Source organism: Zea mays, chromosome 10 (assembly GCF_902167145.1).
Source record: "Zea mays cultivar B73 chromosome 10, Zm-B73-REFERENCE-NAM-5.0, whole genome shotgun sequence".
NCBI lineage: Eukaryota > Viridiplantae > Streptophyta > Magnoliopsida > Poales > Poaceae > Zea > Zea mays.
In genome coordinates this window covers 92,162,508-92,234,596 of record NC_050105.1, presented here as the reverse complement: position 1 = coordinate 92,234,596, position 72,089 = coordinate 92,162,508, and the positions used below count along the sequence as shown (strand labels likewise).

Below are 72,089 nucleotides of genomic sequence, written 5' to 3'. Positions count from 1 at the left end.
TCCACATACACCTCCTCCTTGATTGGCCCATTGAGGAAAGCGCTCTTCACATCCATTTGAAACAACCTGAAAGAGTGGTGAGCGGCATAGGCTAATAATATTCGAATAGACTCTAGCCTAGCCACGGGAGCAAAAGTCTCCTCGAAATCCAAACCTGCGACTTGGGCATATCCTTTTGCCACAAGTCGAGCCTTGTTTCTTTTCACCACCCCGTGCTCGTCTTGCTTGTTGCGGAACACCCACTTGGTTCCCACAACATTTTGCTTTGGATGTGGCACCAGGCTCCAAACTTCATTCCTCTTGAAGTTGTTGAGCTCTTCCTGCATGGCCAACGCCCAGTCCGGATCTTGTAAGGCCTCTTCTACCCTGAAAGGCTCAATAGAAGAGACAAACGATTAATGCTCACAAAAATTAGCTAGACGTGAGCGAGTTGTTACACCCTTGCTTATGTCACCCAGAATCTGATCGACGGGGTGATTTCTTTGAATCGTCGCTCGGACTTAAGTTGGAGGGGCCGGTGGTGCTTCTTCCTCTATAACTTGTTCTTCTTGTGCTCCCCCTTGATCACACGCCTCTTCTTGAGGAACCTGTCCATCATCTTGAGTTGGGGAATGCACCATCGTTGAGGAAGAAGGTTGATCTTGCTGTGGTCGTACATCTTCAATCGCTATGGTGCGTATTGCGGTCGTTGGAACACTATCTTCATCTATGTCATCAATATCAACTTGCTCTCTTGGAGAGCCATTAGTCTCATCAAATACAACGTTGCTAGAGACTTCAACCAAACCCAATGATTTGTTGAAGACCCTATACACATTTGTATTTGAGTCATATCCTAGTAAAATCCCTTCTACAACTTTGGGAGCAAATTTAGAATGTCTACCTTTCTTCACCAAAATGTAGCATTTGCTCCCAAATACACGAAAGTAAGAAACATTGGGTTTGTTACCGGTAAGGAGTTCGTAGGAGGTCTTCTTGAGAAGGCGATGCAGATAGAGCCAGTTTATGGTGTGGCAAGCTATGTTCATAGCTTCTGACCAAAACCGCTCGGGTGTCTTGAACTCTCCAAGCATCGTCCTCGCCATGTCGATGAGCGTCCTGTTCTTCCTCTCTACCACACCGTTTTGCTGTGGTGTGTAGGGGGCGGAGAACTCATGCTTGACGCCTTCTTCATCAAGATACTCCTCCACTTGCATATTCTTGAACTCGGTCCCGTTGTCGCTTCTTATCTTTTTCACCTTGAGCTCAAATTCGTTTTGAGCCCTCTTTAGAAAGCGCTTTAGGGTCCCTTGGGTTTCTGATTTATCCTGCAAAAAGAACACCCAAGTGAAGCGGGAAAAATCATCAACAATTACAAGACCATACTTACTTCCCCCGATGCTAAGGTAGGCAACGGGTCCGAAGAGGTCCATGTGAAGAAGCTCTAGTGGTCTTGATGTTGTCATCACATTCTTGCTGTGATGAGTGCTTCCCACCTGTTTCCCTGCCTGACAAGCTGCACAAGGTCTATCTTTCTCGAAACATACATTTGTTAGTCCTAACACATGTTCTCCCTTTAGAAGTTTGTGAAGGTTCTTCATCCCAACATGTGCTAGACGGCGATGCCACAGCCAGCCCATACTAGTCTTAGCTATTAAGCATGCATCTAGATCGGCCTCCTCTTTCAAAAAATCAACTAAGTAGAGTTTGCCGTCTAATACACCCTTAAATGCTAATGAACCATCATTCCTTCTAAAGACAAAAACATCAACATTTGTAAATAAACAATTGTAGCTCATGTGGCACAATTGACTTACAGACAGGAGGTTATATCCTAATGACTCTACTAAAAATACATTTGAAATAGAGTGCTCGCTTGTGATGGCTATCTTTCCCAAACCTTTGACCTTGCCTTGGTTCCCATCTCCAAAAATAATCGTATCCTGGGAATCCTTGTTCTTAACGTAGGAGGTGAACATCTTCTTCTCCCCCGTCATGTGGTTTGTGCATCCGCTGTCGATTATCCAGCTAGATCCCTCGGATGCATAAACCTGCAAGGTAATTTAAGCTTGGGTTTTAGGTACCCAACTCTTGTTGGGTCCTACAAGGTTAGTCATAATAGCCTTTGGAACCCAAATACAAGTCTTGTCTCCCTTGCATTTGGACCCCAACTTTCTAGCAACTACTTTTTCATTCTTACATAAGAGCGCAAATGAAGTATTGCAAGCATGGTAAATGGTAGAAGGTTCATTACATACTCTCCTAGGCACATGATGCACAACATTACTTCTCCTAGGCCTACTTCTACCATGCACAAAAGTAGAGCTAGAGGCAAACATAGCATGTGAATCAAAAGCATCATGATCATAACCCCTATTATAATTGGAATGACTAGCAAATTTCCTATTATAAATGAAAGCATGATTCTTTTGATTACTACTAGCCATAGGGGCCTTCCCATTCTTCTTGTTGGGAATGGGAGTCCTTTGGCTTGTTAAGTTCTTGGCTTCCTTTCGAAAACCAAGCCCATCCTTAATTGAGGGGTGTCTACCAACGGTGTAGGCATTCCTAGCAAATTTTAATTGATCAAAATTAGTTTTGCAAGTCTTAAGTTGAGCATTAAGACTTGCCACCTCATCATTTAATTTGGTGATAGAAATAAGGTGTTCATCACAAGCATCAACATTAAAATCCTTACATCTATCACAAAAAACAACATGCTCTTCACAAGAACTAGATTTATTGGCTTCCTCTAGCTTAGCATTTAAACCATCATTCAATATCTTTAAACTAGAGACGGATTCATGACAAATAGACAATTAAGAGGATAGCATTTCATTCCTTTTAATCTCTAAAGCAAGAGATTTTTGCACACTAACAAATTTATCATGCTCCTCATATAAAATATCCTCTTGTTTTTCTAACAATCTATCCTTTTCATTTAGAGCATCAATTAATTCATTGATCTTTTCTACCTTAGCTCTATATAAACCTTTGAATAAGCTAGAGTAATCTACTTCATCATCACTAGAATCATCATCGCTAGAAGTAGTATACTTAGAGGTATCTCGAACGCTTACCATCTTCTCCTTGGCCATGAGGCAAGTGTGGCGTTCGTTGGGGAAGAGCGAAGATTTGTTGAAGGCCGAGGCTGCCAGTCCTTCATCGTCGGAGTCGGATGAAGAGCAGTCCGAATCCCATTCTTTGCCAAGGTGCGCCTCGCCCTTCGCCTTCTTGTACACCTTCTTCTTCTTCCTCTTCCCATGCTTTTCTTGTTCCTGGTCATTATCATTATCGGGGCATTGTGCTATGAAATGACCAGTCTTACCGCATTTGAAACAGGAGCACTTTCCCCTTGCTTTGTTTTTGTTGGGGTACTCCTTGCGTCCTTTCAGTGCGGTCTTGAAGCGCTTGATGACGAGGGCCATCTCATCTTCGTTTAGCCCGGCAGCCTCAACTTATGCCACCTTGCTTGGTAGCGCCTCCCTACTGCTTGTTGCTTTGAGAGCAATGGGTTGAGGCTCGTAGATGGGTAGAGGGCCATTGAGAGCATCATCCACGTATCGCGCTTCCTTTACCATCATACGACCGCTTATGAATTTTCCGAGTATCTCCTTGGGCGTCATCTTGGTGTACCTAGGGTTTTCACGAATGAGATTGACAAGATGGGGGTCAATTACCGTAAATGACCTTAGCATAAGTCGGACGACATCGTGGTCCGTCCATCTTGTGCTTCCCTAGCTTCTAATCTTGTTGATGAGGGTCTTGAGCCTGTTATAGGTTTGTGTTGGCTCCTCTCCCCTGATCATCGCAAATCTTCCCAGTTCGCCTTCCACCAACTCCATTTTGGTGATCATGGTGGCGTCGTTTCCCTCATGCAATATCTTGAGGGTGTCCCATATTTGCTTGGCGTTGTCCAAGCTGCTCACCTTTTTGTATTCATCCATGCACAAGGATGCTAGCAAAACAGTAGTAGCTTGTGCATTCTTATGAATTTGCTCATTTATGAAAACAGGATTGTCAGTACTATCAAAATGCATTCTGTTTTCAACAATCTCCCAAATACTAGGATGGAGAGAAAATAAGTGACTACGCATTTTGTGACTCCAAAAAGAGTTGTCTTCTCCATCAAAGTGTGGAGGTTTCTCAAGTGGAATTGATAGCAAATGAGCATTAGAATTAAATGGAATACGAGAATAATCAAATGAATAGTTTTGATTCACCGGTTTCTTCTTTGATGAGGAGTCATCGTAGTCGTCGTGTGGTGAAGAAGACGAGGCATCACTGTCGTAGTAGATGATCTTCTTGATGCACCTCTTCTTCTTCCCGTCCTTCTTCTTGTGACTCGAGTCAGAGCCAGTGGGCTTGTCGTCTCTTGGCTCGTTGAAGAGGGACTCCTTTTCCTTGTCGTTGACCACTATCCCCTTTTCCTTCAGATCCATGTCTTCGGGTGGTTAGTCCCTTAAGTGAAGAGAACGGCTCTGATACCAATTGAGAGCACCTAGAGGGGGGGGGGTGAATAGGTGATCCTATAAAATTCAACACTAATAGCCATGAAACTTAGTTATGAAAGTTAGAACGGCTAAGTAGCTTGAAACAAGCTCTTGTGAACATAGACAATCAAAGAGAAAGCACACAAGAGACACGCGATTTTATCCCGTGGTTCGGCCAAGTAACACTTGCCTACTTCCACATTGTGGTGTCCCAATGGACGAGGGTTGCACTCAACCCCTTTCAAGTGATCCGATGATCAACTTGAATACCATGGTTTTTCCTTTCTTAGTCTTTCTCCCGTTTGTGAGGAATCTCCACAACTTGGAGCCTCTCGCCCTTACAATGATGATCACAAAAGAAGCGCATAAGTAAGGGAGGGGAGAGCAACACACACAAGACTCAAATCCACAGCACAATCACGCACACAAGTCACAACTTGAGCTCAAAACACAACGCACGGAGTTCACAACTCAAATGGAGCTCAAGTCACTATCTCAAAGAATCGAATGCATGAAGTTGGAGTCTTGGAGTCTTAGAATGTTTCTTGTAAGCTTGGGTGACTCCTCCATGCGCCTAGGGGTCCCTTTTATAGCCCCAAGGCAGCTAGGAGCCGTTGAAGATCAACAAGGAAGGCTATCCTTGCCTTCTGTCGAGTGGCTCACGGACAGTCCGGTGCGCCACCGGACAGTCACTGTAGACGGTCCGGTGCTGATCTCCTTCCTTTTCTAGCGCAGACGACCGTTGCACCTCCGGTCAGTTGGCGCACCGGACACTGTCCGGTGCACACCGGACAGTCCGGTGCCTCCTGCCGACCGTTGGTGCGGGCCACGCGTCGCCCGCGGATTGCGCGGCCGACCATTGCGCTGGCGACTGTTGGCTCACCAGACAGTCCGATGCACCACCGGACAGTCCGGTGAATTATAGCCGTACGCCGCTGGTTTTTCCTGAGAGCGGCCTTTTCACCGGAGTCCAGCCTGGCGCACCGGACACTGTCCGGTGCACCACCGGACAGTCCGGTGTGCCAGGCCGAGCTGGACTTTGGCTGCCCACAGCCAAGTCTTTTGCAATTCTTTCTTTTCCTATTTCTAGCACTTAGACATAATATGTTAGTACTCAAAACAATGTACTAAGTCTAGAAACATACCTCATGTCTTGATTTGCACTTTTTTCTTCATTTAGCACATAAGAACTTAATTAAATGTGTTGAGCACATAATCACCAAAACATAATAGAAATTGCCCAAGGGCACATTTCCCTTTCTGTGACCCACCCTACCAATGAATTCTAGGGAATAAGCCATGTTTACAAAGGCATAACCCTTGTTTTCATGGATTCCCAAAACCCAGTGGCAGGTAGGAGAAGGCACCCTCGGATTGGGAGTGACGACTCCACGTACAATGGAACACAGTGGCCGACCGGTGGGGTCAACCTTTGTGTTCGGCTGCTAGCCAACAATAACAACCTTGAATGCCACTTTGTGAGGCTAGAGGTCGATGGTGGCGACCTCAGGCGCAGTGGAGCCTGGTAGGGTGCTGATGAAGGAAACCTCAAACGCCATGGGTGAGGCTTGGATGTCGATGGTGGCGACCTCAGGTGCAATGGAACCTAGAGGAGTGCTGATAGAGGCAACATCAAAGGTCATTATTGATGCCTCAATCGCCCATCGCTAATAGTAGTAGCACCCCTATTAAGGCACTGCCTAAGATCAATGGTGAATCGTTTAAGGTTTCTCTTCTCCAACTTGCGCCAGACGTCATCAAACTCGCCTTGGCCAAGCTTGCCGGAAGGCGAGCGAGATGTCATATCAATCAAGGAGCTAGGCTCTAGAGCCTGTCCCTACCTAGCGTGCCAAATTTCGGAGCAAAAACGCTCCGACCGGGTGGAGGAGCGCACCCACCCCAGCCCCCCTTAACAGGGGTGGTTTTGGATTTGCCTGGCTTAAGAGATGAACACAATAACTCAAGGGTTTAGAGTGGTTCAGGCCACCGGAGTGTAATACCCTACATCCACTATGAGTTATATTGCTTGAGTGCTTGAGCGTGGGTGTAGATGAGTTTGAGAGGGCTTGTCCATGTCCTCCTAGTACCACATGTGCCTTCGCTTTTATAGTCCAAGGGATGCACTCACAAGGGTGTTGAGCTGCCCCGACAGGTGGGCCTCAACGAACTAGTATTTAACATACACTACATGGAGTAGCAAGTACTACACCAGGCGAAGATCTTCTTCTCGACCGCCGTGTGGATCTTCAGACCAGGCATGCCCCTTTACCGGCTTGTGACAGCCTTAGAGTGGAGTCTGGTATGTTGACATATGTAGGGGCTAGCCACGCTGATGTGCGGCGGAGTTAATGCGTATGACCCGTGCGCGCCCTGTTTAGGGCAAACTGCTCATGATGGCACTACCCATGCCCGTGGCGTAGAGGCACAACGACCTGCCCTGGTAACGTGTGGCTTATTGTGCGATCTGTCCGCGCATGGCACACTGACGACACTATTTGTCTTGGTAACGTGCAGAGCGGTCATTTAGTCCTGTGCAGCTTTACAAAAGTCTGTCCATGCCCTATGCACAACAGGGCATGCCTTAGCCGTCTACATTAAATGCGGACGTGAGAGCTTGCTTCCAGCCGAAGGCTTGTGCCACGTGCCGATGGGCCACGTGGTGGCTTCGAACCTCTGCCTAAGTGGAGAGTGGGGGCCAAGAGCGCATGCTAGCTTGAAGACCTAGGCCCCTTGCCAGGAGTCCAAATGGCACACGTTGCAGTCTGGGACCCGCATGCGGAGGTCCAAACAACATACGTGGAGGCTCGGGGTCTTCCTGAGGGGGTCCGCACTTATAGCAGTAGTCACCGAGCAATTCCACTCCTAGGACACATGGTGGCACTGAACATGTACCCGAGTGAGGAGCGGGTCCCGAGGCTAATTATCTCATCACATGGGTTCGGACCCATGGGCCCGAATGCTCAGTTCCTTAGTACACGGTTATAGGCAACGACATGGGTATCTGCCTTTGGCACAGTAGGAGAAGGTACCCCAATTTTAGGGTACTGATAGTAGCCCTAAGGACCACCTCGGGAGAGGTTACGAACTCGCAGATGGGGCCACAATTGTGATCTTGTTTCAAGCAACCTAGTTGCGAGTGGCAAACGATGGTGTGTTTTGTGACTCACTGACCTACGGCCCCACCCCTAGTGGTACGTCCGGTCATGCGCATAACTCTTGATACCACCGTGGTAGGGGTAAAAAGGGACTTCCTTATTTCCTTCCTCTAACGCTATTGAGGCTAGTTATCACCAAACCATGGATTAGTTCTGCACACGACTCAAGATTGATGTTTAGTAGTGGACCCATGGGGCCCACACTCTGCTGCACTCAATCCTTTGAGACGTGCAACTGTGACGAGTAGAGCTTGGGAAGCTAGCCTTTAAGCTAGAATGAGGACTGGGACATCAGGTGCGCAGTTCTAGGTACTTGGGCACCTATTGCAGAGTGGTGGAGTATGTAAGCTTAGGGTACAGGACTAGGCTAAGCGACTACATGACTCCGGACTACCCTAGGAAACAAGCACCTTTTCTCTGGATCCAGCCCCCGGCGATCCAAACCTCTTTCAATAGTAAAAGGAGGTTCCAAATTAAGTCACAAGCAACTGGACTCGATGGATAGAGTTTAGGAAGTCGACCTTTAAGCTACAAAGAGGTTTGAGACCCACAGTGTGCATTTCTAGGTACTAGAGCACTTGTTGCAGAGTGGTGAAGTATACAAGATTAGGGTATAGGACCAGGCTAAGCGGATGCAGGTACTCCGGACCACCCCAGTAAATAGGTACCTTTTCTTTGGATCTGGCTTCCTGTGTTCTAAACCCCTTTCAGCAGTAAGGGGCCACAAAACTAAGCCACTAGCCAACTAACTCGATTCGAATATCATCATAGCAACAAGAGTAGGGAACCACATGGGGGTTAGAAGAAATAATGCTTGTAAGTTGAAATGGGAAATAAAATTACCGCAAAGACAGAACTGGGGGTAAATATTTCTTTTATAACTTTAGAGGCTTGAGTTGTGCGATGTATGCCAGAGACCAAGTTGATGAGGATGGACCCCACCGGACTGAACCTCACATAGGTGCTGCCTAGTTATAAAGGAAGAAACTCATTCCTTGTCCTGCCGTTACAGATAAAGCTTATGGAGATGCTCCAGGTTCCATGGATCTTCGCTCATCGACGAGATCCACGTCTTCATGCTGCAGTTGTTCCTGCATGCGTTCATCAAAAGCCTACACCCGTGGTGAGCCCATGAGGTTTTTTAGGGGAAGGCAGTCTTCGGCCCCATAGGCTAGGAAGAACGAGGTCTCTCTGGGATTTCGACCCCCCATACAACAAACGACCTATGAGGGTGGAATTATTTTTAGAGCCTGAGCCAGAGTGTGTATTTGCTTGGCATGGAAATGCATGCTTTGCAATACCTTACCAACTCAGTTGCATCCTAGAGGGCGGTTGGTCAGTAGGAGGCGAAAAACTCTCTAGCCAGGTGGTGGAGCGCACTCGCCCCTAGCCCCCTTGACGAGGGCAGGGTTGGATTTTCCTGGCTTGATAGATTAACACAAGAACAGAAGGGTATAGAATGGCTCAGGCCACCGGAGCGTAAAACCCTACATCCACTATGAGTTGTATTGGCTAAAAGTTTGTGAGTTGTTGGTCTAAGTGTGAATTGACCTTCCCCTACATCGCAAGTGCTACCCCTTTTATAGTCCAAGGGGAGACACATTACAAGGGATCTAGGGCCTCGATAGGTGGGCCTAGGAGCAATTTACAAAGTAGGACAAGGGGCATCGGATAAGCCCGACGAAGCTAGATCTTCCTGAGTGAGTATCTCCTCTTGGTCATTGTGCTGGCTCTCAACATCCTATCCTCCCGGGGATACTGCTACCCGCCGCTGGCATGGGTAAGTATGCATCCCATATGCACCAAATGCAGGCAGAACCCATGTTATAGGCATACGTCAGGCACCGTCCAATGGCTTATACCAGGCGTGTCTGGCCATGCATTGGCACCAGACTTTTGTTTTGGACTAGGGGTAGGCCCGAGAATATGTGGGGACACGACATTCCCAGGCCCTCTCTAACTAAAGACCTGGACCATGCACGAGGGATCCTAGGCCCATCCGCACCTGTCTGGACACGTGACTTCATGGGACCCCACTTGGCTTGAGGTCTAGATAGCATATACTAGGCCCGAAGCCAACCCGGAGGTTCGGTGCTGCAGCGAGAGGGCGTCTACTTCCCAGGGTAGAGGAGACCCTCTAGACCCCTTTCTCTAGGGATCCGATGGGCCCACAAGGACGTTCGAGTTCCATTCGCAGGAACCCAGGTCTATAGCTGAAGTTGTCGATTTCTCCCTTTATGGGTACTTGTGGTGGTGGTGGTCTAGCTCAGGAAATGAGCCCATGCTGGGCCACAACTTCATATGGAAGGCCTTAACCCCGTGTTGGACTGGCCATCCGTTAACCCCTGACGGCGGCCAATGGCGTCTCATATTGACCTAGCAAGAGTGGGTACCCCATGTTTAGGGTATCGATAGAGAGAAAAGAACCTCCAGTGTTGGGGGGTGGCCACCTCCTTTAATAGGCTAAGGAGGGGGTCAACCCATGGTTGCTTCCTTGGGAAGGAGCCACCGGGCATTGGTAAAACTGGGTGTCTTACCATGGGCTAGAGCCACACGTGCTCGCTGTCGCTTGACTGTCCCGTATTCTTTATTATGGACGGCGTGGACATAGTGGGCTCAAGCGCCATCATTTGGGCTATGTCGACCCTTGGCCTTCTTAGCCTAGGGCTCAACGCAGCTCGTCATATTGTGCCCTACTAGCGGCCTTCGCACTCAGGCCTAGTCCCGATAGGTCGTGAATGTGCCGCTGGCCGAGGGATGTGCGGGCCATAGATGTGTTGTAGTTTGAGGGGCTTGAAGGTCATGAGTGCTCTACACCCCGAGGGGTTCATAGATCATGAGTGGGAGGCAGACCGACGCCTCCATTGTGGTGCTGCGCCAAACGCAGTTAATGCGGTCGGTCATTTATAATGGGTCGGTCTCGGGCCAATCGCGGGATCCACTCGATTGGTTTCCCTTCGATACACCCGCCCTAATGTCCGGTTACGCCACGCCCAACTCTGGGCTCGGTGCCGCAGGGTTCGTTCGAGAGCGGGTTCTTACAGGGTAGACATTTCCTATCTCCTCCGACTGACCATCAGGCCACAGTTGCCAGAGGCCTTTCCCCAGTGTGCTCACTGACCTATGAGCCCTAGGGACCGGGGATCGCATCCCCAACAAGGATCAACCTATATACTCTAAGGGCTTGTTTGTTCTAGGGATTAAAGATGAGAAAATCCCTTCAATGCCATTAGAATTTATAGTTTCCCTTCAGTGTCATCAAATTTAAATTTAAATCCCTTGAATGTCATCGTCGTTAGTTTGAAGTTAACGCCGCTAGTTTCATTTAAAGCAAATCCCTCCAATGCCATCAAAATTTATATTGATTCCTCCAACGTCACTTGAAATTGGTTCGATTTATTTGGGTTCTAAAAATTCCAGAATAAAAAAAACATGCACATGTGTTTCTCCGGTCCTAGCTCTAACAAGAAAATAATTTTTGAGGGTTATTTAGCTATTTGTATAATGAACAACATATACGTGTGACAAATAAAATTTTGTTTCGCTAATAGATAATGCATATGCAAATTTATGCATTGGAGGAGAGCAACTCCAAGAGACTCTTATATAATTTTTTATAATTTCTGTCCATATTTTTAGAACCCAAAAAACTCTGTGGTTATTCATTTATATCGATTCGATCTATTCAGATTTTATATTATTTTTTCAAAATTATTAGGAAGCAAATAGATCGAACTAATACATCAGAGTAATTTTGGGGTTTCAAAAAGTATGGACTAAACTTTGGTCTATATTTTTTATTCTAGAATTTTTAAACCCTAAATAGATCGAACCGATTTCTAGTGGCATTAAAGGGATCGGTATAGATTTTGATGGCATTGGAGGTGTTTGCTTTAAATGGAACTAACGACGTTAGCTTCAAACTAACGTCGATGACATTTGAGCGATTAAAATTTAAATTTAATGGCATTGAAGCGAAACTATAAATTCTGGCATTGAAGGGATTGGTATAAGTTTGGATGACATTGAAGTGATTTTCTCATTAAAGAATAGTCCCTCATTTTTAGTCTCATTTAGTCCCTAAATTGCAAACAGTGGAACTAAAATAAAAACTAAACTGCTTTAGTCCATAATCCCTATTTATTCCACCTGTTGTTCCTTATTTATTTCAGTTGCACTAATAGCGGGAGAATGGTAACGATCATTTACTTTTGTTATAAATCATTTAATATGTTTTGGATACTTTTAGGCCTCCTTTGGAATGCAGGATTAGTAAAACATAGGGACAGAAAAATGTAGGAATAGAGTTGAATGACACTTGCAATTTCATAGGAAAATTTCCAAGAGTTTGGACCTCATGTTAGAAATCCTCCAAAATCTCACTACAATGGTTCATTCCATAAGAATTTATACGATTTTTTGGAACTCAATCTTTTATTCCAAAGAGCCACATATGAAAATTTTCTATAGGGTTTCAATCTTTCAAAATTCCTTCACTTTTTATTTGTTCCAAAGGAGGCTTTAGATTGTCTTTGGTGGATCATTTAATATGGGAATGCGACACTGTAGATGACACTGTTTGCATAGTGAAGTTTGAAATAGGTGATGATATAGGGGATGGAATAGGGGTACTTCTAGATACAGCCTTAGTCCATGTAACCAAATAGGGTAGAGACTAAACTTTAGTCTCTGGACTAAAGAAACCAAACTGGTCCTAAATTTTTTCTGGATGATTATAGTCACATTAAGGAATCTAAAAATTGAAATAAGGAGAAGAGCTTTAACTTAACAATAAAAATTTCCAACAATTAATAAAATTAAAATTTATAAAATGCAAGTATTGAGAGAACCAAGAATCTCCCTATTCGTAACTATAAATGAGAGGAGTTTTGAGGCAATCAAAAAGTTGGGAGGGACTTAGGGAAGTTGTTGGAGGCTACTTTTTTGGTTTTTTTAGAATTTTAAGTTAGGGCAAACTTTAAGGGAGATCTTGGAGATGGGCATGTTTGGTTACGTAGAAAAAGTTAGTCCCTCCTTTTTAGTCAAATTTAGTCCCTAAATTGCCAAAAAGTTGGACTAAAACAAGGATTAAACTGCTTTAGTCCATAATCCCTAAGGGCTTGTTCAGTTGTGTTTAAATCAAAGGAGATTGGAGAGGATTAAATCCATTCTTAGTTAAAACCAAACTAGAGATCGTAAAACCAAACTAGAGATCAGTTTTGACGCAACCGAGCATAGGGATCGTAAAACCAAACTAGAGACTAGTTAAACCGATGTTGATCTTATTCTTCGCTGTCAGGTAGACACAAAACATCTCCGAAAAAAATGATGGAGCGGAGCACGCACGTGGATATTGTCCTAGTATCGGTAAGGTCACCTAGAACACCGTCAAATCTCATCAGATGATGTGACGTACAAAAGATAAAGAAATAAAGGTAAACGTGATAATAGATGAATTTTTTCATCTATTAGATATTAGACCCACAATTGGTCATATACCCTCTCTATTATATATATAGTATATGTATTTAGAGCCCTGGGCTCTATTTAACTACAGGAAGCCCCGACCACCTACCGACCAGGCCGGCCGACCAGGTATGCAGACCGCATTGGGACTCTTTTGGTGTACTGACGCCCGATGGCTTACGCCAAATTAACATTTGTGTTACAATGATGTGTGTTTCAGTTTGTGCAAATATATTTTTGCACGCTTCGGCATTCTGGGCCCACGAGAAGATTTTGCTCCCGCAATCTGGGCATCCGTACTAGTCCCCACATAATATTGGAGTTACGTTTTTTATGTTTCAGTTTACGCAACATTATTGCACGTGTCGGTCAATGGGCCCTCGAGAAGATTTGGTTCCGCAATAGGTGCATCGGGCCCACTATCTCACCCGCACACACGCAGCCTTCCTAGGTTCTCTCACCCGCACGCACGCGGCGACGGAACCCTAGACAAATCCGCCGTCGTCGCCTTAATCTCCTCCACCGCACCCCTTCCGAAATCGGCCAGTCCTCCTTCCCCTCCATTCATCGGTGGATTTGCTCAGCGACAGCAGCACAATGATCATCCGAGGCGCATTTGTTTTGCTGAGTCAGTTTGTTCGTACGCCCACTAACATTTGAAGGAAGCACCAGCCGTAGAACAAATACTCGCATTGGATCCATGGTAACCAGTAAGCTCTAAATCACCAACATTCTATTTTGTTCATTAATTTTTTCTTGGTTCGTTATTAACACACTGATTTTTCTACATTTAGTTCGTTAGTTTGTGGTTAGTATATAGTTGATTTTTGCATCCAGTTGGTCAAATTGCCGATAATAGATGACCGATTTTGGCATATACACTCAAATTTTTAGTCACCAGTATCACCAGTGCGATTATGCTACTCATTAATTAGAGGAACAAACAAATTTTTTGTGGTAAATATGTGCTGTGTGTAGCCATTATATAGTTTTCTTTGTTGCAATTATGCTGCTCATTAATTAAAGAACATTATCAGTCAATCTGTATAGTTTGCATTATATAATTTTATTTTATGCCCTGATTGCCGAAGCAAACCTTCTTGTAACTCAAATGTTACATAAATTGAAAGACACATAATCTTAACTCAAATATAGTTTCATAAACTGAAACACATCTCATCGTAACTCCAATGTTAATTTGCCATAAGCCATCTGACGCCAGTACGCCAAAAGAGCCCAGGTGCGGTATGCACACCTGATCAGCCTTCCCGGTCGGTAGGTGGTCGGGGCTTACTATATTAATGTATTGTTGCATATTGTCGGGGACCATAATTAGGGGTACCCTCAAGGCTCCTAATTCTCAGCTGGTAACCCCCATCAGCATAAAGCTGCAAAGGCCTGATGGGTGCGACTAAGTCAGGGATCGGTCCATTCGAGGGACTCAATCACGCCTCGCCCGAGCCCAGCCTCGGGCAAGGGCAGCCGACCCCGGAGGATCTCCGTCTCGCCCGAGGCCCCCTCCAGCGACGAACATACTTCCGGCTCGCCCGAGGCCCAGTCTTCGCCAAGAAGCAACCCTGGCCAATTCGCCACGCCAACCGACCAAATCGCAGGGGCATTTAATGCAAAGGTGGCCTGGCACCTTTATCCTGACGCGTGTCCTCCAGTCGACAGAGCCGAAGTGACCGCAGTCACTTCGCCGCTCCACTGACCGGCCTGACAGAAGGACAGCGCCGCCTGCGCCGCTCCGACTACTGCGCCACTCGACAGAGTGAGGCTGACAGGCAGTCAGGCCCGGCCTCAGGCACCATAGGAAACTCCGCTCCGCCCGACCCCAGGGCTCGGACTCGGGCTCAGCCCCAGAAGACGACGAACTCCGCTCCGCCCGACCCCAGGGCTCGGACTCGAGCTCAGCCCCGGAAGACGGCGAACTCCGCTCCGCCCGACCCAGGGCTCGGACTCGGGCTCAGCCCCGGAAGACGGCGAACTCCGCTCCGCCCGACCCAGGGCTCGGACTCGGGCTCAGCCCCGGAAGACGACGAACTCCGCTCCGCCCGACCCCAGGGCTCGGACTCGGGCTCAGCCTCGGAAGACGACGAACTCCGCTCCGCCCGACCCTAGGGCTCGGACTCGGGCTCAGCCCAGGAAGACGACGAACTCCGCTCCGCCCGACCCCAGGGCTCGGACTCGGGCTCAGCCCCAGAAGACGACGAACTCTGCTCCGCCCGACCCCAGGGCTCAGACTCGGGCTCAGCCCCAGAAGACGACGAACTCCGCTTCGCCTGACCCCAGGGCTCAGACTCAGCCCTGGCCTCAGCCGACGGTCTCCGCCTCGCCCGACCCAGGGGCTCGGACTCGACCTCGGCCACGGAAGACAGACTCGACCTCGACCTCGGAGGAGCCTCCACATCGCCCAACCTAGGGCGCGGACCGACCACGTCAACAGGAGGCGCCATCATTACCCTACCCCAAGCTGACTCAGGCTATGGGGAACAAGACCGGCGTCCCATCTTGCTCGCTCCGCCAGACAAGTAATGATGGCACCCCGCACGCTCTCTGACGACGGCGGCTCTCAGCCCCCTTACGGAAGCAAAAGGACGTCAGCAAGGACTCAACAGCCCCGACAGCTGTCCTTCCGCCAGGCTCTAGCGCTCCTCCGACGGCCACGACACCACACGAACTGGGTGCCAAAACCTCTCCGGCTGCCACGATGGCATGTACTTAGGGCGCTAGCTCTCCTCCGCTAGACACGTTAGCACTCTACTACACCCCCATTGTACACCTGGATCCTCTCCTTACGCCTATAAAAGGAAGGACCAGGGCCCTCTTAGAGAGGGTTGGCCGCGCGGGGAAGAGGACGGGACTGGCGCTCGCGTGAGGCCGCTCGCTCCCTCCCGCGTGGAACGCTTGTAACCCCCTACTGCAAGCGCACCCGACCTGGGCGCGGGACGAACACGAAGGCCGCGAGATTTCCACCTCTCTCACGCCCGTCTCCGGCTGCCTTCTTCCCCCCTTCGCGCTCGGCCTCGCGCCAACCCATCTAGGCTGGGGCACACGGCGACATTTCACTCGTCGGCCCAGAGACCCCCCGGTCTCGAAACGCCGACAGTTGGCGCGCCAGGTAGGGGCCTGCTGCGTGTTGACGAACAGCTTCCCGTCAAGCTCCAGATGGGCAGTCTCCAGCAACCTTTCCAGCCCGGGATGGTGCTCCGTTTCGGGAGTCTTGAGTTCATGTCCCTCGACGGCAGCTACGACATGATACTCCTTCCCCCGCCGTGCGACAGCAACAATGGCGGCCGACAGCCCGCCCGTCGGCGGCGGAATCGACGACGTCTTCCCCGCGTGGAGGAAGAGCAACATTCGAGCTCACCCCGCCGTCTCCCCCGCCGACGGAGGAGGAGGCGGGGCAACCAAGGCCAAGCAGGAGGCGGCACCTCGTCGGCTGTCGAGCGAGTCGACGGCGCCGGCGCCCCAACGGGGGGCGCGTCGGGCATCGACCTCGCGTTTGAGACGAAGACGAGCGCCGTCTCCCCGCAACACGCCGATTCCGAGCAAACGGACGACGCCAGCACGCTCGCGAAAGGCTTGCTGGGCGTCACCCTCGTACCTGAGACGACGGTGCAGTCAGTCCCTGACGTGACTTCGTCACCGCCCGTCGACCAAGAGGTACCCACCGGTTCCCATCTCACGCCCTTTGGATTCAGCCTCGACCCGCCAAGCGACTTTGCTTTGGTGGACGCTCTCGTAGAGGCGAGTCCAAACCCTCTGGGGTATAGTATGCGGTCACCCTGGGACCGGCTGACGGACGTCTCGACCTACGGGCCCTCGGGGTCCGAGGAAGATGACGAGCCCGACTTCTGTTGGGACTTCTCCGGACTTGGTAACCCTAGTGCCGTGCGGGACTTCATGACCGCATGCGACTACTGCCTTTCTGACTGTTCTGACGGTAGCCGCAGCCTCGGCGACGAGGACTGTGGCCCAAGTCGTGAATGTTTCCACATCGATCTAGGGGGTCCCTCCGAAGGCAACCATCTCGGTATGCCGGAGAACAGTGATCTCCCTAGGCCTGTGCCACACGTTGACATCCTACGGGAGCTAGCTGTGGTCCCCGTTCCGGCGGGGGTCATGACCCACAGCTCGAGCAAATCCGCGGGGTGCCGGCCAGGCTCGACGAGGGAGCAGGAGCACTTGAGCCGATCCTCCGGAACATCGGACAGGAATGGGCGGGCCAACCTCCGGCCGGAGAAGTGCGCCATCTACCCCAGGGTATCCAGCACTGCATCGCCGACGATGTAAGGGTGAGGCCGCCACCCGCTTCCAGTGGGGTCGGCCAGAACCTGGCTGCAGCAGCAATGCTTCTCCGCGTGATGCCGGAGCCATCAACCACCGAGGGGCGGTGAATCCAGGGAGAGCTCAAGAATCTCCTGGAGGGCGCCGCGGTCCGACGGGCCGAGAGCTCCGCCTCCCGAAGGCAGGGGTACCCCTCGGAACATCGCGCCGCGACTTCCCGATTCATGCGGGAAGCCTCGGTCCACACCGGGCGCACGCGCAACACAGCGCCTGCGGCCCTGGGTCGCCTCGGCAACGAGCACCATCACCGCGACCGTCGGGCCCACCTTGACGAGAGGGTGCGCCGAGGCTACCACCCAGGCGTGGGGGACGCTACGACAGCGGGGAGGATCGGAGTCCCTCGCCCGAACCACCCGGTCCGCAGGCTTTCAGCCGCGCCATACGACGGGCGCCGTTCCCGACCCGGTTCCGACCCCCGACTACTATCACAAAGTACTCGGGGGAGACGAGACCGGAACTGTGGCTCGCAGACTACCGGCTGGCCTGCCAACTGGGTGGAACGGACGATGACAACCTCATCATCCGCAACCTCCCCCTGTTCCTCTCCGACACCGCTCGCGCCTGGTTGGAGCACCTGCCTCCGGGGCAGATCTCCAACTGGGACGACCTGGTCCAAGCCTTCGCCGGCAATTTCCAGGGCACGTACGTGCGCCCCGGAAACTCCTGGGACCTCCGAAGCTGCCGACAGCAGCCGGGAGAGTCTCTCTGGGACTACATCCAGCGATTCTCGAAGCAGCGCACCGAGCTGCCCAACATCACCGATTCAGATGTCATCGACGCGTTCCTCGCCGACACCACTTGCCGCGACCTGGTCAGCAAGCTGGGTCGAAAGACCCCCACCAGGGCGAGCGAGCTGATGGACATCGCCACCAAGTTCGCCTCTGGCCTGGAGGCGGTTGAGGCTATCTTCCGGAAGGACAAGCAGCCCCAGGGCCGCCCACCGGAAGATGCCCCCGAGGCGTCAACTCAGTGCGGCGCCAAGAAGAAGGGCAAGAAGAAGTCGCAAGCGAAACGCGACACCGCCGACGCTGACCTTGTCGCCGCCGCCGAGTACAAGAACCCTCGGAAACCCCCCGGAGGTGCCAACCTCTTCGACAAGATGCTCAAGGAGCCGTGCCCCTATCATCAGGGGCCCGTCAAGCACACCCTTGAAGAGTGCGCTATGCTTCGGCGCCACTTCCACAGGGCCGGGCCACCCGCGAAAGGTGGCAGGGCCCGCGACGATGACAAGAAGGAAGATCACCAGGTAGGAGAGTTCCCTGAGGTCCACGACTGCTTCATGATCTACGGTGGGCAAGCGGCAAACACCTCGGCTCGGCACCGCAAACAAGAGCGTCGGGAGGTCTGTTCGGTGAAGGTGGCGGCGCCAGTCTACCTAGACTGGTCCGACAAGCCCATCACCTTCGACCAAGCCGACCACCCCGACCACGTGCCGAGCCCGGGGAAATACCCGCTCGTTGTCGACCCCGTCATCGGCGACGTCAGGCTCACCAAGGTCCTCATGGACAGAGGCAGCAGCCTCAACATCATCTACGCCGAGACCCTCGGGCTCCTGCGTGTTGATCTATCCTCGGTCCGGGCAGGCGCTGCGCCTTTCCACGGGATCATCCCCGGGAAGCGCGTCCAGCCCCTCGAATGACTCGACCTTCCTGTCTGCTTCGGAACACCCTCCAACTTCCGAAGGGAGACCCTCACGTTCGAGGTGGTCGGGTTCCGAGGAACCTACCACGCAGTATTGGGGAGGCCATGCTATGCGAAGTTCATGGCCGTCCCCAACTACACCTACCTCAAGCTCAAGGTGCCGGGCCCCAACGGGGTCATCACCGTCGGCCCCACGTACAAACGCGCGTTCGAATGCGACGTGGAGTGCGTGGAGTACGCCGAGGCCCTCGCCGAATCCGAGGCCCTCATCGCCGACCTGGAGAGCCTCTCTAAGGAGGTGCCAGACGTGAAGCGTCACGCCGACAACTTCGAGCCAGCAGAGACGGTTAAGTCCGTCCTCCTCGACCCCAGCAGCGACGCCTCCAAGCAGATCCGGATCGGCTCCGAGCTCGATCCCAAATAGGAAGCAATGCTCGTCGACTTTCTCCGCGCGAACGCCGACGTTTTCGCGTGGAGTCCCTCGAATATGCCCGGCATACCGAGGGATGTCGCCGAGCACTCGCTGGATATCCGAGCTGGAGCCCGACCCGTCTAGCAGCCTCTGCGCCGGTTCGACGAAGAAAAGCGCAGAGCCATAGGCGAGGAGATTCACAAGCTAATGGCAGCAGAGTTCATCAAAGAGGTATTCCATCCCGAATGGCTTGCCAACCCTGTGCTTGTGAGAAAGAAAGGAGGGAAATGGCGGATGTGTGTAGACTACACTAGTCTAAACAAAGCATGTCTGAAGGTTCCCTACCCTCTGCCTCACATCGATCAAATCGTGGATTCCACTGCTGGGTGCGAAACCCTTTCTTTCCTCGATGCCTACTCAGGGTATCACCAAATCAGGATGAAAGAGTCCGACCAGCTCGCGACTTCTTTCATCACACCCTTCGTCATGTACTGCTATGTCACCATGCCGTTCGGCTTGAGGAATGCGGGTGCGACGTACCAGCGGTGCATGAACCATGTGTTCGGCGAACACATTGGCCGGACGGTCGAGGCCTACGTTGATGACATCGTAGTCAAGACGAGGAAAGCCTTCGACCTCCTTTCCGACCTTGAAGTGACATTCCGATGTCTTAAGGCGAAAGGCGTGAAGCTTAATCCCGAGAAGTGTGTCTTCGGGGGTACCCCGAGGCATGCTCTTGGGGTTCATCGTCTCCGAGTGGGGCATCGAAGCCAACCCAAGGAAGATCGCGGCCATCACTAGCATGGGGCCCATCAAGGACTTGAAAGGCGTACAGAGAGTCATGGGATGTCTTGCGGCTCTGAGCCGCTTCATCTCACGCCTCGGCGAAAGAGGCCTGCCTCTGTACCGCCTCTTAAGGAAGGCCGAGTGCTCAACTTGGACCCCTGAGGCCGAGGAAGCCCTCGGGAACCTGAAGGCGCTCCTCACGAATGCGCCTATCTTGGTGCCCCCCGCTGCCGGAGAAGCCCTCTTGATCTACGTCGCCGCGACCACTCAGGTGGTTAGCGCCGCGATTGTGGTTGAGAGACGAGAAGAGGGGCACACATTGCCCGTCCAGAGGCCAGTCTACTTCATCAGCGAGGTACTGTCCGAGACCAAAATCCGCTACCCACAAATTCAGAAGCTACTCTACACGGTGATCCTGACGCGGCGGAAGTTGCGACACTACTTCGAGTCTCATCCGGTAACTATGGTGTCATCCTTCCCCCTGGGGGAGATCATCCAGTGCCGAGAGGCCTCGGGTAGAATCGCAAAGTGGGCGGTGGAATTCATGGGCGAAACAATCTCGTTCGCCCCTCAGAAGGCCATCAAGTCCCAAGTCTTGGCGGACTTCGTGGCTGAATGGGTCGACACCCAGCTCCGAACGGTTCCGATCCAGCCGGAACTCTGGACCATGTTCTTTGACGGGTCGCTGATGAAGACAGGGGCCGGCGCAGGCCTACTCTTCATCTCGCCCCTCGGAAAGCATCTACGCTACGTGCTACGCCTCCACTTCCCGGCGTCCAACAATGTGGCTGAATACGAGGCTCTGGTCAACGGGTTGCGCATCGCCATCGAGGTAGGGGTCCGACGCCACGACGCTCGCGGTGACTCGCAGCTCGTCATCGACCAAGTCATGAAGAACTCCCACTGCCGCGACCCGAAGGTGGAAGCCTACTGCGATGAGGTTCGGCGCCTGGAAGACAAGTTCTACGGGCTTGAGCTCAACCACATCGCCCGACGCTACAACGAGACTGCGGACGAGCTGGCTCAAATAGCCTCGGGGCGAACAACGGTTCCCCCGGACATCTTCTCCCGAGACCTGCATCAACCCTCCGTCAAGATCGACGACATGCCCGAGCCCAAGGCACCCTCGGCCCAGCCCGAGGTACCCTCGGCTCAGTCCGAGGCACCCCCCGGCTTGGCCCGAGGCACCCTCAGCTCGGCCTGAGGCACCCTCGGTTCAGCCCGAGGTACCCTCGGTCCCCGAGGGTGAGACACTGCGCGTCGAGGAGGAGCGAAGCGGGGTCACGCCTAATCGAAACTGGCAGACCCCGTACCTGCAATATCTCCACCGAGGAGAGCTACCCCTCGACCGAGCCGAAGCTCGGCGGTTGGAGCGGCGCGCCAAGTCGTTTGTCTTGGTGGGGGACGGGAAGGAGCTCTACCACCGCAGCCCCTCAGGCATCCTCCAGCGATGCATCTCCATCGCCGAAGGCCAGGAGCTCCTACAAGAGATACACTCGGGGGCTTGCGGCCATCACGCAGCACCTCGAGCCCTCATCAGAAACGCCTTCCGACAAGGTTTCTACTGGCCGACGGCGGTGGCCGACGCCACTAGAATTATCCGCACCTGCGAAGGGTGTCAGTTCTACGCGAGGCAGACCTACCTGCCCGCTCAGGCTCTGCAGACGATACCCATCACCTGGCCTTTCGCTGTGTGGGGTCTGGACCTCGTTGGCCCCTTGCAGAAGGCACCCGGGGGCTACACGCACCTGTTGGTCGCCATCGACAAATTCTCCAAGTGGATCGAGGTCCGACCCCTAAACAGCATCAGGTCCGAACAGGCGGTGGCGTTCTTCACCAACATCATCCATCGCTTTGGGGTCTCGAACTCCATCATCACCGACAACGACACCCAGTTCACCGGCAGAAAGTTCCTGGACTTCTGCGAGGATCACCACATCTGGGTGGACTGGGTAGCCGTGGCTCACCCCATGACGAATGGGCAAGTAGAGCGTGCCAACGGCATGATTCTACAAGGGCTCAAGCCTCGGATCTACAACGACCTCAACAAGTTCGGCAAGCGATGGATGAAGGAACTCCCCTCGGTGGTCTGGAGCCTGAGGACAACGCCGAGCCGAGCCACGGGCTTCACACCGTTCTTTCTAGTCTATGGGGCCGAGGCCATCTTGCCCACAGACTTAGAATACGGTTCCCCGAGGACGAGGGCCTACGCCGACCAAAGCAACCAAGCTAGTCGAGAAGACTCGCTGGACCAGCTGGAAGAGGCTCGGGACATGGTCTTACTACACACGGCGCGGTACCAGCAGTCCCTGCGACGCTACCACGCCCGAGGGGTCCGGTCCCGAGACCTCCAGGTGGGCGACCTGGTGCTTCGGCTGCGACAGGACGCCTGAGGGCGGCACAAGCTCACGCCTCCCTGGGAAGGGCCGTTCGTCATCGCCAAAGTTCTGAAGCCCAGAACGTACAAGCTGGCCAACAGTCAAGGTGAGGTCTACAGCAACGCTTGGAACATCCAACAACTACGTCGCTTCTACCCTTAAGATGCTTTCAAGTTGTTCATATACCTCGCTCCCACGCAAAGTTTAGTCATCAAGGAAGGGTCAGCCTTGCCTTGGCAAAGCCCGACCCTCCCTCGAGGGCTAAAAGGGGGGAACCCCCTCTGCGTCGAAATTTTCCTCAAAAAAAGATCCTTTCTGCCAGAATGTCTTTCGTGCTTTTCGACTACTTCGAAAGTGGATCCTGAAAACGACGGAGTACACGTAAGCAGCCAAGGCTGACCGAGCCGAGGGACTCCTACGCCTCCGGGATACGGATACCTCACTCATCACCTTCTGCGATAAGTAACTCACGTTCGGATAAGTGATTCCGCGGACCGAACAAGTCTTCACGTTTGAAAGCTCCTCTGCCGAAGCGATTCTTCGAGCCTTCTCGACTGCGTCGGTGACAGAACCCTATGGACGGGCAAGAGTGCGCGTAAGCGGCAAGGCCGACCGAGCCGAGGGATTCCTACGCCTCCGGGATACGGATACCTCACTCATCACCTTCCGTGAAAAGCAACTCTCGCTCGCACAGACAATTCTGTTACCGACGAAAAAGTCCAGATACTCGAAATGAGAGGAAAAGAAGCGCAGCTTTACAACATGGCGAGGGTGTGTTTGGGCCTCAGCGGCCACAGAAAACACACGCTACAAGATAATCCGATCCTGCAGGCTCGGATCTTGACGGCTGAAGGGAGCAGCAGCACCCTCGGCGTCGACTACACCTTTGGCGAGGTCCGACCTAGCCTCGGACGGCGACGCAGTCCGAGGATCTCCACTCTGAAGGACGACGTCATCATCTCGCCCGGGCCATCGCCGCCAGGGTCTCCTCCAAGAATCCGGCTCGAGCAGGCGGCTCGGCTGGTCACCCCGAGGCCTCGGCCAGCTGTCCCTCGAAGACATCAGCCCGGCCCGAGGCCTCGGCAGGTCAACTCCGGCGTCGGTCCTGCTAACGGACGACCCGGCCAGGCTCCGGCTGACCAAGTCTTCTTTTCGAGCCAACTCTGCCTCTGTCCATGCTGACACCGCTACCCCTGGCTTCGGCTCATCGAAGAGCGGCCGAGGGGTCCCTTTAACTAAGCAAGAGAAGCCTCGGATAGCAAGGCCGACCGAGCCGAGGGACTCCTACGCCTCCAGGATACGGATACCTCACTCGTCACCTTTGCACGGGGTGACTCACGCTTGGTGAAGTGGTTCAGACAACCAACAGGCGAGTCTTGGTGCTCGAAAATGAGGAAAAAACACGGCTCCGTGCCAAAAATACATACATGTTCAGGCCTCGACAGCCACAATGAACAAAAACACTAGCATTCAAGGTGCCATTACAAACGGAACTCCGGTTCCACCTCCGCAGGTACGGACAACCCCACTCGATCGGGGGGCCTGTGGAGCAACAGAAGACCGACGGACGGCTCACTGTCGCCCGCTCCAGCAGCAGCGACAATGACCCCAACTCGGCACACTCCCCTCCCCAGCACTGATGATGAAAATCCTTGAGGCTGAGGGAGGGGCAGAGGCCGCAGCCCGGCTTGCTTTCCCCCGCCATCGAACTGGAGGTCACCGTCTTGGGTGACCGCCGGCGGAGGGGTGCAGCCGGGCTGCATGATGAAAATCCTTGAAGCCGAATGATGGCTCAAAGGTACCAACTCCCACGGAGTTGCGTTCCTCCAACGGCAAGGTGGAAGGACCGCGGGTGTCCCCCATCCGGGGGCTCGGAAGGTGGAAAGACACGATGCATAAGGGAGCGCGAAGACATGGTCGCCTTTCAAGGGGGTCACCCTCCTTTTAAAGGCGACTCTCCCTACCTGCGTCCCCAGCCGTCGTGGGCTGAGTCTTCTCCAACACGCTCCAAGGTCCTCCCCCTACGGCGCGGGGGCTGGGTCCCACACGTCATGCAAACTGGCCCAGAGCAGAAGAAGCCAAACCGACGCGCGCGGTGCATGCAACCGCCCAGCGGTTACAAGCGCCCCTCCACTTTCGCCCAGACCAGCGGATGAAAGGGCGGGCAGCCATACAGGTGGCATGCAACCGCGCCAAGTGGGCGCACCTCTCCGACTTCCAACACGCCCATGCGTCATGCAACCGACGCGTCGGTCGCTACGTGCAAGCAACTGCACCGCCACTCGCACCACTACCGCGCCTCCTCGACTGCGGAACCAGTACCGCGACTCGAGGCGACCCAGCGCACGACCCAGCAGCGCCAGCCTGGCGCGACGGTCAATACAGCCAAAAATGGGACGGCAGTAATGGCGGTGGCAGGCGGGCAGGAGCAGCGGTCACGTCGTCAGCCAAGCTTACGTCCCATCCGGGGGCAGCAAGAGAACCCTCTCTCACGGCGTGAAGACAGCGCGCCCGTGTTCCGTTCCTCGAACGGCTCGCGCACGCGCAACGACCACCTCGCGAACCGCCCGCTCCGTCGCATTAACTCCGCGGCGCGACAGCCAGCGCCTCTAGCAGGAGAAGCGAGCGACGCTTCGCCTTCGCCATAATGACCACGTCAAAAAAGGTACGCCACGTCATTCGATTTCGTATCCTTTTCCTTTTCCTCTTTCTCTCTCTTACAACAGGGACCGGGAAAGGGGGATACCCCGAAAAGGATCCTTCTCCGTGAAGGGAACAGGCTCCGAGCCACCCTACTGATCAGAGGTTCGAAGGCTGGCCCCTCGGAGGGGTTTAACAGCCGCCTCAGAGCGCGTGGGCTCCACACCCACTACTGGTCAGAGGTTCGAAGGCCGGCCCCTCGGAAGGGTTCAACGACCGCCTCAGGCTACTCGGGCTCCGCGCCCACTACTGATCAGGGGTTCGTAGGCTGGCCCTCGAAAGGTTCACAGCCGCCTCAGACACGGAGCGAGGGATGACCATGGGTACATTCGATACATAACCAAGGCTCGGGCTACGCTCCCGAGGTACCCTAGGACATTTCCGAGACCAGCGGGAACGATCTTGTAACGGAATCCCATCAGAGGGAGGCATCGAGCCCTCGGACCCCGTCGACAGGGGACCGGGTCTAGCAGATCACCCGCAGGTACTTTTGGGCGCGCCTCTGGGCCTCTAGCCGAACACTAACAAATGGGGCACAGACGTCCGCTCGGATTACCCGCCAGCAGCTCACCGGAGACACCATGTTCGGCGCCCCCCGAGGGCAACATGGCGCTTTCCCCCCTCCTCCTTGCGGAAAGGCGACACAGGTGCGTATGTAAAAAAGTCGAGTCTGTCCTTGACCGTCCTCTCGCCCTGTGCGGAGGCTCGGGGTTGCTCTCGCAAACCCAGCTCCGGCCAAACCGTTGACAGCGTCAACATACCAGCCCGAGAACTTGGGACCCGACCGTGCACCCGGGCTACGACCAGCTCGCATGAGGGAACGACCAGGCCAGCCGAAGCATTGCGCGAGGCATTAAGGCCTCGGAGGAGTCAAACCACTCCTCCGAGGCCTCGGGGGCTACACCCGGCGGGTGCGCTCGCGCGCACCCACCGGAACAAAACGCAACCAAGAAAGGCTGGTCCCCTTGCAAAAAAGTGCGACAAAAGCCTCCAAGCGAGTGTTAACACTCCCTTCGAGGCTCGGGGGCTACTGTCGGGGACCATAATTAGGGGTACCCTCAAGGCTCCTAATTCTCAGCTGGTAACCCCCATCAGCATAAAGCTGCAAAGGCCTGATGGGTGCGACTAAGTCAGGGATCGGTCCATTCGAGGGACTCAATCACGCCTCGCCCGAGCCTAGCCTCGGGCAAGGGCAGCCGACCCCGGAGGATCTCCGTCTCGCCCGAGGCCCCCTCCAGCGACGAACATACTTCCGGCTCGCCCGAGGCCCAGTCTTCGCCAAGAAGCAACCCTGGCCAAATCGCCACGCCAACCGACCAAATCGCAGGGGCATTTAATGCAAAGGTGGCCTGACACCTTTATCCTGACGCGCGTCCTCCAGTCGACAGAGCCGAAGTGACCGCAGTCACTTCGCCGCTCCACTGACCGGCCTGACAGAAGGACAGCGCCGCCTGCGCTGCTCCAACTACTGCGCCACTCGACAGAGTGAGGCTGACAGGCAGTCAGGCCCGACCTCAGGCACCATAGGAAATTCCGCTCCGCCCGACCCTAGGGCTCGGACTCGGGCTCAGCCCCGGAAGACGACGAACTCCGCTCCGCCCGACCCCAGGGCTCGGACTCGGGCTCAGCCTCGGAAGACGGCGAACTCCGCTCCGCCCGACCCAGGGCTCGGACTCGGGCTCAGCCCCAGAAGACGACGAACTCCGCTCCGCCCGACCCCAGGGCTCGGACTCGGGCTCAGCCCCGGAAGACGACGAACTCTGCTCCGCCCGACCCCAGGGCTCGGACTCGGGCTCAGCCCCGGAAGACGACAAACTCCGCTCCGCCCGACCCCAGGGCTCGGACTCGGGCTCAGCCCCGGAAGACGACGAACTCCGCTCCGCCCGACCCCAGGGCTCGGACTCGGGCTCAGCCCCGGAAGACGACGAACTCCGCTTCGCCCGACCCCAGGGCTCGGACTCAGCCCTGGCCTCAGCCGACGGTCTCCGCCTCGCCCGACCCAAGGGCTCGGACTCGACCTCGGCCACGGAAGACAGACTCGACCTCAACCTCGGAGGAGCCTCCACATCGCCCAACCTAGGGCGCGGACCGACCACGTCAACAGGAGGCACCATCATTACCCTACCCCAAGCTGACTCAGGCTACGAGGAACAAGACCGGTGTCCCATCTAGCTCGCTCCGCCAGACAAGTAATGATGGCACCCCGCACGCTCTCTCACGACGGTGGCTCTCAGCCCCCTTACGGAAGCAAAAGGACGTCAGCAAGGACTCAACAGCCCCGACAGCTGTCCTTCCACCAGGCTCCAGCGCTCCTCCGACGGCCACGACACCACACGAACTGGGTGCCAAAACCTCTCCGGCTGCCACGATGGCATGTACTTAGGGCGCTAGCTCTCCTCCGCTAGACACGTTAGCACTCTACTACACCCCCATTGTACACCTGGATCCTCTCCTTACTCCTATAAAAGGAAGGACCAGGGCCCTCTTAGAGAGGGTTGGCCGCGCGGGGAAGAGGACGGGACTGGCGCTCGCGTGAGGCCGCTCGCTCCCTCCCGCGTGGAACGCTTGTAACCCCCTACTGCAAGCGCACCCGACCTGGGCGCGGGACGAACACGAAGGCCGCGGGATTTCCACCTCTCTCACGCCCGTCTCCGGCTGCCTTCTTCCCCCCTTCGCGCTCGGCCTCGCGCCGACCCATCTGGGCTGGGGCACGCGGCGACATTTCACTCGTCGGCCCAGGGACCCCCCGGTCTCGAAACGCCGACACATATGTACAGAAAAAATATTTGGTCCAAAAGACATATCTATATAGATATATGTTTTTTATGTTGTTTGTTTTGGCAGGAAAAACAAACATGAAGAATGTGGATCAACCTCCGTCTAATCCAAAGCGCATAATAATTCAGTCTAGTCAGGATTGTTTTAGTTTGACATACTACGTGTGTCGGCGATGTCAGACAGTCACAAACCAAGGCACGCCGATGGAGATCATGAAAATGTCCGGATTCCGCTGGTTACCACAGAGCAATCAGGGCACGGTGACGAACTAACGATGACGACGACTTTATGCTAGTCATGAAGAAGTGTAACCTTGATGGCAGTCCTTCAAAATTGATGAAGAAGACGGTTACAAAGCAGATGAAAGAAGTGGAACCCCCCGACAGGTTAGTATTTATGTTCAATGCCAATATATCATTTATTTGTATCACTTCATGCGTGCAAATACGACAACATAATGTTATTAAATCATGAAAACACCATATATGCTATATCATTTCACTGTTGGACACACGTGTCAAATGGAGAACAACACACTAATTATGATTAATTTATGTTCACAAGGCTGAAATAATGTCTATTATATTGTTAATGGTTTTTAAAACATGTTTATTGGTTTGTCTAGATATATTTGTAACGAGGATTATTTGTTTTTCATGCCCAAAACTGATTTGGGACTATGCAGATGTAAATGTATATGTTATTGGTATACGTTACAGAGGTATAACATATTTATTTTTACAATTTACCGCAGAGGCTTAATGTTAGATGATATCCATAAGATGTTATTGTAAGCATTCAGATTTTAAATGACAGACAACGTCAAGCTATTGCATGGAAGGGGTTCTCTAATATACTTGATATGAGAGTTGATGCGCTTGGCAGTAGATCACATTTATGCTGGTTGATGGAAAGCTTGATCATAAGAATATGACAATTCGAGCCGGTCCAGGAAAGGTGCTGAAAATTACAAAGGACATAGTGCATCTTATACTTGGGCTACCAAATGCCGGTGGTGGAAAGCCATTAGGCATTGACGAAGCTGTTGCGGCTAATAATTTAAGGGCTGAGCTTGGTTTATCCAAAGAAGACTTCGGTGTTGCAGCCCTGCAAGATCCACTAAGTAAAGGAGGCGACGACGACCTAAGCATCAGATCTTTCTTTCTGATACTGTTCAATCGGCTTTTGTTCCCTACCGTAAGTTGGGGAATAACTAACCATGAGGTTATTTTGACTGAAGAAATGCATCGTTTCCACGAGATGGACTGGTGCTAGCTCATACTCAATGACATATGCCAAGCGGCAAGAAGTGGCACACTAGAAGCATCACCAATGTTTCTACAACCATATACGAGTGCTCCATCGTCATTCTTGTAAGCATATGATGATCCCTTGTCTGTATTATGTAGCCATTTTTACATATTCAACTCTCATTAACATTATATTATGCTTTGTTATGTGTCAAAAAACGAAGCATGTACTCAAGAGTTACATAAATTTTTTTGCTATGTAGTTGTACTATTTGGATCATCTTCATGACGTGGCTGCCCCTTAGAACAAGTGTGAAACACCGCGCATAAAATATTTTGATAAGAATATTATTCAAGCATTAATAAGAGCTGACAAGGGCAAGTCACGCCAAGGGGAGGAACCATTTGGACATTATGCAGTAATTTACTTCTATTATATTTTTTGGACAATTTATTCGGCTTATATACGGTATACGGCTAGAAGCATTATCGTTTTATTGTACAATTGAACTCCATATTTTTTATATCATTATGTACTATGCTGTAATAGAAGAATAATCCATAGTTTTGAACACATCTCAACATAACATAGTTAAATTTGATTCAGTATCTTACACGTCATTTTTATTAGTTCCGAAGCAGCACAAAGACATGTTACAGAACGGTACCACCTATTCAATCCCAATTTAAGGCAAGCTTTTAACTATAACTTTTTTTTGAAACTTTTACTATAATGTTCAGCTACACTGTATCCAATTACTTAATAATATTCATTTTACAACAGCATAAGAGTAAGACAAACACATTTGATGCCCCACGCCCCGACCCTTGTGGTCATCACACCATTCACATCCAACTCCCATTGACCAGAGAATTGATTTCAAGCAAGATCAACCTGCTTCCACCCCGCCACCGACCTAGATTCATAGAGAAGTTGGCGTATTATGACACGGAGGTTGGCAAGGCTTGTTCAGTGATAAAATAGACTCTTTAGATTGTTGAGAAACAGTACGATATGTCGACAACTTTGCCGAGTTAATTGATGAGGTCCTCTGTGCTAAGTCAGAGGAGACTGAAAATGGTTATGATGTGTCACAAGCACCCAAATAATCAGATGGTATTCATCATCATCCAGTAGGTCAGTCAGCCAATGTCACATTCATTTCTTATGTACATCAGTTTAGTGTTTTTTATGTGACTGCAGATAGTTATACAAACCACTCAAAATGGTTATGATGTCATTATTAAATCATGTGTTTCTGTTGCTTCACTGTTACACATACAATCTTTGCACACAAATATACATCTATTTAGAAATTATGTATATTATTACATTATTTGTTTTTATATTACCATAGTCCGTGTATGCACATCGTATAGCCTCAAATGTTTTGACTTCCTTGACATAGTAATGTTAATATTTTTTCTCTCTTATTGCCTAGACTAAGATATTTCTACAATATGTTACATACAGAAGCATGCAGAAGTCCGGGCACCCAACCTGCACCGAAGATGTCTACTCCAGCATCGCAGCCCGAGACGTAGTTGACAGACACCCAGGTAGACGAATTACTGTTAAGGCAACAACATATTCGTGTAGGATTACAAAGTTGCCCTGATGATGTTGACATTGATATAACGGTGCATACGAATAAAACGGAACAACCAAAAACACCTACAATCCCAGTGGGAATGGTAATTTTTAATTGCATGTTTTTTCCTTGAAGGTTTCTATTTATTGTTTTTCCGAATGAGCATATAATTAACCCATTATATTGCGTCAGGGTCACTACTCTGATGTTGGCAAGAACACGCTGAGCAACATATACGTCACTCCTCAAGTAACATCAGAATGCACAATCAACATACCACATACGGATTCTCGCTCGCCGATATTTGATGCGATGCCGCAAATAAATGTTTGATCAGTACCACTTGCAGTATTTTTATATAATAAGTAGTGTAGTAAACAACTAATCCATAACTACCATCATTTTAAAGTGTCCAGCCGGCGGCAGAAGCATATCTCCCCGACAGCGGTCCATGTTTTGACCAGACTCCATCTGAATATGTCAGTATACTAATATACATGTTCATTACAACTAACAAAATTGTACAAAGCATTCATTACAATAGAATATGTCGTTCCTTATTTTAGTGTTCCTCAAACCGCAACACGAGAATAAAGCGGTAACTGTCCAACATTCAATGCGATTTTCCAGCATAACTTTCCAAATATCAAACCAACTCAGATTTATGCACACACTAGTCACATATTTACAATAGCATAAATGTTCTGACGTTGTAATAATGCATGGTTTATGCTCTTATTCTTCATGTGCGTATGCAGTCGTAAATACCGAACAAACTTAAAAGTCGCTCCACGTGATTTGTGCGTCAGCCAGATTCCTTTTGCATGGGTTATGCACATCATGCTCTCTGTTTATCCTGGTATAAATGCCGACACAATCTTGGGGGATATGCCCCACCAGATTCATTGCATGGTCTATGCAAATTGTATAATTGGGTTATTCCGTCATAAATGCATCCGCAATTGTTGGGGACTTGTTCTCAAATGCTATGATTCAGGAACAAGGCAACACAAAATATTAAATGTTAATGTCCTTTGTCCTTCGAAGCATTATTTCCCTTAGGATATAACGATCCTCGGACGAAGGTCATGAAGGACGTACCTTCATCATCATGATATATGATAATGGAAGATAAAACATATGAAACATGAAAGATAATATGAATAAACATATAATATCATTCACATGTCTTCATTATATAAACTTGGATATTTAAATACAATATTAATTACATTTATACCTTCGGCTTGACAGAAGGAAAAAATCCAAGTGTTGTGCACGAGTGAATACACGACAGCGTGAACAGTACAGGGGTACTGTTCATCTATTTATAGGCATAGGACACAGCCTGTGAGAAATTACATTTATGTCCTTTACAAAGGTTTACAATCATAATACAAGTTATCACGGGTCGATTGGTCATTTCATCTTTAAGTCGGTGCATTTGGAAATGTACTCCGAAGCTCTTTGATTGATAGCTTCGGTTTTGTGCCAGTCTTCCGAAGGTGTTTCTTCTTATGGGACCTTCGGCAACGAAGCAGACCCCCAACAGTAGCCCCTTCACGGTGCCAGATCGTTTTTCGTAACGAGCTCAACCCGTGAAAAATTCTCTCAGGCTTCAGAATGTTGAAGGTCCAAAAAACACCTTCCCTTAGCTCGTTGCTCAGAAACGATTTAAATATTCCGAGTGAAGGGTGGTCCCACCATACAACGGGTACACGCGATCTGGTGATTCAGCTTCTTGGGCACTATGGTCCACCGTTCAGCGAGTGCGGGTGACTGTTCAGTGGGTGCGAGCGACTTGACGATTCACCTTCCCACCTGCAGCACTATATAAACAGACGGGTAGTTATGAAGTTACCACAGCATTTACTGCTATTGCATTGTTGTGCTGCCAAAAAATTTGACCACCGCCAAAGCTTGTTCATCGAATTCCAAATCAAAGGATCACTTTGCTCTAGCTTTGTGACAAGAGGGAGCTTCGTAAAAAATAATCAACTTCATCAAAACGCAAGAAATTCAACATCAAATGGCCAGGGTGCGCTCAACAGCTAGGGTTACACACGACGGAGAGGAAACCGAAGCTACTTAAACTGCTCCGATCTCCGAGGTTATGAGGCGGTCGGGACTAGTTGTGACAGAGGGCGCCCCTGACGAAGGCGCCCTTGCTACTGAAGCGGAGCAGGCAAATATTGAAGAGGGCGATATTGGTGAAGAAGAGATTGATTATAACACCGCTATGTCATCGAAGCCCAGCCATTTGGATTTTGGGAAGTCAATTGTGTCTGAAGCTGATATGGCTATGATGACGAAGTTAGGCTACTTCAGAGAAGCCGATAAGGGGTTGATTCGTTTTGGCAGGGAAGAGACTATCCCGAAACCAGAAAATGATGAGTAGTGGTTTTTAAGAGCTTCTTCAAAGCAGGGTTGAGATTTCCTCTGCACGGGATGATTGCAGATGTCTTGGAAAAGTTTGAGATTTACCTTCATCAGCTGACCCCTAACGCCATTGTTAGGCTCAGCGTGTATATCTGGGCTCTCCGAAGTCAAGGGGTGGAGCCGCTCGCCGAAGCCTTCTGCTGAGTACATGAACTTCACTATCAGATGAAGGCTAGGGAAGACGGACTGCATGAGAACTTCAGCTGCTATAATTTTGCTTATCGCAAAGACATGAAGACACTGGTGGTCAGCTATCGCTCTAAATGGCTGACTGGTTGGAAATCTGAATGGTTTTATGTTAAGATTGATGAGAAAAAGGAGAAGCTAGTTCAGAGCCCGCTGGAGCTAACCTTCGGGCTGACTAGGCCTCATTGCAATATGACGCCGGGGGCACCATGCCCAGATGCTATGTATGAGTTTAGAGTTGTATCTGAACACATTGGAACTAGGGATTTAGTTCAAGAATACTTGGCCAACCGAGTATTCCCAACGCTGAGGGAATGGAGTATGCCGAAGCTTGAAAGAGAGAAGAAGAAGAATGAACTCGTTCGACTGCCCTATCATTTCAAGTTCAAGAAACACTTCAAAGAACCCTGCGAAGAATGGTTGGATACAATTGAAGTTATGTGCAACGAGATTTTGGGCAATTATACGAGAAAAGAAGATCAGTTGATGACTGCAGCCTTCGGCGCCCGACCGAAGCAAAGATTGAATCGGGTAATGGATGCCCTGAATTTTGAATATCCAGACTATGAGCGATTGAACAAGGGCGCTGAAGGGCAAAAAAGAAAAGAACTGTTAGCGTTGTGGGCAGACAGGCTGCTAGAATGGTGAAAGAAGATGAAGAAATCCTGAAGAAGAGAAAATTGAGCCCTGAGCCAAAGGCAGTTGCTCCGAAGAAAAGGAAAGTTGCGGCTCCGAAGCAGAAGGCGACTGATATGGAAGAAGAAACCCCTTCAACACTTTCTGCTGCCAACATGGAAGAAATTCTAAAGGTAATGACTGAATCCTTACTTAACAAGCTAAGTCCACTGGGGCAACATCTGATGAAGCTTTTACAAAAGAAGAAGGAGCCCTCGGCAATGAAGAAGTCTGCTGGGCCAAAAAAACCGAAGAATTATTACTGTGACTGAAGCTATTGAAGAAACACCACCAGCAGCTTCGGCGTCCAAAGGCACCAGCTGTCGAGAGCGCTACAGCTACCGAAGCTGCACCTACTGAAGCCACAATTGCCGAAGCTGCAACGGCCGAGGATGCAAACTTAGAAAGTACACTCTCTGATATAGATAAAATACTTCTGGATATGGCCGCAAAAGAAGCTGCTACAACCGCCGAAGAGACCATGGCCATAGTGCCTGGGAAAGAGAAGGAGATAGCCGAAGATACTTCAGAAGAGGAAAACTTCAACTTTCAAAACTTAACTGGACAAGAATTGACAAAGGCTGAGAAAGAAGAGTTGAGAGACTATGTCATATCCTGCAGGTATCAGCCAGGGGCTCTACTCTTCGGCGGAATTGACGATGAAAGCTTAGGTTGTCTCCGAGACCGAACTGGAGCGAAGGTCGTCGGTACTCTGTCGAAGAGTATTGGTTTCCCGAAGCTTGAGACCGATATCAGCCGCTACCGACGACAGCATATCGTCGGTAGTTTATTCTATTCTAACTTCAAGGTAAAACTTTTCTTCGACTTTTCATTGTTTTTAATAACGAAGGTGTTTTCTAACGAAGGTTGCTTCTGTACAGAGTATGTTATTGAGTAAAGCTTTGAGGATGCAACAGGACCTTGAAGATAAAAAGCATGAAGTTATAATTGAAGGCTTAGAAAGCAAAATAAAAGATCAAGCAGTTGCTCTTGAAAAGAAAGATTTCAAACTTCAGACAATGGAAGGTTTACTGGCAAAAGCTGAAGCCAAAATTGCAAAGTTGGATAAAGAGCTTCTCTCAAAATCAGAAAGCTTGGAACAAGAAAAGCAGAGATTTGATACGAAGTTTGAGGCTAAGGTCGAAAAAGTTCAAATTTGCAAAAATCATTGAAAGAGCTTCAAGATAAATGTTTAGAGTTCAGCAACCGATGCGTGCAGTGGCTAAAATAGGTCTTCAACTCGGTTGGAGCCAGCTCTGAGAAATTTAGTCCTTCGGTTGAAGACTTGCCAGGGACCTTCAAACACATTGAGGGCGAAGTTGATGCTCTTTATGAAGTTATAGCCGGACACGGTGATTTCTGTGCCCTGCTAGCTTCTCGGGGCACAGCTGTTGCCTTCATGAAGTCTAGTTGCATGCATGGGAAGATTGTTAATAGACCAAACTTCAGCTTATCACCAGCAGATTTGATTGATATCCCAGCCTTGCTCGAAGCATAGGAAACAGATTTATAAAGCAAATCTGGACGAAGGGTGGGCGAAGCCTAGCTGGTGACGAAGCCCGAAGTCACCTCAAGCCGGTAATATAATCATACCTTGTGCTTACCTTTTCCTCGAAACTTGAATTTTTCTTATAATGCTTTGATATGTACAGGATGACGAAGATGAAGAACACAGAGCCGAGGCTTAGCAGACGATCCGAAGCTCAACAGATGTGATGAAGCTCGAATACCTAGCTGTGGAAAAATTCTAAGAAAACTCTTGTATTAACCTTTATAAAGAATATTGTAACTAAGAATTAGATTCTACTCTATAAATTTGTCCATACCTTGTAATATATTTTTACCTTTCCATCAATGTATGAAGTGCTTTGATGTGGACGAAACTTGTATTTTTTGAGCCGAAGGCGAAAAACACCTTCCCTTCTTTTCGTACACAACGAAGCATAAATCTGCTTTTAAAACTGTATCCTTATAGCCGAAGCAACTATCTGTATCTGTATGGTATGATGATGATCCTATGTATGTCTAAATGAATGTTTATGAATGCACTGTATGATGTAATGTATCGTGCAAATGAATGCCCAAACACACACGCATACGAAGCCTCATCCATAACCTTCATTCCCTTGGGAATGACTGAAATCTCTTTGGTGTTTATTTTTCGGCTACACCGCTTATTTTTTGGTGTAAGTTCTGCATCCCCTTAGGAACGTCTTTTGAACTTCTTCGCCTTCTATTTCAGCGGTATTCGCGTTGACTTTTCGCGCTTCGCCTTATATTTCGATGGTATTTGGCTCTGCATTCCCTTAGGAACGACTTTTGAGCAGAAAACTTACACTGCACTCCCTTAGGAACGACTTTTTGTAGCTTCGTCATGCTCTACATCCCCTTAGGGACAACTTTTCGAGCTTCTCCCTGTTTTTTCTTTTTCTCAGCACTCGATGGTGCATGCTCAGATTTTACATTTACATATTTTGGGGGATTTTGCTATCATGGAGCTGAATAAGAAAGGAAAAATTACAAACTATGGCCCCATTAAAAACATTTCTCCCCCTTTGGAAAAGAAAAGGGTGCCATAGAAAAATGAAAAAGATTACATCAATCTATACATAATATCGTCGAAGCTCATCCGCGTTCCAAGATCTAGGAATGTCATTGCCATCCATATCCTTTAATCTGTAAGAATCGGGCCTTGACGAAGATACTACCAGAAAAGGTCCTTCCCACTTCAGCTGTAGTTTGCCTACTGTGTCCGGATTAGCCACTCTCCGAAGCACCAAATGCACTGGCTTGATATTTTTCAGTCAGACTTTTCTGTCACGCCATTTTATTGTTTCGGCTTGATATTTATTTATATTTTCCACAGCCTGAAGTCTGACCCCTTCTATAGTGTCTTTTGCCACATGATAATCAGCTTCGTCTTCAGTCAAAGCTGTTGTTCTTGTTGACCCCGTTTTAGCTTCTTCTGGGGTTATAGCTTCGTCACCAAATAATAACTTGAATGGCGTAAAACTTGTTGATCTTGATACGGTTGTATTGTGGCTCCACACCACTTTAATCAACTCTTCTGGCCACTTTCCTCTAGGTTGATTAAAAATTAACTTCATTATTCCTGTCATTATAATACCATTTGCTCTTTCGACAAGTCCATTTGACTCTGGATGTCTGACTGACCCAAAATGAATCTTCGTGCCGATTTGATCACATAATTCCTTGAAAGCTTCGGCATCAAACTGTGTTCCGTTGTCCACAGTTATAGCCTTTGGTACGCCGAAGCAACAAACAATGTTTTGCCAAAAGAATTTCTGGACTGTGACCGAAGTTATTGTGGCCAAAGGTTTCGCTTCAATCCATTTGGAATAATATTCTACAGCCACCACAACATATCTTAAATTGCCTTGTGCTGGTGGAAGTGGACCTAACAAATCCAGGCCCCATCTTTGCAATGGCCAGGTTGGTTGTATTAGTTGGGTTAACGATGAAGGTTGTTTCTGGTCTCTTGCACATTTTTGACAATTTTCGCACTTTTGAACCAGATCCGTTGCATCCAAAGCTGCCTTCGGCCAATAAAATCTTTGTCTGAAGACCTTCCCCAGCAAAGGTCTAGATCCAATGTGAGATCCACACAAGCCTGCATGTATTTCCTTCATCAGCTCTATACCTTCGGTTCTAGATAGACACTTGAGAAGTGGAGAGCAGACTCCATGTTTGTATAACTCCCCTTCTATTATTACATATGGTCTTGTTCTTGCCTCCATTCTCTTATTATAAGCTTCGTCATCTGAAAGGCAATTACCTTGGAGGAAAGATATAATCTCAGTCCTCCAATCTTCACTATGAACAGGAGATATATTGAGCACTGCTCTTTAGAGAAGTTCCACCGAAGGTGCTCTTATTGTCTCAAAGAATACTTCCGAAGGTAGAGGCAGCCCCTGTGCCGTTGACTTGGCTAGCAGATCAGCGTGCTCGTTTTCTCCTCGTGGAATGTTCTTGACAGAAAACCCTTCGAAAGAAGCTTCAAGCCTTCGAACTGTGTCTAGGTATTTCTCAAGCTTTGGGTCTCTTGCCCTGCAACTCTTGTCAACATGACCAGAAATAACTTGGGAATCGGTTTTAAGGACCGCCCTTCTTATCCCCATCGCCTTTAACTTCCGAAGCCCCAAAAGCAAAGCTTCGTATTCAACAATATTATTTATGCAGCTGAAATCAAGCTTTATTGCATAGCATGTTCTGACTTTGGAGGTGCAACTAAGACAGCAGCCGCACTTGCCCCGAAGGTTCCCCAGGAACCATCGCAGAATACTGTCCAAGCTTCAGCATCTTTATTTACTTCTTCTTCCTTAGCCCCTGGCATCCAGTCAGCGATGAAGTTTGCTAACGCCTGGGACTAAATTGAGGATCTATGCACATAATCAATGCTGAATTTGTTGAGTTCCGTAGCCCACTTTCCAATCCTTCCGGTAGCTTCTCTGTTCCTCATGATATCCTTCAGAGGCTGTGATGAAGGAACAATTATATGGAATGCTTGAAAATAATGCCGAAGCTTCCTGGAGGCCATTAAGACAGCATACAACACCTTCTCCAATTCTGTATAATTTTTCTTTGATAAGCTTAGAACTTCGGAGACAAAATATACTGGGGCTTGCTTTTTGATTTGTCCTTCCAATTTCTCCTGCACAAGCGCCGCACTCACTGCAGAGTGTGAAGTTGCTACATACAATAGCAACGGAGCCCCTGGCGTGGGTGGAGTTAATGTTGTTATATCAATCAAGTATTGCTTCAGCTCTTCGAAGGCTTTCTGTTGAGCTGGGCCCCATTGAAAGACTTCGTCTGACTTTAGTATTTCAAAGAATGGCAAGTTTCTTTCTGCTGATCTAGATATAAATCTATTCAATGAAGCCAGACTTCTTGCCAACCGTTGGGCCCCCTTCTTTGTGCTTGACGGTTCCATTCGAAGGATGGCTTCGATCTTGCTTGGGTTAGCTTCAATCCCCTTCGTTGAAACCAGACAGCCAAAGAACTTACCCTTCTTCACTCCAAAGACACACTTTTCAGGATTCAATTTCAGGCCAGCTTGTCTGAAATTAGCGAATGTTTCTTGCAGATCAGTGATATGATTTTCTTGCTTCGTGATTTTTACTATGATATCATCAATGTATGTTAGCACATTTCTGCCTATCTGGGAATGAAGGACCTTGGCTGTCATCCTGCTGAAACTGCCTCTAGCATTCTTGAGTCCCTCAGGCATCCAAAGATAACAATAGGTGCCACTAGGAGTTATGAAGCTAGTCTTCGGCTCATCCTCCTTCTTCATCCATATTTGGTGATATCCTGAGTAGCAATCCAGCAGACTCATAAGTTCTGAAGAAGCTGTTGCATCCACAAGAGAGTTTATCCTTGGTAATGGAAATTCGTCCTTCGGACAGGCCTTGTTGAGATCCGTGAAATCAATACACATTCTCCATTTGCTATTGGCCTTCTTCACCATAACAGTATTGGCTAGTCACTCTAGATATTTTACCTCTCTAATAACACCAGCACTGAGAAGCCTTTTTACTTCATTCCGAGCACATTCGACTTTATCATTAGACATTTTCCGAAGCCTTTGTTTTCTGGGCCTGAAGGATGGATCGACATTGAGTGAATGTTCAATGACGTCCCTGTTGACACCAAAGAGATCATTGGCCAACCATGCAAAAACATCTTTGTTGTTGAATAGAAACCTTATCAAAGTTTTTTTCCTGCTTCAGATAATTGAGACCCCACCAGTACCTTCTGCTCTGCTATGTCTTCACATAGAAGCATGGGCTTCGGCTGATCAGCCGAAGCAGCCTTCTCTCTTCTGTACTTATACTGCTCACAAGTTTCAGCTCCATCTATATTGTGGATGGCTTTTGAGTCTGTCCAATTTCCCTCAGCCTTTTTGGCAGCTTCCTAGCTTCCATGAATAGCAATAGGCCCCTGTTCCGAAGGTATCTTCATGCATAGATATGCTGGGTGAAGAATTGCTTCGAAAGCATTAAGTGTCCTACGACCAATGATTGCATTGTAGGGGTATTCCATATCAACAATATCAAACACAACATGTTCAGTCCTTGTGTTGTGGACAAATCCGAAGGTCACTGGCATTGTGATCTTGCCAAGTGCTACGATCTGCCTTCCTCCAAAGCCACAAAGAGGTTGTGTAGCATCATGAATCTTGTCCTCTGGCTCTTGCATCTGTCTGAAGGCCTTAGCAAATATGATATCCGCTGCACTGCCTGTATCAACCAGAACATTGTGGACCAGAAATCCCTTGATGACACAAGATATAACCATAGCATCATTGTGAGGGTAATCCTTGAGCTGAAGGTCCTCCTGGGAGAAGGTGATTGGGATGTGGGACCATTTTGAATTGATGAAGGGTCCTTGCACCCCAACATGTTGCACCCTTCTCTGAGCCTCCTTCTTCTGCTTCTTGTTGGCCGGCTCTGAACATGAACCGCCTATTATCGGGAGCATCATCTTCGTAGCCGAAGCTACTTCAGCTTCATTGTTGAACGAAGCCATCAGCTCGACAGTGGAAGTGAGTTCACCGGAGGTGGGCGCTAATGTTGGGGACTTGTTCTCAAATGCTATGATTCAGGAACAAGGCAACACAAAATATTAAATGTTAATGTCCTTCGTCCTTCGAAGCATTATTTCCCTTAGGATATAACGATCCTCGGACGAAGGTCATGAAGGACATACCTTCATCATCATGATATATGATAATGGAAGATAAAACATATGAAACATGAAAGATAATATGAATAAACATATAATATCATTCACATGTCTTCATTATATAAACTTGGATATTTAAATACAATATTAATTACATTTATACCTTCGGCTTGATAGAAGGCAAAAATCCAAGTGTTGCGCACGAGTGAATACAGGACAACGTGAACAGTACAGGGGTACTATTCCTCTATTTATAGGCACAGGACACAGCCTGTGAGAAATAACATTTATGTCATTTACAAAGGTTTACAATCATAATACAAGTTATCACGGGCCGATTGATCATTTCATCTTTAAGTCGGTGCATTTGGAAATGTACTCCGAAGCTCTTTGATTGATAGCTTCGGCTTTGTGCCAGTATTTCGAAGGTGTTTCTTCTTATGGGACCTTCGGCGACGAAGCAGACCCCCAACAGCAATTATACGGATCATGGCCCTATCCGCGTCCTGGCTAGGGCTCCCCCTACTAATCAAAGCCTAGGGCTTCCATTATCTCATTCCTACATACACACACACACACTAATCTATTAAGAACCTAATATGTGGGCACCTTGTGCTACCACGGCTTCACCCTCCTCACCCCTAGCACCCGCAAAAAATAGTGCAATGCGTGCACTCGAACCGACACCCCTCTACTCAGAAATTTGGTACTAACCACCAGACCACATGTACTTTATTTAGTGTTTAGGAATAAACAATAATTATATTTGCAGCCTAGGGGTCGCTCTCCATATATATATATCTCTACTACTTATTAAGGCTGCAATAGTAGTCTATCATTCCCTGTTCTGCCATTCCCATTCATTGTTCTGCCTCTCATTCCCTTCTCCCCGCATAGCTCATTCCCATGTTCTGCCATTTCCATTCTCTGTTCTGTCTTTCTCATTCATCCCTCCCCGCAAAGCTCATTCCCATTCTCATTCCCACGTACAGCCCACGTCTAGCTAAAATTTAAAAACATAAATGACCCCAAGGGAATTCGAACCCGCGACCTCTCAGACAAATCCGAACATTAACTACCGCTACACCACATGTGTGTTTATGTCTACATCTATGACAGGAAAAACATTTACTACATCTCTCCCCAAGCCTACCCGTATTACCCTTGCACAATGTGTAGTAGTAGATAACTATCACCGAGATTCTTGAATTATATTTTTGATGGAAGGAATAATATTTAAAGAAGAACCTTGCATGCAATTTCTTTTGTTTGAATAATGTTTTCAACTTAAATTCCTTTTTTGCATGCGTGGCATTTATTCTCCACAATATTTTTTCCATGGATCTGACTTGTGAGTCATTTTCATAAACCAACGCCAAGGATGAATCCATGTTTCTTGCTTGGAAACCCCGAACAAACACCACTAGCAGGAGGCGCTCACTTTGGCGTCGCTCATCGACGACGAGAAGAAGCTTGACGACCGCAGTTCGACCTCTGGAAGCAGTCCTACATGGCCGCATGAGCCGCTGTGTATGACAAGCTCCGACGCAGCCATCGCTTGGACACGGTTCAGAGCGGCTGCACCGCGTTGTCCATTGTCAAGCAAAGGGACCTCATGGTCGTTGCCAACTTCGACAACTCTCGGGTTGTTCTGGGCACCGCATCCAACAACGACGCCATCACGTCATCCAGCTCATCATCCATATGAAGCCCAACCTGCCATGTAAGTCGCTACTGACCGGCCATGAATTCTTGTGTGTTGGGACAATGATCGTTGCTGACGTTGTGTGAGTGTCCTCGAATATGATGTATGTAGAGGAGTAGCGCATCCGGTGGTGCAACGGGCAGATGTACTACCTTGCTGATGAGCCCGAGGTGGACTTCGTCTGGCAGCCCAACCAAGAGTCATCGGTACTCGTCATGTCGCGCGCGTTCGACGACTACTACATCGTGGACTGTGGCGTCATCTCGGCGCCGGAGGTGACACAGAGGAGGACCGACAGCAATGATCAGTTTGTCATCCTCCCCACCGTCGGGGATAACTTTTTGTGCTGGTCTGCCTTTGATTCTCTTCGCAAACACACACAATTGCCTTTTTATTTGAGCAAGCGTGTATGGTGGTGCGTGCCTGATGACTGACGATGTACGAGGGAACTTTTTCCGGCAGGCGTGGGGCGTGCTCTCCAATGATGAGACCATGAAAATCGTGTCATATATCGAAGTCGGCATGATATTGATGGTTGTAATGTAGTGGTGAAACAACTAGATTAAAATAACGAAATATATGTATGGCCAGGATCACAAATGGATTATGAAACATTTTTTCTCATAACAGTATAACACACATTTTATATATATGTTACCGTGGTATTATATGTTCCCGTTGTAACGCACGGGCACTCATCTAGTATATATATAGTTATGGTATTATCATTACGTCATTTTATAGAGTTTTTCTTAGACCGGACCAAAACTAACATGAGTTCAATTTAAATGTCAACAATTTGTCTTAGAACAAATATGATAATATATAAGAAAGAAAAGGAGGAAATACCTATGCTTACAGAAATCACGTGGATGTGTTAGTTAGCACTGTTTATGACTACTGGTCATTGATGTATATACAGTCCCAGGAATTTTAGCTAGCTAGCGGTGGACCAACCTGTTGAAGAACTAGCAGCAATTTTAAAATGGGCAGTCATGCGACGTATATAGATGGCTTCGGATGTGAAAGGTTATATATGAAGAACATACGCAATTTTTTAAAATAAAACATGGACGATTTAGAAGCAACACAAGGACGGATCGAATTCTAGTCTTTCGAGGCAACAGTTTGAGGCACGCAAAACACTAGTTTCCTCACATTGTTCTTGAGCAAAACATGCATGCATGTACGTCATATATAGTACTCGATCAACGGTCAGCAGTCAGCAGTCAGCATCGTAACGTGTGCATCTATCGCTGATCCAGCATATGAAATTCCTGGGCAAATGCAAATCTTTGTCCCAGGTAACATGGTGTGACATACGACGTGCCCCGGTGCTGTTTATATATTTGGCCTTTAGTTCCACACAAAACCAAGGAAATTTAATTTCAATAATTATATATTTTAATGTTAATTTATTTTTTAAAGCGAGTACTATAGTAGATAAACCATACATAACAAATAAAAGCATGTTCATATAGTAGATTAAAATTATTTTGAATGAACTCATAATTACTCAGTGGGGATTGCTGGAGTCTAATCAAAGACGAGTTCACCCTATATATAGTTGAAGTCCATAGAGACTCAATAAACATCAACAAGCCGACGATCACGGCCCAAAAACCTAATTTCCTCAATCATGTGCGTGCGAATTTATCATCGGAACAAGTTTTTAGAGACATTACTCTGCTCATTGTCGTTGTCACACCGGCGTTAGAGATGGAGGAGCCTGAGATCATGTAACCCGATACCTACTAGTACAGAAACTTTAATAGAGGAGGCAAAAACTATTATAGGAGGCGGGCATTGCAACAGAGGTGGTTACCCTAGCCGCCTCTGTTATTGTGTTAACCAAGACAGGCACTATAAATAAATGGCCTCGGTTAATTGGTATAACGAGGCGGTTGCCTTAACACGATAGCCTCTGTTAATACTTTAACCGTGACCGCCTTGGTTAACACTTTTAATGGAGTTGGTTGCTTCTTAATTGTCTGCCTTGGTTAACTATTTTTTTTAAAAAAATAATAATTTTGAATCTCAAAATTAATGTTAGCTCAAAATTTACAAGAGCAATATCACAAGTAAAGATTATAGCAAGGCCTTCAGAGTGAATGAGAGAGAACTGCACAAAAGTAAAGAGCAAGAGACAACAATTTGTTTTCTGAGGTTTGACTTCAGAGAACCTACGTCCCCATTGAGTCCCACAGGACTTGTCTCTCTCAACCTTCTCAATTTATCTAATGATATAAACGACAATTCATATGAAGGTGTATAGGCCTTGTATCCCTAAAAATAGGTGAACACTGTTGGAACTTGCTCTCCCGAGCAAGTTGATCCAACGGGGGAGTGAGAGCAACGTGAACAAGGTTTCAATTCGACCGGCGACGCGTGGGACGAAGGGTAAGTCTTCCAGTCGTCTTGTCTCCGTTGGTGCAGTGAGGTTGACGAAGGCATCAAGCGAAATGTGGCGTCTTTGCCTTCGCCCCCAACACACTGCCCATGTAGAGCGGAGGTTTTTTTTGCGATTCACGTGCTCACATCGCCTCACAGAGCTCTGTCTTCGAAGACATCCAAGCTTTTCTACCTTTGAACACTCTAAGTGCATCGTGGAGCTAACATGTAATATTATCTTGTAACCATGAAGATGAAAACGTGTAATATTATCTTGTAACCATGAAGATGAAAACGTGTAATATTATCTTGTAACCATGTAGATGAAAACATGTAATATTCGTCGCTGGAACCAATGGGCTCAGAAGTATCGTCCCGGTCATTATCGACACAATTGGGATCATAGGTGATGGTGGAACCAATTGCAAAAACAACGCCATCACGTTTGTAAGAAGGTGCGAAAAACAATTTGCATAAGGCTTCAACAATCCTTTCCCCTATCATACACAGTATTTTTACACTAATCACTCAGTAATTTACAGTGATCAATCAGTAAATTTACAATAACCGCTCAATAATTTTAGAGTAATCAATCAGAAATTCTATAGCACCCACTAAGAAGTTTTAGAGCACCCACTCAGTAATTATTTTATCAGTAATCTATAGCATTTCGTAATATAATAACAACACCGTTTTGCAATAATTATCTAACTACTCAGTAACTTTTACAATAAACACTCGGTAATTTTTCAGCAAACACTTAGTAACCATTTTACTCGTTAATTTCTAGCGCTTCAAAATAAAACATCGACATTTACATAGTAATTGTCTAGTAACTCAGTAATTTTTACAATAAATACTCAGTACCTTTTTCAGCAATCACTCAATAATTATTCAGTCAGTAATTTCTAGCTTACCACAATAATATACTAGAACATACGCAACAATTAAATAATCACTAAGTAATTTCATAGTAATCACTCAATAATTTTATAGAAACTACTCAGTTATTTTATAGGGATCACGCAATTATTTGTTAGTTGCCTGATCTCATTACACGGTTATTACGTGATATAATTCAGAAATAACTAGTTCTCAGTCTCGAAAACTAACCGACGAATCACGGTAACTAGAAATAACTGACGAAGTTCTCAAAGGATGTCGGCACGGAGTGGGCAGATCAAAGAAGAACGATCGATGACGACGATGTGGACATGTGGTCCTATGTAGCAGACCGCGACCCTCGATCTAGCATGCGAGACATCGACACGGGAGTAGAGCTGGACAAAAAACTCGAAGCACGATAACTCGGCTCGACTTGGCTTGTTAGTGACTCGGCTTAACTCGGCTCGTTAGTGGCTCGGCTCGACTCGGCTCGTTTGAATTTTGTAACCAGCTGAGCCAGTGTTTTAGCTCGGTTCGTTAATGAGTTGGCTCGAGCTGGCTCGTGAGCTAGACGAGCTAAGTCAACAACCCAATAGCACACACAGCTTAAAAAGCCCAAGAAGAAACCCTAAGACATCTAGATGGACAAATCATTTTCACCCTACAAAACGGTGAGTCAGTGGACCGTGATTCTACGGTCGACGGCCTGCGTTGTGAGTCTTCGACCTTGTGGCTCTTGAGTCCCGAGCCCTAACAAATCATCGTTGAAACAATGTGTGGTGGCAAGTAGCTACTATGTATTCAACATTTTACTTGTTTATTGCAGAACTGTATATTGAATTTCAATTAAAGATGTACTCATTTGATGTTGGTGCTTACATATCAGGTTTAAGAGAATGTACCATTGGATACCTAGAGTGGAGGACAAATAGATTTTGTCTTTGTGTCTATTTTCATGCTAGCTTTAAAATTATCTCTTGGTGACCTTTTTAACTAGAGAGTGGAAATTGATGTGGTTAAGTCCATATATTATGAGCCTATGATGGATTGTTGTATTTGATGTGCAAGTTGATATGTGGGCATGTCACATGTGGCTGCATACTCGTATTGCATATTAATATTTTGGATTGATAGAGTGCTTCCTAGATTAGCCTAGATTAGATATGGAGATATGGAATGGAAGTATTAAACTATGTATTATGGAAGTGGTTTAAATATTTATTTTCTTATTTTACAATATATGCTATTGTTATATACATGTTTATACACTTCTATGCTTGTATATTCATGAATTCGTGTTTTTTTGTTAGTATGGCTCACGAGCTTATCGAGCCAGCTCGAGCTGGCTAACGTGTCGAGTCGAGCTAGACATTTAGCTCGTTATTATAATGAGTCGAGCCGAGCTGGCTCGTTACACTAACAAGCTAGAACGAGACGAACCAAAACGAGCCGAGCTGGCTCATTATCCAGCCCTATATGGGAGAATATGTTATTTGCAGGTAGTTAAGGCGATCTTTTCGGTAGAGGCACAGAAGGAAGAAGCGAAAATGGTTGCGCATATTATGATCGAGGTTGTTAGGTCTTTTTTGGGATCGGAGCCGCCGGTTTTATTACTGGTTTCGATGTAAAATCATAATCAAATCTGTTTATACTGATTCCAACCATTCCCCCTCACTTTTCCCCTATTCGTACTTTTATTCATTTTTAAATATATCCCCATCTTTCATTTCTCCCTCTCTTTCTCATCCTCTCAATCCATTCTCCCTATCAGGCCCACCCTTTACACTTTATGTGAAATATTTTACTTTTATATATCAGTTTTTGGAGTTTTAAAATTTATAGAATATTTATAATATCATACTACACATTGTTATCTGGTACTTAAAATTGAAAACAATTAATTCTACATTTAATTTTACTGATTAATGAAGTGGGGGAGATTAGAGCTCCCCCTCTCCACACGGTGAAATCCCTCACACACCCAAATGAGGGGGAGGGAGGGAGTTAGGTTGCAACAAGGAGGGGAGGAGTCATACACGCCGTTTTGTTAGGGGAGGAAGAAGGGGGCTCCGTTGGAGCCGGTCTTAGGAGGATCACGTGCATTTTAGTCTGACATGGGTCACGTGCGTGGGGTGTATATGCCTGGTAAGAGGGCGCACGGGGGGCTGGTCTGATGGTTCGGGTGAAGCTCCACAATAGGTGACAAATCTCTACTACTACTTAAGACTATAGTGTAGGCGTTCACGGTGCACGGTTCTGCCCTCTCCCCCCACACCCCCGACATCCTCCCCCTCTGCTTCGCTCCCCATCGCGCCCTCCTCACCCTCCTAGCTGCGATCCCCATCACCCGCAATCCCTGGATGGGACGCGCCGGCGCCAGAGCTGCCGGGGGCGGAGCTGGCGGCCATCTTCCGGTTGATGGCGGACCTCCTCGGCGACCCGGCGTGGCCGCAGCTCCACCCGCGACCCTACACCGACACGCCTTTGCCGGGCCTGCAGTGCGAGCTCGCGCCCGACGACGCACGCGTGCTCCACACCACCCGCCTCCACCTGGCCCCCGACGTCACCACCCCGCCCTGCAGGCCCGGGGCCAGGCTCGACCCCGCCTCGCTGCGCGGCCTGCCGCACCTCCGGATGCTCTCCGTCTTCGTCTGCTTCGACGTCGACCGCGCTGTTCACGTCGTCGTCCTCGCTCGAGCAGATTGTGCTCAAGTCCAACCCCGGCCTCACCGGCCCCATACCGGCGACGTTGGTTCTTATTTTGGTAAATATTGTGTTATACACACTGATGGTTACCAATTGAGTGATAAATATTGTGTTATCTGAATAATATGCAGAAAGGGGCTTGACTATGAGGTTAGGGAAGAATGACAGCTACTGCTATACTAGCAGTGCATGTTTTACTCTGCAGGTATCCAGAGTAGTGTTTGAATCAGCGCAATCGGTCAGTTTTGACTACTACTACTACTCTGCCATTTACTAGAGCTTCTTATTGTATACAGTGAATGGTTCTTATTTTGGTAGCAAGACTGTAATTTGAGAAAGCTTATAAAGAAGCAGTAAGACATGCCTTTGGTTGATTATTCTTTGTGTTTGTAAGTTCGCTATCAAGATGGTTCTTTGCATTTGTTCATACATGCTTTTAGTTGATTCAGGTTTGGCTATCACATGTCTGAAGTTGTAAGCCTGTAACTCATATTTTTCTCAAACAACCTTTTCCAATCCTAGGCTGCCGAGCAAGGAGAAGAAGCGTTCTAGGCAAAAGTGTTCCAATTGGATTAATTCTGGACTAGAAAGAGCGAAAGAGTCGGATGCACTAAATCTAGGCCTGAAACAGTTCTTGTTGGTTACATTTGGCACCATTGTTGGTAAGACGGTACCACCCACAGTTTTATTGAGAAAGGCTTTTTAAGATGGTTGTTGTTGTACAAATTGGAAAATAAAACTACATTGACTTAATTTTCCTTTTCTTCTTGTGCTTCAGGAAGCTTGATTACGTTGATGGAGTTAGTCCCACCAATGTCACTGTACCGCATAATCTATGAGCTCTCTCCACCTTCATCATTGGGACTTTTCTCAAACTTCTTCGATATACACTTGGGAGACTTGAGTGATCCTGAAACCATAAGAGCTCATATTTGTGTATGTTCTATAAAGGATAGATATTATAAATATTGTGAATATAGAAACATAGTAACACAGGGGCAACTAACTATTTTATTGAATCATGGTTCGTTCTTGTTCACCCATCTCATACATTATTCCATTTGTTTCTTATATTAGTTGCATGTTTACCAAAAAATGAAGAATCGATCCAGCAAAAAACTAACCATGGTTCTTTTTTCCTTTTGTTTGCCCTCGTGCAGTTGGACTACCATCAGCATGCTCAAGCTCACCAAGGAGGCCAGCAGGCGGCAACATCCTGGTTTCTTCTTGTTCACCCGTTTCATGCATCACTATTTTTATTTCTTATCTCAGTTGTATGCTTACCAAAAAAAAAGAAGAATCGATTCAACAGTGAACTAACCATGGTTGTTCTTTTTTCCTACTTTTCACGCTCGCGCAGTTCGACTACCTCATCCCACCGATGGGGATGGACAAGTGCAGCGCGAATGGATAAGTGTAGCGCGAACAGCGTGGACAGCGACAACGTACACAAGGCGGGCATGGTGATGAACGGGTTGCCCATCAGTGTGTACGCATCGGAGACGTTGGGGTGTGCGACGACAATGTCCACAGACGATTGATGAGCAAGATGCTCGGGCGCATTGGGGATTCATAGCTGATCAGGTTCGGCACATACACATGCGGCGCGTGCACCATGTCGTGCATGCTCAAGTGGGACATGGCCACTATCATGGAGTACAAGGGTCTGCCCATGCAGCAGGCCGTCGACTACTTGAAAGGGAAATGTGCCCTTGGGCCATTTCTAAGGATTTTGGTGATTAAGTGTCCAACACAAATGCCTTAAGTATTAATAAGTGTCAAATGGAGGATGAAGTGAAAATCAACACAAAGGTATGATTCTAGACTTAGTACATTGGTTTTTGTACTAACATATTTGTCTAAGTGCTAGAATCAGAGAAAACACAAAAGGATAAAGACTTGGCTGGAGCTGCCAAGACTCTGCGCAGTCTGGGTGCACCGGACTGTCCGGTGGTGCACCGGACAGTGTTCGTTGCGTCAGGCTGGCGTCTGGTTAACTGGCCGCTCTCGGGAATTCGCCGGCGGCGTACGGCTAAAATTTACCTGACTGTCCGGTGGTGCACCGGATTGTCCGGTGAGCCAACGGTCGGCCGCGCAATCCGCGCGTGACGCGTGGCCGAGCCAACGGTTTGATGGGGGCACCGGACAGTCCGGTGCGCCAATAGCTTCAAATCTTCAACGGTCGGCTACGCCAATTTAGGAAAGCAATCTGCACCGGACGCTGTACAGTGCCTGTCCGGTGGCACACCGGACTGTCCGGTGCGCCACCCGACAGAAGGCAAGAATTGCCTTCCTGGATTGCTCTCAACGGCTCCTAGCTGCCTTGGGGCTATAAAAGGGACCCCTAGGCGCATGGAGGAGTACACCAAGCATACTCTGAACATTCTAAGACTCCCGCACTCCATCTTTGCACACTCGATTGACATTCTTAGTGATTTGAGCTCCGTTCCAGTGGTGAACTTGTTGTGTGTCATTTGAGCTCAAGTCTTGGCTTGTGTGTGTGCGTGTTGCTGGGATTTGTGTGTGTTGCTTTTCCCTCCCTTACACCCATGTTTCTTTGTGACCATCATTTGTAAGGGCGAGAGGCTCCAAAGTGTGGAGATTCCTCGCAAACGGGATATAGTGAAAGAAAGAAAAACACCATGGTATTCAAGTGGATCTTTGGATCACTTGAAAGGGGTTGAGTGCAACCCTCGTCCATTGGGACGCCACAACATGGAGTAGGCAAGTGTTGTACTTGACCGAACCACGGGATAAACCATCGTGTCTCTTGTGCTTGTTCTCACTGTGACTATTGTGTTTCACAAGAGCTCGGTCCTTAGCCACTTGATTTCATTGTGCTAACACTTAATCAAGTTTTGTGGCTTTAAGTCTTAAGTTTTTACAGGATCACCTATTCACCCCGGCCCCCCCTCTAGGTGCTCTCAATTGGTATCAAAGTCGTTCTCTTCACAAAAGGGACTAATCGCCCGAAGGGATGGATCCGAAGGGAAAGGGGATGGTGATCAACGACAAGGAGAAGGAGTCCTTCATCAATGAGCCAAAAGACGACAAGCCCATTGACTCGGGCTCAAGTCATAAGGAGAAGGATGGGAAGAAGAAGTGGCGCATCAAGAAGATAGTCTACTACGCAGCGACGAGTCCTCTTCTTCCAAAAAGGACGACGACGACGAGAAAAAGAAAACGGTCAACTCAAACTTTTCTTTTGATTGTTCTCGTATTCCGCAAAATTCCAATGCTCATTTGCTTTCCATTCCTCTTGGTAAACCTCCACACTTTTGATGGAGAGGACTACGGATTTTGGAGTCACAAAATGCGTAGCCACTTGTTCTCTCTTCATCCAAGTATATGGGAGATAGTAGAAAATGGAATGCAATTTGATAGTATGGATAATCCCATGTTTATCAATGAACAAATTCACAAAAAAGCACAAGCTACCACTGTTCTTTTAGCATCCTTGTGCAGGGAAGAGTATCATAAGGTGGGCGGCTTGGATAATGCCAAGCAAATTTGGGACACCCTCAAGATCTCACATGAGGGGAACGACGCCACCATGATCACCAAGATGGAGTTGGTGGAAGGCGAACTAGGAAGGTTCGCAATGATCAGGGGGGAGGAGCCAACTCAAGCGTACAACAGGCTCAAGACCCTGGTCAACAAAATCAGGAGCTATGGAAGCACGAGATGGACGGACCACGACGTCGTCCGGCTTATGCTAAGGTCCTTCACTGTCCTTGATCCTCATCTTGTTAACTCTATCCGTGAAAATCCTAGGTACACCAAGATGACGCCCGAGGAAATACTCGGAAAATTTGTAAGCGGGCGAATGATGATCAAGGAGGCAAGATGAAAGTCGCCTAGAGGGGGGTGAATAGGGCGAAACTGAAATTCTCAAAAATAATCACAACTACAAGCCGGGTTAGGGTTAGAAATATAATAGAGTCCGCGAGAGAGGGTGCAAAACAAATCGCAAGCGAATAATGAAGTGAGACACGCGGATTTGTTTTACCGAGGTTCGGTTCTCTCAAACCTACTCCCCGTTGAGGAGGCCACAAAGGCCGGGTCTCTTTCAACCCTTACCCTCTCTCAAACGATCCCTCGGACCGAGTGAGCTTTCTCTTCTCAATCACTTGGAACACAAAGTTCCCACAAGGACCACCACAAGATTGGTGTCTCTTGCCTCAATTACAAGTGAGTATGATCGCAATGAAGAATCAAAGAAAGAAGAAAGCAATCCAAGCGCAAGAGCTCGAAAGAACACAAGCAAATCTTCTCTCACTAGTCACTAGGGCGTTGTGTGGAGTTTGGAGAGGATTTGATCACTTTGGTGTGTCTAGAATTGAATGCTAGAGCTCTTGTAAGTAGTTGAGAAGTGGAAAACTTGGATGACTTGAATGTGAGGTGGTTGGGGGTATTTATAGCCCCAACCACCAAACTAGCCGTTTGGTGGAGGCTGTCTGTTCGATGGCACACCGGACAGTCCGGTGCGACAGCCACGTCACCAAAGCCGTTGGGTTCCGACCGTTGGAGCTCTGACTTCTGGGCCCGCCTGGATGTCCGGTGGCGCACCGGACATGTACTGTAGAGTGTCCGGTGCGCCAGCATGGGCGTGCCTGACTTCTGCGCGTGCTGGCGCGCATTTAATGCGCCGCAGGTAGCCGTTGGCGCCAGAAGTAGTCGTTGCCCCGCTGTTACACCGGACAGTCCGGTGAATTATAGCGGAGCAGCCGAAGTGAATTTCCAAGGCTGACGAGTTCCTGAGGCCGCTCTTCCTTGGAGCACCGGACATGTCCGGTGTACACCGGACAGTCCGGTGAATTATAGCAGAGTTGCCTCTGGAATTTCCTGAAGGCGACGAGTTTGAAGTTGGAGTCCTCTGGTGCACCGGATAGTCCGGTGCGCCAGACCAGAGGTGCCTTCGGTTGGCCCTTTGCTCTTTCGTTGAACCCAATACTTGGTCTTTTTATTGGCTAAGTGTGAACCTTTGGCACCTGTAAAACTTATACACTAGGGCAAACTAGTTAGTCCAATTATTTGTGTTGGGCAATTCAACCACCAAAATTATTTAGGGACTAGGTGTACGCCTAATTCCCTTTCACAAGATATGTTGATGAGGCGTTGAATGGCCCAATCCCAATCCACAAGCCTCAAACCGTTGCTCTCAAAGCAACAAACAGCAGGGAGGGGCTACCTAGCAAGGTGGCACAAGTTGAGGCGGTCGGGCTAAATGAGGATGAAATGGCCCTCATCTCATCAAGCGCTTCAAGACGGCGCTCAAAGGTCGCAAGGAGCATCCCAACAAGAGCAAGACGAAGGGAAAGCGCTCCTGCTTCAAGTGTGGTAAGATTGGTCACTTTATTGCTAACTGTCCCAATAATGATAGTGACCAGGAACAAGGAAAGAATGGGAAGAGAGAGAACAAGAAGGTTTACAAGAAGGCTAAGGGCGAGGCACACCTTGGAAAAGAATGGGACTCGGATTGTTCTTCGTCTGACTCCGACGACGAAGGACTCGCCGCCACGGCCTTCAACAAATCGTCTCTCTTCCCCAACGAGCGTCACACCTGCCTCATGGCAAAGGAGAAGAAGGTAAGTACTCGAAGTACTATTACGTATGCTTCTTCAAGTGATGATGAGTCTAGTGATGATGAAGTAGACTACGCAAGCTTATTCAAAGGTTTAGATAGAACTAAAATTGATAAGATCAATGAATTAATTGATGCTTTGAATGAGAAGAATAGATTGTTAGAGAAGCAAGAGGATCTTTTATATGAAGAGCATGATAAATTTGTAAGTGCGCAAAATTCTCTTGCTTTAGAAGTTAAAAGAAATGAAATGCTTTCATGTGAATTATCTACATGCCATGAATCTATTTCTAGCTTAAAGAGTATTAATGATGACTTGAATACTAAGTTAGAAATAGCTAATAAATCAAGCTCTTGTGTAGAACATGTTATGATTTGCAATAGGTGTAAGGATGTCAATGTTTATGCTTGTAGTGAACACTTAATTTCCATTTCCAAATTAAATGATGAAGTGGCTAGTCTTAATGCCCAACTTAAGACTAGCAAGAATGACCTTGATAAACTAAAATTTGCAAGGGATGCCTACACTATTGGTAGACATCCCTCAATTAAGGATGGGCTTGGCTTTAAGAGGGAAGCCAAGAACTTAACAAGTCAAGGGGCTCCCATTTTCAACAAGGAAAAAGGGAAGGCTCCTATGACTAGTAATAGTCAAAAGAATCATGCATTTATTTATGATAGAAAATTTTCTAGAAATGCTTATCATAATAGGAGTTGTAATGCTTATGCTTCAAATACCATGATTGCTTCGAGTTCTTCCTTTGTGCATGGTAGAGATATGCCTAAGAAGAATATTATTCATCATAGGAGAAACTTTGTGTCTCATGCTCCTAGGAAAGTGTGTAATGGATCTACCACTGTCTTTCATGCTTGCAATGCTAAATTTGTTCTCTCATGCATAAATGAAAAGGTGATTGCTAAAAATGTGGGGGCCAAATGCAAGGGAGACAAGACTTGCATTTGGGTCCCTAAGGCTATTGTAACTAACCTTGTAGGACCCAACAAGAGTTGGGTACCTAAAACCCAAGCCTAATTTGCCTTGCAGGTTTATGCATCCCGGGGCTCAAGCTGGATTATCGACAGCGGATGCACAAACCACATGACGGGGGAGAAGAAGATGTTCACCTCCTACGTCAAGAACAAAGATTCCCAAGATTCAATCATATTCGGTGGCGGGAATCAAGGCAAGGTTAAAGGACTAGGAAAGATAGCTATTTCATCCGAGCATTCCATATCAAATGTGTTTTTGGTTGAATCGCTCGGGTATAACTTGTTGTCTGTTAGTCAATTATGTAATATGGGGTATAATTGCTTATTTACAAATGTAGATGTGTCTGTCTTTAGAAGGAGTGATGGTTCACTAGCTTTTAAGGGTGTACTAGACGACAAACTTTATTTAGTTGATTTTTCGAAGGAAGAGGCCGGTCTAGATGCACGCTTAATTGCTAAGACTAGCATGGGCTGGTTGTGGCATCGCCGTCTAGCACATGTTGGGATGAAGAACCTTCATAAGCTTCTAAAGGGGGAACATGTGTTAGGTCTAACAAATGTAACTTTCGAAAAAGATAGACCTTGTGCAGCTTGTCAAGCGGGTAAACAAGTGGGAAATGCCTATCACAGCAAGAACGTGATGACCACATCAAGACCCCTGGAGCTGCTGCATATGGACCTCTTCGGACCCGTCGTCTACCTCAACATCGGGGGAAGTAAGTATGGTCTTGTTATAGTTGATGATTTTTCCCGCTTCACTTGGGTATTCTTTTTGCAGGATAAATCTGAAACCCAAGGGACCCTCAAGCGCTTCCTAAGGAGAGCTCAAAATGAATTTGAGCTCAAGGTGAAGAAGATAAGGAGCGACAATGGGTCCGAGTTCAAGAATCTTCAAGTGGAGGAGTACCTTGAGGAGGAAGGAATCAAGCACGAGTTCTCCGCTCCCTACACACCACAGCAAAACGGTGTGGTAGAGAGGAAGAACAGGACGCTCATAGACATGGCGAGAACGATGCTTGGAGAGTTCAAGACGCCCGAGCGGTTTTGGTCGGAAGCCGTGAACACGGCTTGCCACGCCATAAACCGGGTCTACCTTCATCATCTCCTCAAGAAGACGTCGTACGAACTCCTAACCGGTAACAAACCCAACGTTTCATATTTTCATGTATTTGGGAGTAAATGCTACATTCTAGTGAAGAAAGGTAGGAATTCTAAATTTGCTCCCAAAGCTGTAGAAGGGTTTTTGTTAGGTTATGACTCAAATACAAAGGCGTATAGAGTCTTCAACAAATCATCGGGTTTGGTTGAAGTCTCTAGCGACGTTGTATTTGATGAGACTGATGGCTCTCCAAGAGAGCAAGTTGATCTTAATGATGTAGATGAATATGATGTTCCAACGGACGCAATTCGCACCATGGCGATTGGAGATGTGCGACCACAGGAACACCAAGAGCAAGATCAACCTTCTTCCTCAACAATGGTGCACCCCCAACTCAAGACGATGAACAGGTTCATCAAGAAGAGGCGTGTGATCAAGGGGGAGCACAAGATGATCATGTTATGGAGGAAGAAGCACCACAGGCCCCTCCAACTCAAGTTCGAGCGACGATTCAAAGGAATCATCCCGTCGACCAGATTTTGGGTGATATAAGCAAAGGAGTAACTACTCGCTCTGGATTAGTTAATTTTTGTGAGCATTACTCTTTTGTCTCTTCTATTGAGCCTTTCAGGGTAGAAGAGGCCTTGCTAGATCCAGACTGGGTGTTGGCCATGCAGGAAGAGCTTAATAACTTCAAGCGAAATGAAGTTTGGACACTGGTGCCACGTCCCAAGCAAAACATTGTGGGAACCAAGTGGGTGTTCCGCAACAAACAGGATGAGCATGGGGTGGTGACAAGGAACAAGGCGAGACTTGTGGCAAAAGGTTATGCCCAAGTCGTAGGTTTGGACTTTGAGGAGACTTTTGCTCCTGTGGCTAGGCTAGAGTCTATTCGTATTTTGTTAGCCTATGCCGCTCACCATTCTTTCAGGTTGTTCCAAATGGATGTGAAGAGCGCTTTCCTCAATGGGCCAATCAAGGAGGAGGTGTACGTAGAGCAACCCCCTGGCTTTGAGGATGAACGGTACCCCGACCATGTGTGTAAGCTCTCTAAGGCGCTCTATGGACTTAAGCAAGCCCCAAGAGCATGGTATGAATGCTTTAGAGACTTTCTAATTGCTAATGCTTTCAAGGTTGGGAAAGCCGATCCAACTTTATTCACTAAGACTTGTGATGGTGACTTATTTGTGTGCCAAATTTATGTCGATGACATAATATTTGGTTCTACTAACCAAAAGTCTTGTGAAGAGTTTAGTAGGGTGATGATTCACAAATTTGAGATGTCGATGATGGGCGAGTAGAACTACTTCCTTGGGTTCCAAGTGAAGCAACTCAAGGACGGCACCTTCATCTCCCAAACAAAGTACACACAAGATTTGATCAAGCGGTTTGGGATGAAGGACGCCAAGCCCGCAAAAACTCCAATGGGAACCGACGGACACGTCGACCTCAACAAAGGAGGTAAGTCTGTTGATCAAAAGGCATACCGGTCTATGATAGGTTCTTTGCTTTACTTATGTGCTAGTAGACCGGATATTATGCTAAGTGTATGCATGTGTGCTAGATTTCAATCCGATCCAAGGGAGTGCCACCTTGTGGCCGTTAAGCGAATTCTTAGATATTTAGTTGCTACACCTTGCTTCGGGATCTGGTATCCAAAGGGGTCTACCTTTGACTTGATTGGATATTCAGACTCCAATTATGCTGGATGCAAGGTTGATAGGAAGAGTACATCAGGGACGTGCCTGTGATACCCGGTTTGCAAAGAAGAGAAGTTGGGGGTTGTTCTTTTTGTTTTTTTTCCTCATCCGGTTGTTGTTTTGGGGATTTGGGATTTTGTGGAAAACATTCACAACTAGGGCAGTAGAATTTATTTGGTTTGACGCTTGCGTTGCGGTCGGGAGCTGTCGCGTGGGTTAGTTGGGCCGCAATTGGAGTTTCGGCCCATTAACCCTCCCAAACCCTAGCCGCCTCTCTCCTAACCCCTCCCCCCCATGTGCAGCCGCCCCCCCCCCACTTCTCCTCCTCCCCTTGGCCGCCGCCCCCCTGCCCATCTCTTCCTCTCTCAATTTTTGCAGCCACCAAACCCTAGCCGCCCCCCCCCCCCCAATCCCCTCCTCCCAAGGTGCCAATCCTTGCCGCTCTGATCATCGTCGTCGTGGTGCGAGTCTTCAATCGTTTTGGTGGAGGGAAGAAGGAAGGAAAGGGGGAGAATCCAAGGTGATTTTTGTGTTCATTCCTTGTTCATTTGCGCTGCAATTTAATTGATTAGAGGTTGCGTTTGCGATTGGGTAGAGGGGGTTGTCCAGAATTTTAGGTGGTGGGTGAACAGCAGTAGTCTAGCAGTTTCTGTGTTTTTTCGTGAGGAATTAAGGGAAATCAGTTTGGGGATCATGTAGAACTTTACCTTACCTTTCCAACGAGTATTTATGCGCTCAATTTAGAGTTATAAATTGAAAGTTATCACCGTTTGAATCCGGGTATGTGGCTGTCCAGAATTTTAGGTGGTGGGTGAACAGCAGTAGTCTAGCCGTTTCTGTGTTTTTTCGTGAGGAATTAAGGGAAATCAGTTTGGGGATCATGTAGAACTTTACCTTACCTTTCCAACGAGTATTTATGCGCTCAATTTAGAGTTATAAATTGAAAGTTATCACCGTTTGAATCCGGGTATGTGGCTGTCCAAAAAAAACAGATTTTCAGGGGGATGAACAACAGCAGTATTAGCAGTTTCTGGGAACTTTTCGGGAGTAATTAGTGTTAATCAGTATGAGAATCATATAGGGCTTTATGTTATCTTTCCAACAAGTACTTATGCGCTCGATTCGGAGTTATAATTCAGGAGATATCGTTGTTTGAATCCGGTTATGTTGCTGTCCAATAAAACAGATTTTTCAGGTGGGTGAACAGCAGTGGTATTAGCAGTTTCTGGGAATTTTTCGTGGGTAATTAGTGTTAACCAGTATGATAATCATGTAGGGATTTGTCTTATCTTTCCAATGAGTACTTATGCGATTGATTTGGAATTATATTTTAAAAGATATCGCTGTTTGAATCTGGGTATGTCGCTGTCCAAAAGACAAAGAAAAACAGATTACAGGGTTCATCTTGTGGACTGTTTTGGGCTAATTAGATATTGGAATTTAATTATAAATTGTATACAAAACTTGTGGGGAATTTTATGTAGATGCCTCTGGAGTTTTTGTTTGTTACCACTGCTGTCATAATTTTAAAGTTATGAAATTATTAAGCAGCGTCGCTGCAGTTTGGTGGGTGTAGGGAGAGATGTAACCCGCGGCGGGGTTTGAGTTTGTGCGTAGGTGCGGCGTCGCTTATGAGCCTGATTATGTGAAATTGGTGTACTAAGTTGGGTGTCAAAAACAGGTGGTGGACTTCCGGATCGTACTTAGGGATTTGCCCGAACTTCCGGTAAAGGCAAGTAAATACAGTGGTGGTTGCTACCGTTTGGTTTGCATCCTATTCCCTGTCATTGAGTATGCATAAGTTTTAATTATGTTAATCATTGAATTCTATGATGAAGTTTATTTGTTTGGAAGTATTAATTCTCAATTGTCTAATATTGTGGATGATCATAATTTGGTAATGATATATGTGGTTGATTCCCATCTGGATGAAGTTGAAGTGTCTTTTGAATCATGTTATATGAAGTGTTGTAGGCATGACATGCACATCGCATCATCCATCTTGCATTTTGAAGTTATGTCGTGATCTTATGGTCCGACCGTACCGGTACATTTTTAGCATCGTACGTTGCCCGAGGAGGGTACGATGCGGCTTCATATCCTTAGAGGTATGAAGGCAGAAGTCATCCTTGCATTTGCAGACATTTGCACTCATGAGGAATATATAAAGTGTGACATTACTATGTTACTATTGTGGTTTCTACCTGCAAGGTGTGGTAACTAGGTGCGTTGTACGTTGTATACGTGTTGCACCTTCGTAATAGGAAGGTTGTGGAATCAAGTGGTGGTAAAACAATGTTCTTATGTGGTTAAACTGTTTGATATTATTTTACTTGCTGAGATGTGTCATCTCACTCTTGCATTACTCAATGCAGGTACTTGATACATGTTGGGAATGAGGGGAGTAGCAGCACGTCCACTTTCACTCTCACAATAACGCTGCCCAGGCGCAGCCATGATTTAATTAGAAACTTATTGTCAAAGGAAGTTTGTTTATTTTTTTTATATGGTCGTGCGCACTGGTTAATTCAGTTCAGGTCGTATGTTTATCTTTCCTTGCTAGTCGATTAATAATACTTAGTATGTTTTAGTTATGATATATGTTTATACTATGTTGCCCCCTCTTTTATGCTATCTTGCAAAGGGGATGCTGCCGAAATTTTATATATGGACGTCGGAAGTGTAGTACAGTAGCATTCCGGGTTGTTTGTGGAACCTGGAGTGTTACAGTTGGTATCAGAGGATAGGCTTTAGATTCTACGCAATTTGAAGATAAATTTGACACACTTGCACATATAGGAAGGGTATGGGTTCATATATCTTTCATATTAGTATTTTATTGTATAAATGACTAGAATTTCCTTACTCCAAACCCCTTTATGGTTTGATGAGGTATGTCGTTAGCGACGTAATGCTTGATATGAAATGTTACTTCTATTTAATATTGGTTTCTGGATGTGGTTGTTATTGAAATTATTATGCGAGTGAAGCTACTAATGTACTTGTTTTATATACATATCGTCATGATGTTTTTTGGATGCAATGTTTACTAATCTCTGAGCTATTACCATCATATATTTCTATATGCTTGACTGTGGATGTTTTTTTCCCCAAAAGGATTCTTGGGTTCTAGTACTTGTAGGACCGATTGTTTATTGAGCTTGTGTATAGAGGATCTAATCCGACTTGGTGTAGTGTGAAAACACTATACAATGAAGTTTTATGGTGTTGTTGAGTTTGATTGACTGTTGGGTTACAACCCAACTTATCAATGTGATATTTCCATGGGTGCAGTGCTTTACACCTCACCTTTTTTTTGGCTAGTGTGGCTACTTGTCAACTTGATCTTAGAGTACAATAGGTTTGTCTCCATAGAGCAAAGGCAATGTTGTACTGTCTATGAAATCTTGAGACTAGAAGAACTCAAGTGAATTTGCAAGATGACGTGGATAGATAAGTTCAACCATGTTTACATGATAGGTTTTCTTATTGTGTGCAACCTTATCCTTAATAATAAATAGGGTGATTTCAAGTGGATTTTATGTCTATATTATAGTTGAAGAGGCATGCATGTCTTCCTTCTATGGTTTGTTTCTATAGCCAAAAAGGTTATGCATAATTTTTATTTGTTGGAGGCTAGTCATGCGGACGATATGGACAACCCGTTTTATATTGTTTTTAATCGCCGATGATACATGGTAGTTTTTTTTATATGATCAGTTCTCTATGCATGCTTGTGGAATTATTATTTGGACCGCTTTATCTTAAACAAAGTCAATGTTTAACTGGAAGTTGCTTATGTTTGTTAGTCATCTATCTCTATAATGATGTGGTTGTTGCATTAGATGGAGATTTTTATTATATGAATGATGGTTTGATAGATCATGTATGTCTACTACTTTGGATTCATCCTATGACATCACTAGGTACAAATTGTTCAAGTGCAATAATAGGAGGTATTGTTGTATGTGAGGTTAATCAAAGTAGTTGGGTTAGGTGGATTATCTTATTGAAGTCCAATTACTCCTGTTGAGCATAGTATCGTGTTATTATTTTAGTGTTGAAAGTAATATTTATGAAGCTTTTGTATGAGTCTGTGTCAAGAAGTACATTAATTTTTCTTGTTGTTATCCCTCCATTGCTTTATGAGTATTGCAAATTTTATCTCTTTTGAGAGGGGGAAAAGATGTTATATGACATGAGCACCATTTGCTTCACATCAACAGAATAGTTTTGGAGATTTCTAGTAGTTGGATTCTAGTGTAATAACAACCATGTTTTATAGTGCTGGAGACGGGTATGTCAGGTGTTTCATACATTGTCGATACATGGATGTTTGACCTTAGTGGCATTAACAAATGAGGTTGTTGAATTCATTGATTGTTGTGCTTAGTGTTCTAACCTATTTGGTAGAGTGTTATTTAAAGACTTTGTGGAGTTGCATCCCAGTTTGGTAGTGGAAAATCCTAGTGTTGATGGCACCTGCCAATGACTTGGGTTTTGATTTTATCTTGTTTTTTTTTATTGTTGATAATGTGTTGTTTGGTTTCGGGAGGCATTTTAAATTAGTTGGAGGCTGAATCAGGCTTCACTTATCTAGAATGTTTTGTAGTATGTTTCTGCATCTTTCCATAGGATGCTTAATCACCATGTTTGGTCTAAACATTTGAGAGATATGGGTTTCTTAAAATATCTTTGTTGGTGTCTCTAGCAGAGTGGGTCTTTAATTTTGTACGGAAGGGTAGACATTGAAGACAGTATAATTTGGTCTTTGTGGATTATGAAAGTTTTAGTAATTTCATGATCTTTTCAAAGAGTATGGGTTTCTAATTCTCATTGCATATAATTGGAGTTAGGTTGCTCTGAAGTGTTGCACTGTTGTGTCTGAACTTTAGGCGTCGTTATTATCACCAATAAATCGACCGCGTTTTGATAGTTGCAGAGCTCAAATTTGCGAATTCTCTTTAAGCAAAACTTGTAGGTCTTTTCAGTACCTTTTTAATGGGTATTTACTTATAACTGTCTGTTAAATAGATTTGGTGAGGTGGTTGCCCGGATATAAGTCGAATCTCTAATGTGCAGTATCTCAGGCTGAGTTTAGCTGTAGGTCATGCAGAGTTGTGGGCTATAAGGATAAATTTGGGTGCAACTTTATTGCAAAAGTCGTGGACAATTTTCAAAACTTTTCCAACGCGGGTTCGTTGTAGTTTAAGTTGAGTATAGCAGGAGTTATAGGTTTTTGAATTTTAGTTGTCCATTGTTTCAATCTTATCAGTTTTGAAACAAAAGAGTTGCATTGTTTTATCGGTTTGGAAACCAATTCCGAGACACTCATTATAATAAAAGTTCTAGGGAATGTTATAATCTTTTCAGTGAGTTTATATTTGCAAAATTTTGTTAGCTGCAGGGAGTTATGATATCATGTATAGAATGTGCTTGGATGAATATGTGGGCAGACATAACATGCTTAAATTGATTCTTGTTTGCATGATGTGAGATTAGGCTTAAATGATTTAAAAAGTTATCATATTACTTCTATACTTATATTTGTTCTAGGTGTCTCGTAATGAAGAACCTAAAGTTATTAGTCTTTCAATGAACGCTTAATCTTAGAAGAGTAATGAACCTGATAAAATCTATTGCTTGCTATTGGGACTGCATGACCAGTTGTAGTTATGCAGCTAGTTCAGTGAAGTAAACCATCTTTTCTGTCGAGATGTTATATATAAAAGTTGTAGCCAACTTCTTTATCTTACTTGTGTAAAAATTTCATGACCATAGGTCTAGTAGTTTGGGAGTTATGATTTTCTCAAGTCCAGTCTTGAAATATGTGCAGATTCTATACAGATTTCGAAGCTGACCTTGTTTGCCCAATTTAAACTTCGAATAACTTATTATAAATTATAAAGAAGTTGTAGTACTTTTTCTTAATCGTTACAACAAATTTTGGATTAATTTTTTTTGGAGATCTATAAGTTAAGTTACAGCTGATTTAAGTGTGATCTCTGAATCTGTCCAAATTTGGACAGCAGAGCCTTTCTCGTGTCTTTTGACCTTAATATGCATTGAATTAACTTGATATGTTTATAAATGAATTATAGACAATTCTACTAGCTTTCTAAAAAGTCTGGGAGCACCTGAATTGGATGATTGAGACTCCAATTATGGATTTTTGAATTGAGTAGTTGAGTTATGTCCAAGTCTGGACAGAATTTACGTTTAGCACTGTTTGACCTTTCTAAGTGTCAAATCTTGTTGTGATGATAATACCAAGGGTATAGTGGACTTTATAAGTTTTCCATAAAGTCCTAGTTTACTAATTTTCGATGCATATTTTGTGAGTTAGGAGCAAAACAATCAACCACTGTGCTGCTATCTAGAAATATGCAAGCATTAAGTTGCTCTCTTGAAGTTGCTCTTGTGTGGCTAAGTTTGGTTTAGCCTATAGGAACATTATATGCCTTGCATTCATATATACATTCCTTGAAGTACTTGCATATGTCAATGATTGATTTGGTGTCAGGAAAGCTTGGTCCAAGGTATATAGGACCGTCTGCTATCTTGGCCGAGTTGGCAGCTGGGCTTAGCACATGTAATTGTCGGAATCTGTGATCAGAGTACACCAAGTATTCCATGTCTTTTTGTTGACGAAGTATTTGCGGAATCCAGACCATCAAATCGAGCTAGAGCCGATTCCTCTGTAGCAAGAGCAGACTCTAGAGTGTCGTCTACTGCGTATCTTAGAATCCTAGGAGCTTGAGGAGCTGATGCGGCAGAAGTACTCGAACTTTTCTTTATGTGTGAGTTTTGTTGATTCATTAACCTTTCTTTTGTTGTTCCGATAGAAGCGTCAGAATTCGAGGTCGAATTCTTTTTAAGAGGGGTAGAGTGTGATACCCGGTTTGCAAAGAAGAGAAGTTGGGGGTTGTTCTTTTTGTTTTTTTCCTCATCCGGTTGTTGTTTTGGGGATTTGGGATTTTGTGGAAAACATTCACAACTAGGGCAGTAGAATTTATTTGGTTTGACGCTTGCGTTGCGGTCGGGAGCTGTCGCGTGGGTTAGTTGGGCCGCAATTGGAGTTTCGGCCCATTAACCCTCCCAAACCCTAGCCGCCTCTCTCCTAACCCCTCCCCCCCATGTGCAGCCGCCCCCCCCCCCCCACTTCTCCTCCTCCCCTTGGCCGCCGCCCCCCTGCCCATCTCTTCCTCTCTCAATTTTTGCAGCCACCAAACCCTAGCCGCCCCCCCCCCCCCCAATCCCCTCCTCCCAAGGTGCCAATCCTTGCCGCTCGGATCATCGTCGTCGTGGTGCGAGTCTTCAATCGTTTTGGTGGAGGGAAGAAGGGAGGAAGGAAAGGGGGAGAATCCAAGGTGATTTTTGTGTTCATTCCTTGTTCATTTGTGCTGCAATTTAATTGATTAGAGGTTGCGTTTGCGATTGGGTAGAGGGGGTTGTCCAGAATTTTAGGTGGTGGGTGAACAGCAGTAGTCTAGCAGTTTCTGTGTTTTTTCGTGAGGAATTAAGGGAAATCAGTTTGGGGATCATGTAGAACTTTACCTTACCTTTCCAACGAGTATTTATACGCTCAATTTGGAGTTATAAATTGAAAGTTATCACCGTTTGAATCCGGGTATGTGGCTGTCCAGAATTTTAGGTGGTGGGTGAACAGCAGTAGTCTAGCAGTTTCTGTGTTTTTTCGTGAGGAATTAAGGGAAATCAGTTTGGGGATCATGTAGAACTTTACCTTACCTTTCCAACGAGTATTTATGCGCTCAATTTGGAGTTATAAATTGAAAGTTATCACCGTTTGAATCCGGGTATGTGGCTGTCCAAAAAAACAGATTTTCAGGGGGATGAACAGCAGCAGTATTAGCAGTTTCTGGGAACTTTTCGGGAGTAATTAGTGTTAATCAGTATTAGAATCATGTAGGGCTTTATGTTATCTTTCCAACAAGTACTTATGCGCTCGATTCAGAGTTATAATTCAGGAGATATCGTTGTTTGAATCCGGTTATGTTGCTGTCCAATAAAACAGATTTTTCAGGTGGGTGAACAGCAGTGGTATTAGCAGTTTCTGGGAATTTTTCGTGGGTAATTAGTGTTAACCAGTATGATAATCATGTAGGGATTTGTCTTATCTTTCCAATGAGTACTTATGCGATTGATTTGGAATTATATTTTAAAAGATATCGCTGTTTGAATCTGGGTATGTCGCTGTCCAAAAGACAAAGAAAAACAGATTACAGGGTTCATCTTGTGGACTGTTTTGGGCTAATTAGATATTGGAATTTAATTATAAATTGTATACAAAACTTGTGGGAATTTTATGTAGATGCCTCTGGAGTTTTTGTTTGTTACCACTGCTGTCATAATTTTAAAGTTATGAAATTATTAAGCAGCGTCGCTGCAGTTTGGTGGGTGTAGGGAGAGATGTAACCCGCGGCGGGGTTTGAGTTTGTGCGTAGGTGCGGCGTCGCTTATGAGCCTGATTATGTGAAATTGGTGTACTAAGTTGGGTGTCAAAAAACAGGTGGTGGACTTCCGGATCGTACTTAGGGATTTGCCCGAACTTCCGGTAAAGGCAAGTAAATACAGTGGTGGTTGCTACCGTTTGGTTTGCATCCTATTCCCTGTCATTGAGTATGCATAAGTTTTAATTATGTTAATCATTGAATTCTATGATGAAGTTTATTTGTTTGGAAGTATTAATTCTCAATTGTCTAATATTGTGGATGATCATAATTTGGTAATGATATATGTGGTTGATTCCCATCTGGATGAAGTTGAAGTGTCTTTTGAATCATGTTATATGAAGTGTTGTAGGCATGACATGCACATCGCATCATCCATCTTGCATTTTGAAGTTATGTCGTGATCTTATGGTCCGACCGTACCGGTACATTTTTAGCATCGTACGTTGCCCGAGGAGGGGTACGATGCGGCTTCATATCCTTAGAGGTATGAAGGCAGAAGTCATCCTTGCATTTGCAGACATTTGCACTCATGAGGAATATATGAAGTGTGACATTACTATGTTACTATTGTGGTTTCTATCTGCGAGGTGTGGTAACTAGGTGCGTTGTACGTTGTATACGTGTTGCACCTTCGTAATAGGAAGGTTGTGGAATCAAGTGGTGGTAAAACAATGTTCTTATGTGGTTAAACTGTTTGATATTATTTTACTTGCTGAGATGTGTCATCTCACTCTTGCATTACTCAATGCAGGTACTTGATACATGTTGGGAATGAGGGGAGTAGCAGCACGTCCACTTTCACTCTCACAATAACGCTGCCCAGGCGCAGCCATGATTTAATTAGAAACTTATTGTCAAAGGAAGTTTGTTTATTTTTTTTATATGGTCGTGCGCACTGGTTAATTCAGTTCAGGTCGTATGTTTATCTTTCCTTGCTAGCCGATTAATAATACTTAGTATGTTTTAGTTATGATATATGTTTATACTCTGTTGCCCCCTCTTTTATGCTATCTTGCAAAGGGGATGCTGCCGAAATTTTATATATGGACGTCGGAAGTGTAGTACAGTAGCATTCCGGGTTGTTTGTGGAACCTGGAGTGTTACAGTGCCAATTCTTAAGAAGGTCCCTGGTGTCTTGGAGTTCTAAGAAACAAACTTCTGTTGCCCTATCCACCGCTGAGGCCGAGTATGTTGCCGCAGGACAATGTTGCACGCAACTACTTTGGATGAGGCAAACCCTCCGGGACTTTGGCTACAATCTGAGCAAAGTCCCACTCCTATGTGACAATGAGAGTGCAATCCGCATGGCGGATAATCCTGTTGAACATAGCCGCACAAAGCACATAGACATCCGGCATCACATTTTGAGAGACCACCAGCAAAAGGGAGATATCGAAGTGTTTTATGTTAGCACCGAGAACCAGCTAGTCGATATCTTTACCAAGCCTTTAGATGAGAAAACCTTTTGCAGGCTGCGTAGTGAGCTAAATGTCTTAGATTCGCGTAACTTGGATTGATTTATAGCATACATGTGTTTATGCCTTTGATCATGTTCTTTTATGCATATTGTTGCTTGTTTATGGTGCTCAAGTTGTACACATGATCCCCGGACCTCACAAGTCCATTTGCAAGTGATGCACTTATTTAGGGGGAGGCATGCTACAACTTGACACTTTGAGACTAACCTTGTGCTTGAGTTTACTTGTTTTAGTCTCAAAAGTGGATTGAAAGGGAAAGGTAGACTTGGACCATGAAAGACTTCCACTGCACTCCGATGAGAGGGTAACTCACTCCAAGTTCATCTCCATGCTCTTATTGCCTTTTTACTCCTAATTGAAAATTTTGGTGAGGCAATGAGGTTAAAGGGCCAAAAATGATCCCGTTTTGGTGCTTAATGCCAAAGGGGGAGAAATTAAGGCCAAAGCAAGAAATGGATCAGCTACCACTTGAGAATTTTGAAAATAGTAGAGTTAGAACTTTTGTTTTGTCAAAATTCTCTTAGTGTCTCTTATTGTCAAAAATTGGTCTCTTGTAGGGAGAATGTTTTATTATGAGAAAAAAGGGGGAGTTCTTGAATCATTTGTCAATTTCTCTTGGAATACCTCTCTTTATGCCTCAACAAGTGTGTTTGACTTAGAGATAGGAAATTGAAGTTGATTTGCAAAAACAAACCAAGTGGTGGCAAAGAATGATCCAAATATGCCAAATTTGAATCAAAACAAATTCTTGTTCTAAATTGCATTGATGTTGCACCTATTTTAGTTGCTTTGTGTTGTGTTGGCATAAATCACCAAAAAGGGGGAGATTGAAAGGGAAATGTGCCCTTGGACCATATCTAAGGATTTTGATGATTAAGTGTCCAACACAAATGCCTTAAGTATTAATAAGTGCCAAATGGAGGATGAAGTGAAAATCAACACAAAGGTATGATTCTAGACTTAGTACATTGGTTTTTGTGTACTAACATATTTGTCTATGTGCTAGAATCAGAGAAAACACAAAAGGAAAAAGACTTGGCTGGAGCTGCTAAGACTCTACGCAGTCTGGGTGCACCGGATTGTCCGGTGGTGCACCGGACAGTGTCCGGTGCGTCAGGCTGGCGTCTGGTCAACTGGCCGCTCTCGGGAATTCATCACCGGCGTACGGCTAAAATTCACCGGACTGTCCGGTGGTGCACCGGACTCTCCGGTGAGCCAACGGTCGGCCGCGCAATCCGCGCGTGACGAGTGGCCGAGCCAACGGTCTGATGGGGATATCGGACTGTCCGGTGTGCACCGGAGAGTGTCCGGTGCGCCAACGGCTCCAAATCTTCAACGGTCGGCTGCACCAATTTAGGAAAGCAATCTGCACCGGACGCTGTACAGTGCCTGTCCGGTGGCACACCGGACTGTCCGGTGCGCCACCCGACAGAAGGCAAGAATTGCCTTCCTGGATTGTTCTCAACGGCTCCTAGCTGCCTTGGGGCTATAAAAGGGACCCCTAGGCGCATGGAGGAGTACACCAAGCATACTCTGAACATTCTAAGACTCCCGCACTCCATCTTTGCACACTCGATTGACATTCTTAGTGATTTGAGCTCCGTTCTAGTGGTGAACTTGTTGTGTGTCATTTGAGCTCAAGTCTTGGCTTGTGTGTGTGCGTATTGTTGGGATTTGTGTGTGTTGCTTTTCCCTCCCTTACACCCGTGTTTCTTTGTGACCATCATTTGTAAGGGCGAGAGGCTCCAAAGTGTGGAGATTCCTCGCAAACGGGATATAGTGAAAGAAAGAAAAACACCATGGTATTCAAGTGGATCTTTGGATCACTTGAAAGGGGTTGAGTGCAACCCTCGTCCATTGGGACGCCACAACGTGGAGTAGGCAAGTGTTGTACTTGACCGAACCACGGGATAAACCATCGTGTCTCTTGTGCTTGTTCTCACTGTGACTATTGTGTTTCACAAGAGCTCGGTCCTTAGCCACTTGATTTCATTGTGCTAACACTTAATCAAGTTTTGTGGCTTTAAGTCTTAAGTTTTTACAGGATCACCTATTCACCCCTCCCTCTAGGTGCTCTCACTACTATGTCAGGGGCACGATGCAGAATATCCGAAGACAACTATTATCAATAATTAGCCAATATAAACTATTTACAAATCTTTACTAATTTTTACAAAATAGCATATCCATATATCATTGTTTTTGAGGAAAAAATGGTGTATTAGTATTGACACATCGTGTATCCATAGAAAGTTTCGTAATTGATTAATAACATCTTGTTGATCACAGATGTAGCTATTAGACAATATATGGGTTTGATATATGAACATGTATGGTGTTTAGTTGCTTATTCTACTTTGTTCTAATCGATGAATAAAAAATGAATGGGTCTTTCCTCCTTTTCCTCCTGTCGGGAGAGCACATCTCATGAAGTGATCCAAAATTAATTACCACTAATGCTTTTATCAGCGGTGTTCGTGTACCGTCGCAACGCAAGAGCAACTAACTAGTATATATATATATATTGATGGATTATGGGGAGGCTACACTAACACAAAATGAAATTTTCGATCCTATAAAACCAGGAACTACTGTGTTATAGATTATTGAATTACCACTAGACGCGCAGGGCAGTGGAAGACGTCTCGACGTAGACGAACGTGTCGAGCAGTGCTGTGTAGTCGTCGGCGACCTTCACATCCTTGCGCGGTTCGTCCTAGTGCTCTAAATGCAGCACCTTCGATGTATCCACAAGTACAGGGAGGAAGCGTCGTGTTCCGAACTGCTAGGTTCGCGACGGCGGCTAGATGAGAGACGGGCGGCTGCTCGTTTACTGGTGGCGAATTAGGATTCTCTTAACCATGCCCCTGTCCCTCATTTTATAGGTGTTCTGGTGGGCTTCTAACTCCGAGGCCCATCAGAAACCCTAAAACCCTGTCTAATTTTGGATCTAATACGAGTTAGGCTTCCTTCCCATGAAGTGTGTGACCCTATAGGTTCACGTACATATAGACATGGCCCAAGTACTCTTATTTGGCCCAATAATTGACAACGACCTCTAGCAAGACATGCCAACTCATATGCGCACGTAAAGATCATATCAGACGAACCATTGTAACATTACGTACATGTTGTTCCCTTTATCTCAGGATATTTGTTCTAGCTCTAAGCTGACCTCTCTTTTTCGATACTGTGAATTAGAATCCTTTCATTGGTTAACACTTAACCCTAGCATGGCCATGCATTTCTTGATCCAATTACTCGAGGGGCCAGAGATATCTCTCTCAAGAAGAGAGGGACAAATTCCATCTTGATTGACACGGCCTCACATCATGCTTTCTGACAAACCCAAACTATCTTTATAACTACCCAGTTACGGAGTAGCATTTGATAGTCCCTAAGTAAGTCAATTCACATCTTGAGAACATGCGACAATCTCAAGTCTAAGGATACAATATACATGTTACAAAAAAGAGAACTAGATTACAATATCTCACGTTGGGTCGGTCCAGCCTCATGTCATACATGCGCCCACATTATTAGTTTAACATCTTGATGTCCATGAATTGTGAAATGTAGTCATCAACTAATACATGTGCTAGTCATCGACTCTGACTAGGGACATCACTTAGAATAACCATACAAGTAAAGAATCTCACAAACAATTCACATAATAATTGCTAATCAATACAAGGTGTATTTCATGGATATCCAATTAAGCAATAATATATATATATATATATATATATCATGGATATAAATAAATGTAGTCATCTTTATCTTTATGATTATATATAGGACATATTTCTAACATATATCTCTACTACTTATTAAGGCTCTAAGGGTAGCCTGCCGTTCTGCCTTCATTCAATCTGGATCGTCCATCGCTGTTGTTCAATCTGGATCGTTCATCCGCATCGCTGTTGTTCAATCTGGATCATCCATCCGCGCGCGCAAAAATTCGACTGTAGCAGGAACGTTTATTAATACCACTAACTGATTACACGAGCTGACTGCTTTCTCTGTAGCAGGCACGTTTATAAGTTGCTACCACACTCTTTTGCTGGCCGATATGGTACCATTTATTTGCGC

At 46.6% G+C, this 72,089-nt stretch overlaps 1 protein-coding gene across 1 annotated transcript; it reads left to right on the top strand.

Annotated features, from left to right (window-relative positions):
- The first annotated feature begins 48,384 nt into the window (after positions 1-48,384).
- Positions 48,385-50,086, top strand: LOC103642619 (uncharacterized). The gene is made up of 3 exons (XM_008665850.1): positions 48,385-48,718; positions 48,804-48,877; positions 50,033-50,086. The coding sequence occupies exons 1-3, from the start codon at positions 48,385-48,387 to the stop codon at positions 50,084-50,086; spliced, it is 462 nt and encodes a 153-aa protein (XP_008664072.1).
- The last annotated feature ends 22,003 nt before the right edge of the window (positions 50,087-72,089 follow it).

Bases quoted from the DNA above. Each gene is read 5' to 3' on its own strand.
- LOC103642619 (XM_008665850.1), top strand. From the start codon at position 48,385: ATGGCGGACCTCCTCGGCGACCCGGCGTGGCCGCAGCTCCACCCGCGA. The intron at 48,719-48,803 runs GTTCTTATTTTG...AATAATATGCAG, and splicing joins GCCCCATACCGGCGACGTTG to AAAGGGGCTTGACTATGAGG. The intron at 48,878-50,032 runs GTATCCAGAGTA...ACGCTCGCGCAG, and splicing joins GTGCATGTTTTACTCTGCAG to TTCGACTACCTCATCCCACC.